The 50613-nt window shown below is 31.8% G+C and overlaps 7 protein-coding genes and 1 non-coding gene across 10 annotated transcripts in view; 5 read left to right on the top strand and 3 right to left on the bottom strand.

Moving 5' to 3' along the window:
• The window catches only part of LOC114186957 (P-loop containing nucleoside triphosphate hydrolases superfamily protein), a 5123-nt gene extending 288 nt beyond the window's left edge, over positions 1 to 4835 (top strand). Inside the window, exons 1-11 of the mRNA XM_028075041.2 lie at positions 1 to 763; positions 1730 to 1848; positions 1960 to 2079; positions 2217 to 2304; positions 2674 to 2765; positions 2871 to 2975; positions 3529 to 3638; positions 3808 to 3895; positions 3985 to 4020; positions 4126 to 4216; positions 4447 to 4835. The exon at positions 1 to 763 is cut by the window's left edge and continues 288 nt beyond it. Coding sequence (XP_027930842.1) covers positions 1 to 763; positions 1730 to 1848; positions 1960 to 2079; positions 2217 to 2304; positions 2674 to 2765; positions 2871 to 2975; positions 3529 to 3638; positions 3808 to 3895; positions 3985 to 4020; positions 4126 to 4209 — 1605 coding nt within the window. The 3' untranslated portion in view covers positions 4210 to 4216; positions 4447 to 4835. The remainder of the gene's footprint in view (positions 764 to 1729; positions 1849 to 1959; positions 2080 to 2216; positions 2305 to 2673; positions 2766 to 2870; positions 2976 to 3528; positions 3639 to 3807; positions 3896 to 3984; positions 4021 to 4125; positions 4217 to 4446) is intronic.
• Positions 4836 to 5797: 962 nt separating this feature from the next.
• Positions 5798 to 6483, top strand: LOC114187307 (uncharacterized). The gene is made up of 2 exons (XM_028075523.2): positions 5798 to 6078; positions 6159 to 6483. Exons 1-2 carry the CDS (start codon positions 5902 to 5904, stop codon positions 6258 to 6260), a joined length of 279 nt encoding a protein of 92 aa, XP_027931324.1. The 5' UTR covers positions 5798 to 5901; the 3' UTR covers positions 6261 to 6483.
• A 1730-nt stretch (positions 6484 to 8213) lies between these two features.
• LOC114186803 (Excinuclease ABC, C subunit, N-terminal) lies at positions 8214 to 10511 on the top strand. The gene is made up of 4 exons (XM_028074825.1): positions 8214 to 8467; positions 8840 to 8978; positions 9417 to 9550; positions 9642 to 10511. The coding sequence occupies exons 1-4, from the start codon at positions 8301 to 8303 to the stop codon at positions 10342 to 10344; spliced, it is 1143 nt and encodes a 380-aa protein (XP_027930626.1). The 5' UTR covers positions 8214 to 8300; the 3' UTR covers positions 10345 to 10511.
• Positions 10512 to 14040: 3529 nt separating this feature from the next.
• LOC114188905 (SOS3-interacting protein 1) lies at positions 14041 to 16981 on the bottom strand. Of its 2 annotated transcripts, none has more exons than XM_028077571.2 (2): positions 16893 to 16981; positions 14041 to 16285 (listed from the first exon to the last, which is right to left on the bottom strand). In XM_028077571.2, exon 2 carries the CDS (start codon positions 15862 to 15864, stop codon positions 14470 to 14472), a length of 1395 nt encoding a protein of 464 aa, XP_027933372.1. In that variant the 5' UTR covers positions 15865 to 16285; positions 16893 to 16981; the 3' UTR covers positions 14041 to 14469. The 2 variants fall into 2 exon arrangements, with proteins under 2 accessions (XP_027933372.1, XP_027933373.1); XM_028077572.2 differs by lacking the exon at positions 16893 to 16981 and adding an exon at positions 16544 to 16856.
• A 3894-nt stretch (positions 16982 to 20875) lies between these two features.
• On the bottom strand, positions 20876 to 27298 carry LOC114189236 (phosphatidate cytidylyltransferase 4, chloroplastic-like). The gene is made up of 8 exons (XM_028077955.2): positions 26994 to 27298; positions 25892 to 26160; positions 24468 to 24658; positions 23412 to 23536; positions 22074 to 22207; positions 21721 to 21836; positions 21398 to 21500; positions 20876 to 21260 (listed from the first exon to the last, which is right to left on the bottom strand). Exons 1-7 carry the CDS (start codon positions 27222 to 27224, stop codon positions 21409 to 21411), a joined length of 1158 nt encoding a protein of 385 aa, XP_027933756.1. The 5' UTR covers positions 27225 to 27298; the 3' UTR covers positions 20876 to 21260; positions 21398 to 21408.
• Positions 27299 to 31071: 3773 nt separating this feature from the next.
• LOC114187471 (U-box domain-containing protein 4) lies at positions 31072 to 39881 on the top strand. Of its 2 annotated transcripts, none has more exons than XM_028075731.2 (5): positions 31072 to 31405; positions 33472 to 33752; positions 37137 to 37253; positions 37361 to 39424; positions 39518 to 39881. In XM_028075731.2, the coding sequence occupies exons 2-5, from the start codon at positions 33477 to 33479 to the stop codon at positions 39575 to 39577; spliced, it is 2517 nt and encodes an 838-aa protein (XP_027931532.2). In that variant the 5' UTR covers positions 31072 to 31405; positions 33472 to 33476; the 3' UTR covers positions 39578 to 39881. The 2 variants fall into 2 exon arrangements, with proteins under 2 accessions (XP_027931532.2, XP_027931533.2); XM_028075732.2 differs by lacking the exon at positions 31072 to 31405 and adding an exon at positions 36933 to 37026 and having other exon boundaries at positions 33611 to 33752.
• Positions 39882 to 44720: 4839 nt separating this feature from the next.
• Positions 44721 to 44792, top strand: TRNAQ-UUG (transfer RNA glutamine (anticodon UUG)). The gene has a single exon. It is a non-coding gene; the product is annotated as a tRNA-Gln (tRNA).
• Positions 44793 to 48327: 3535 nt separating this feature from the next.
• LOC114187062 (peroxidase 4-like) lies at positions 48328 to 50380 on the bottom strand. The gene is made up of 4 exons (XM_028075185.2): positions 50122 to 50380; positions 49513 to 49704; positions 49253 to 49421; positions 48328 to 48884 (listed from the first exon to the last, which is right to left on the bottom strand). Exons 1-4 carry the CDS (start codon positions 50347 to 50349, stop codon positions 48493 to 48495), a joined length of 981 nt encoding a protein of 326 aa, XP_027930986.2. The 5' UTR covers positions 50350 to 50380; the 3' UTR covers positions 48328 to 48492.
• Between the last annotated feature and the right edge of the window lie 233 nt (positions 50381 to 50613).

Raw genomic sequence — 50613 nt, 5'->3', positions numbered from 1 at the left:
TTAAGACAGAAGCTTAAAAAGAGGACCAAACATGTAGTAAGCATTCCAAGAAACTCTTTGAGAACTAAGAAGGATGAAATTTCTTTTGAGAGAAATGGGGCCCTTGGTAAAGGAAATGAATCCGAGGGAAAGTTGAAGAAAAGGGTGAACTTTAAGGGAAAGCATTTAAGTGAAGAAATTGAGGAGAGAGGGAAGTTGAAGACTTTGGATTCTTCTGATAAGAAGAATAGGGTATATGCGAAGGAGGGGAGGGATAAAAATGGGAAGTTAGAGAAGGGTGTTGCAACATCCAAGAAGAGAACTTTGTTTGAGAAAGGTGAGAAGAAAGTGAAAAATGGTCCTGTTGAAGGGAACAGTGGCCATCGTTCAATGTGGGTTCCTGGTAAGTTAAGGAATGTTGGTTCCAAGGTGAAGCGTTTGACTCACACGATGAAGGAAAGAAAGGAAAATGTCGTTTTGGCTACTGCTAAACCGAAAGGCAGGGGAAAGGAGGAGGGTAAAATGGAATTTGTTGGGGAAGATGATCAACGAAGTGGTTTGGTGAAGAGAAGTAGAGAGAAGAAATTTGAATTGGGCAAAAGGAAAAGTAATGAAGTTGTGTCTCCTTCGAGTTATGTCAATAAAAAAGCCAGAGATAAAATGGGATTGGACCATGATGATGCTGAGACACTAGATGAGCGCCCAAAGAAGAAGAAAAGGGTGATAAAACTTGACCCCCATGATATCTCAAACAAGAGGCTAGATGATGGCATTGGGGTTAATGGTAGGTAGTTTATCTTCCTATCTATGCATTTTTTATCGGTTTTATTTGAAAAATCTTCTGTCTTTGTTTTTATGCTAATATCTGATTTGGAATCTTTAAAAAGTATTATGAAATCACACTTGTGTTGTGATAGTAAAAACTTTGTTAATGACTTTGTGTTTTAATAAGTGGTAACTATATATGCTTTAATTCTGAATAATAAAACAATGTCAATCATTCACCCTTATCTATGAGTTTTAGATATGCAAATGGTGGTGGCTATGAGATGAGTTTTAGAGCTGTACTGAGATGATGAATTGCGTTTATGTAATGAAGACAAACAATTATGAACATTTTTATTCTGTCATATAATTCGCAACACTGCTAAGCACAATATGAAAATGTGTTAAATGATTAGTCTTATATGAACAAATAACAGTGAGATAAACTTCTTTTATGTTGTTCATGAGCACAAACAATAAGATATAATTCCACTGGAACACTTTGACTTTTCCTGCAGTCTTCTTAGTCTTGATATTATATACCTTTGAGCATCTACTCTATTGTTTGTGTTGAGAAAATATCAGTATCATGTATATATTTGACAGAATTACATTTGTATACTTCCACAAACAGTAATTTAGGAATTTGCTGGTCCTGATAAACTGATTATATACAATATTGGTTGAAGTTGCTGGTTGAGGTCACATGCTTGACCTCTGTTTATCTATCGTCTGTATTTTCCATGTAGAAGTTAATAAAAAAGATGCACAAGATGTGCTGTTCATTTATGGGATAGAATCACTGGATAACTGTCCTCCCCTAAACAATCAAGTTTCCTCTTTAAAGTTCAAATGCTGGCTGTCTCTTCGTACTGTTTGTCTGTGACATACCAAATGTTTGTGGTTTATTTGTGATGTTATGTTTTTTACTGTTTACACCAGTACCTTGTGAGTTTCTTCCTTTGATTCCCGAAGCTTATTTCAGGAAGTAAAGAGGAGAAGGAAAAGAAAAAGGAGTCTGAGAAAGAGCCTAAAATGTCCAAGAATGCCCAGTTTCGTGCAATTCAGCCCAGCCCTTCAATACTATCCTTTGTGGAAAAAAATGTAATTTGTATGAGTAGGGACTTTTGATTGTTGTGCTGATTATGTTGTTCCGTTGTTATTGTGAATGCAAAGGTGTGTTGACTTCCACTGTACTATGGTTATTATTTACAGCTTTTGGGTAGGAGGCGCACCATTGACCTAAGAAGGGCAGGTTACAATATAGATCTTTCTGCACCATTAGATAATATTCCCTTCTCTAGCAGTTCAGAAAGAGAGAGAATCGAAGAAAATGTAAGTGCTTGTTTAAGGCTTGTTTAAGGCAATAAAAACAATAATGTATACTCAAAGAATAAGCAATGGTTTTAAGTTTAAGTATTGTTACTAAGCCTCTGTTAATATTGGCATTCTGGTCTGATTAACTGTGACAGGTTTTTAGGAATAAATTGGATTTTTTTGCTGCGGCAAAGGTCTCATCATCATTTCCACCTCCTAGTCTTCCAGAGATTGCATTTGCTGGTAAGGTTTTAAGCCACCATTGTTTAATGTCTATTCCTTTGTCATTTTGTTTTCTTGGTTTATGTATACTGTGGCATTGTTTCATTTATTTGGTGGGAGGTTTATATTTGATCATTTTTACCTTGTTCCTGGTTTCATTATCTTTAGCTGTTTCCATTGCTGTTATCAAAAAATTAGCATTACACTTCGAAGAAGAACTTTGCTGTTCTTGTTGAGCCCTCGATACCACAATATGTGAAAATGATGAAACATTCTAGGACATAATCTGTAGATAGTAAACTTAAGAACTGATGGGAATTCAGACAAACTTATAGCAGAGGGGTTTGTAAGTTTGTATGATGATATTTGTGATTGTCTTCTGGCTTTCAGGTAGGTCAAATGTCGGGAAGTCATCGCTTCTTAATGCCCTCACTAGACAGTGGGGGGTTGTGCGGACATCAGAGAAGCCTGGCCTTACACAGGTATCCTTAGTTCTTAAAAGTTGGTAGATGTAGATATTTTAAAGATAAAGTGTTGATAGATAAAATGTTATTTGGTAACATTGACATATGACAAATACTCTGCAGACAATTAACTTCTTCAAGCTGGGAACAAAACTCTGCTTAGTTGATTTGCCAGGATACGGATTTGCTTATGCAAAAGAAGAAGTAAAAGAATCTTGGGAGGAACTTGTAAGTATGCAAATTATATTCAATTCTCACTGATCAGGTTGTTCAAGAATGTTTGGTTTAGTATCTGAAGTATTATATTGTAGTAGAGGTGGTAGTCTTCCCAGGCTCGAATGTTTGGTTTTTGAATTGTTGTGTTATACCAATCCAGAAAAATTGTACTAGTGGGGCAAGAAAGAGACCTGGGGCTGCAGGGACATTAATTCAGTTCTGGATTGTTTTGTTAACCTGACAAGATGAAAATATTTGTGGTAGCTGATTTTGTGTTCACTAAACTAGTTGAGTCGTCTCCTGGAATTCAATTTTTCGTTTCAAAGTCAGTTGGTGCTTCCGGTTTTACATTTCAAGCAATCATGAGTATGACAGAAATCATGTTAGAAAATTTTCTGTTTTTTGTGAAAATTAATGAATTTCATTTAGATTAAGAGAGTACAGATTACAAGAAGTTTTGAGGAAAATCTGTCATTTTATGTAGAAATGTTCATAGAATGGATTATTGTTGCGTCATTATATTAAGCACTAGTCAACTGTATTTCTGGAAAACCTCAAATTGTAGGTGAAGGAGTATGTTTCCACAAGAGCTGGCCTCAAACGAGTATGTCTTCTGATTGATACAAAGTGGGGTATGAAACCAAGAGATCATGAACTAATTGAATTAATGGAGAGGTAAATCATGCATGAGCAATTGGTGTCAGGCAATGTTGTGCTATATTTTTGCAATTGTGTTGTGCACCTTTGTTCTTTTCAAATTCAAGTGTGACATAAATTCTGGTCATGTAAAGTCAAATTGGAGAGTCTTACCTTAATTTTTTTGACGAGTGATATCAATTTGCAGATCAAAAACTAAATATCAGATTGTATTAACCAAGACAGATGTGGTCTTTCCAATTGATGTGGCTCGACGAGCCATGCAAATTGAAGAGGTAGTAAGCATTGGTCATCCGAATGAACTGTGTCTGAAATTTAACTTTCTATTTTAGAGATTAACAAGTTTCTGCATGCATGATCACAGAGCCTCTTGCAGAACAAGTCTGTAGTTAAGCCTCTGGTATGCTGATTCTTTAAGCAGTTATATTCATACTAATCTATTTTCACTTTTTTTTTACTATGCTTGGGATTAATCTTTGGTTTTTTTGGGATGTTCCAATTACAGATGATGGTAAGCTCAAAATCTGGAGCAGGAATCCGAAGCTTGAGAACTGTTCTAGCCAACATTACTCGATTTGCCAAAAGATAGTAATAAGGTGTTCATATCTTGTTTGTTTCTTCTTTTTACTGCAAGTTATTTTTCTTATAGCCCCACCATGTGTGCATAACATTTTTCTTCTAACTTGGTACAACATTTGTTCCATGATCAAATCATATTTTTCACTAATAAAGCATAAATAATCAAGAGTAGTAATGTCTACTTGCTTCAAACAACATCATGTGTTTCATTTATTCAAACCTTAACCATGCTTTCTTTCTGGTGCAGATGTGTTACATATTGAAGACAGCACATATGCCATGGTGAACTGAACTTGTTTGTTTGAAGTTCAGACTTCATTTTCCACATGGCAGGCCAAACCTATTTTATTTTTGGCTCTCACTGTCTAATTTTCAGTGGCATTGCAAGAAATTGTGACTTTTTTTAGGTTCCCTTTTGTTTAAAAATCATTATTTTATATGGTAAAAAAGAATGAGTGCATGCATGTCAGGTAACCACTTAGTTTTCAAGGGATACCTAACCTTATTCCCTCAGCCGCCCCACACTTGATTTAAAGGTTATTCATTTATTATTTTCCATGAGGAATGAATGCCACTATCTTTGTACAAGTTTAAGTAATACATTGAAATTTAATGCTGATGGTGGCTATTCTGAAAGTTCCAATTTACCTACAAAAATTGTCCAATATTCAGACATTTGGATACCATGACTAATCCAATTGTCATATTATAAAGACAACATTAGTTGGTCTAAGTGTTAATTTATGAGAAATTATTTTTTAAAATGGTGTAAGTAAACAAATTTTGTTGGTGGTTCAATGTGATATAGTCCAAAAGTTAATCTTTATAGTTTAGGGTGATTTTTGGCTTGAAAAACTATTTTCTATCTTCTACTTTTTTAATATTTTTTTGTCGTGTTAAAATAGTTTAAAGATATGTTCTTGTACGATATTGATTTGTTGATAACGATGATGATATTATTATTAATGGTGGTAAAATTGAAATGATAATAATTTTACTAATGTTGATAATAACAAACATCCTAATTAATAATGATGATAATAGCAATAGATATACTTTTTTTTCCTTTCTATTATATAATATGGTTATTTAACCTTATGAAGAGCATTTAATTTTTTATTTTATTTTCAATGTAATTTCAAACAGGTTATGTATGCTACTTCCTTCAGTTTTTTCTCTTTAAACAATTTTTAATGCATAATAAAAATAGAAATAGGGTTATATTAATTTGATGAATGATGAAGTAATATTTCAAAATGGAAATTTGTTGAAGTAAATGAACCATACTAAATTACCATTAAACCCCTTCACATTCTCCTAGACAACCTTGTAGAAGTTGTATAGATTAGTAATAAAAGTTTATGGTGTCATCAATGCAGAAATAAAAAATCAAGCATTTTTAAAATTTCAACAAACATGCATAGAAGTGCTGAAATTAAAGTTTGGCAAGTGTTATTATCATAATCATTTTTCAAAGAATTTGACTTCCTAATCTGATCTAAACCCACCAACCACATGCACTCTTCCCACTGACACTCACAATAAATTATTAAATAATTAAAATAATAAAACTAACACGAATGAGTTTTATCTTAAAGGGAAATTATGATTATTAATCGACTTTGTTTCTTGGGTCCAAGAGTGTGCACCACACACGCGCCCGATCCTCAATCGCATTCTTCTTCCTTCTTCAGAGAGCAAAATGTGTCCTCTCAGATTCATTCTCGTATTCTTGTCCGCAACCCTCGCCGGTTTCTTCGTCCTCCGGAACCTCAGATCTCAGCCTCCGACCGCCGAAGACGACGGTGACACGGTAGTTGTCCCATCCAACCCCAAAATCTCAGACTCCTCCGATGCTTCCTCCAACGCCACTTCCAAGGTTCACCCACTTCACCCTTTTGCCTCAATTTTACAAAAACGTTGTCTTTTTAATGTAACCCTAAATTTGTGTGGGTCCAGGTTAGCGCTCTGGTAGTGTCTGGGTTCTGGACCTTCGTGGATATGGCTAGTGGGCGGTATCTGTGGAGGCATTTGGTCTCTAACTCTTCCAAGAGATCGTGACGTGTGTTGTTGCACCTGTTCGATTCAATGATCTCTTTGGGCCCAAAATGGGTGATTCAACGTTGCCTCTGATGTTGTAATTTTTGGGGGTCAATTTGGATGCTGTGTATCATATAGCTGTTGTTCATAGTGTTGGTGTTTTTGTTGTTGCTTTTTGATTGATGAAAACTTCATTACTGCAATTATAATGATAATAGTGAAGATGAAGCATATGCTTTTGGTATATCATCGTATATGAAGTGTGTGTGTGCTCTTTTCAGTTTTTACTGTTTCTGTTCAGGATTGCTGGGTTCTTTCATGTACTACTGTAAAATTTTTAGAATAAACCGTCGATTTAGTTTTTCAAGTAGTCCCTATACCGATGTATTTTACTAACGTTCAAGGACTAATTTGAAGTATCTTTCTATATTTGAGGGACTATTTGGTTTGATTTTTCACGAGTGATTCTGCTTTCCTCTTGTTGGATTCAATGAGATTTAGTTGAAGCATTGTCATTGTTTAGCAACACGAGGAGTCTGGTGTTGTATATGCATGAATCTATACAACTCTATGTTCATTCCTTATTGATGTTGAATTCATCTTTTTTTCCGAAGTGTCAATATTTGTCTATTCTCTGGTCTGTGTTTCCTTGACATGCTGCATTCAGTGTTGCAGATGTTAGCAAAATGGAATGTAATAGACTCCTGATCTGAAAGATCTGAAACTAATATTGCATGGTCTTATATTGGTAGAACTTATAACTGGGAAAATTTCTATCTCTGGAGAGCAGTTTCATATCAAATGTTAGATCATCTTGCATTGATTGTCACAAATCATTATCAAAGATGAGAATTTGTGTTGATTTTATGATAGGTTCCAGAATTACAAGTTTATGTAACATTTGGAACATTTGGTTTTCCCCCCTTAAGGCTGCGCTTAGTAGTGCAAGAAAAGTATTGGATGGTTAAAAAGTGATCAAAATTGAAAATGAAATAGAGAGGAAAGATTGTCGGTGGCATGTTTCCAAACCTGTTGGAAAGAAAATATTATTTGATTGATCCATAGTACAGTTTTTACCCTTGTTATCGTGTTGTTTTCAACTGAAACTTAAGAATAATGGAAGGAGTATTTTAAAATATTAACAGCTTTTATTTGTTTTTAGTATTTGAAAAATTAAATTGATGATTTACTCTGAACTAAACGTATATGAATGCGAATATCTTATTTAGTTACAATTTTGTTTTTTCTCAAATTATAGTTGTTTACTTATAGTCAAATATAACTAACAATAGAAAATTTACATCTTCATTACTTCACAGTTATAATTATTTTCAAGTACTTCTCTCTTCGTCTTTCCATTACAATTTTTCTAATGAAGTTTTGGATATATAATGGACTATTCAAAGGCCTTCGTTATTAATTTTTATTAGTATTTTTTTCATCGTAACGAAAAAAAGATGTACTTCTAAATTGTCTTCGATTAAACACTTCTTATATAACTTTCAATTTATGTAAATCACTTAAATGGGTGCTTTAGCATTTCTGGGGTATCTCCTATTGAATTTGAGTTTGTCTAGGTTAAGATATTAAGATAGAAAACTTCTGATAAGGCGGAAAAGATTTTATAGAAACAATAATTTGAAGGAAAATTTTACATGGACGTCTCTTAATTTTTGTACACCCTTCCAGCATCAATTAAAAAATAATTTTTTTAATTGATTTATCTTAAATTATTTTATATTTTAATATTAAACTATTATTTTATAGATGTTAAATTAAGGTTAGTATGTATCACCACACCCTATTTTAAAAAGATAGTATTTTGGAATCAAATAAAAAATTCCACAATTACACATTTGAAATTGATCACCATGCTGCCCATAACATTTTTTTTTTTTCAAATCAAACTTTCAGGGCACATATTTTCATTTTTAAAAAGGTATTTTTCTTTCCAAGCATAATTTGTAATTTCATTTTAACAATTTCTTTGGGACCTTATGCGATATGATAGGAATATCTAACATCTGGCAACGGTCATATTTCATTGATTAGAGAGAGAAAATGCGGAAGAGAAGGGTTGCATCTGTGACAGCCGCAGAAGAAGAAGAAACTTTGCAAAACCATGGCAATAACCGAAACGAAGAAGAGGATAGTGAAGGAAATGGGTTCTTTGCTTGCTACCTCTTAACCTCTCTCAGCCCTCGCTACAAAGGCCACACATACATCGGGTTCATCTCTTATTTTCACTTCTAAAAGATCAAATTGTGATCACACAGATTTACTCAATTCAACAATCATCCACACCCCTTTTGATTTTTAGTTTATACAAATTTTGGGCTTGTGCCAATTTCTTTGGTTTCTGTTCATTTCAAGTTGGTATCTTTATGATCTGATGGTCTGATGGTCCCCATCTGCTGCTAGTTTGTCTGGAAAAAAAAAATCAAACTAAGTTTGGTAGAAATTTTTGGTGTTTAACCATTTCTTTAAAAACGTTTCTGCTTCAACTTGTTTTTTTGGTTGGAAATTTTTGAATTTTTTCTGGGATAAATGATGGATATTTACCTATTTTTTAAAAAAGGTTTCCGTGTATGCAATTTCAGATTTACAGTGAATCCAAGGCGCCGGATCAGGCAACACAATGGGGAAATTGGGTGTGGAGCTTGGAGAACGAAGAAGAGGAGGCCATGGGAGATGGTTTTATGTATCTATGGCTTCCCAACAAATGTCTCTGCTCTTCAGGTTTGAGTCTGATATTGCTTTCTATGTCATGTCTTTGTTGGCTAAAAAATGTTCAAAGTTAAGTGATATGTTGGTTGCTTGAGCAAGTTAAATTCATGTAGTGCTAAGCATTAAGGTATATTGTATGAATGCTATAGAATTACTCATTACTAAGCATGCCAATGGGACTAATTTGCTACTAGATGTACTTGGCAACTGACATGACATCCCTCTTTTTTAAATTCTCTCTATTTTGTGGTTAACCTAAACAATCACTTTTTTTAGAATGTGGAAAATATGGATACTGAGCTCAGATTTCAACACTGTTCGTTTTGGTTTGGTCTGGTTGCTTGAGAAGTTTGGTATGATTGGATCAAGTAGAAAGCAAATGTATTATGCTATCTAAATGCAAAATTTTAAGGAAATGCTTTTTGTGTCAATTTGATTCTGGATTTGCAGTTTGAATGGGCTTGGCAGCACCCTGTTGAATCCTTAGCTGTAAGGAAGGCAGCAGTGGAATTTAAATCCCTCTCAGGAATTGGCAACAAGATTAAACTTGCATACACAATGCTCACCCTTCCATCATGGCAAAGGTACTGTCTCTTCTATCACTGACATTCTTTTTTGCTGGAACGGTCCTATGATTTTTGGTTTCTGATGCTGACATGATATAAATCATCACAGCATGAATATCACTGTGAACTTCTTCTCCACTAAGTACATGAAACACTGTGGTGCTTGTCCGAGCTTGCCAGCACACATGAAGACCAAAATTGGCTCACTGGATGAACTTCCATGCTATAGTATCAATGGTTTGTCAGAGAATGAAGATGATAATATTGATGATGTAGAATTGGACGATAATAACAATACTAGTGCTAGTGCTTCTGTTCCGGATGTGAGTGATGACTTAGACTCTCCTGATTCACCAAAAAATCAAATCCACGGGGAGAAGATTAATGAAGCATTTGAGTGGATTAAAGAATCTGAAGCAACAGAACCATCAGGTAATTCATTGTCTTCACAAGAGCAGCACCTACAGATTAGTTCTACAACACCACTGATGAAGAAATCATCATCATCATCAACAACAACAACTTTATTACAAAGAATAGAGATCATTGAAGAAGATGAGTTTATGAATGTGATGAATAAAAGTGATTCTGGTTTGAGTGAACCAGCAGCACAATCGGATGCTACATTGGCAGCCAATACAAATGGAAGTATTGGCAAAATATTTGTTGTGCCTCATGAAGCTGAGATTGTTGATTTGTCCACCCCTTCTCCTACTTGCAGAAGTGTTTTGGACAGGAAAAAGAGAAGAGTTTCTTCATCTGTTACTGATTTTATTGACTTAACAAACTCCCCTAACTTTGTTCAGTTGTAAGGTTCTGTGTGGTGAGAAAAGATCATTTGTTTAAATAATTTGCTGTGTCACACCCCATTATCTATCTCTGATATGGGTCACACAAAGCAGTTATTGACCACAGTCCATGACAGTGTTAAGAATGGAGAAATCTGAACCAATAAATATAATATTGTTTGTTTCTACGATATCTGTGTTCTTACCAAAGGAGTTTGTTTGTTTCCAGTAATGGAACGTATTCTAAAAAGAGGTGGTAATTATTCTCCTGAAAAATGGTTTGAAACCCTTCATTTGTTGTCCACCTTCAAAACTACCAATTTTAAAGACCTAAATAAAAACTTTAAAGGAGTTAGTGATGAAAAAATATGAACAAATCACACAAACATCTTTATTGGGTCCATAGGATGATCAACGTTTTCATCATCGACCTCACGTACAAACTCATCAAAACAATCTTATGAAAACCCTCAGTAGCATCTCTTCAGTGTCCTTATCCTCAAAAGATCAGACTTAACTTTTTTTTTCTTATTTACTACTATACTTTTTTAATGTCAGATTATATATATATATATTAGAAATCTCATCTCAAATAGAAATAAGATCAATTTATAATATATATTTAAGTGATTGTAAATATTATTTTACAAGTGAGGTTTAGAAGGTGAAATTATGTTTAAAATTCATTTTTTTAACTTGGTATCAATATTATAATTAGAGTCTATTTTGGTAAAATTTGTTATTTTTTGAGTTTATTACTTCACTTGTATATTATGTGACCTAATTTGACCATTTTCAATTGGTGCTACCATGACATCATGACTTTATCCCACATTAACATTACTAACAAGTTACCTAAAACATTGCATCCAAACATTGCTTTGGCTAATACTCACATACATATCAATGTAAAGATCATCTTTATGTGAATCATTCATTATAGTGACTATGTTAGAAAACATTTTAGACAATCATTAAACATGTATTTAAGGTAGGGATGACTCAGGAGTTTGAGAAATCTAAGTTAAACTTAAGAATGAAGTCTTTTTATTTACTAATAAGATAATTTAAGTTAAAATGTATCATAGGTTTAAAATTTATTTTTTGAACTGTTTGGGATGCAAAATTATTTATTAAAATATTGTAATTAATTTTATTTAATATTTCTTTTCCAATAGATAATAAGACCAATCCATTTAATTTTTTGTTGAGACATGATTGATCTTAAATAAGTTGTTATTATCTTTAACTTTGAAAAACTTTTATCAACCGAAACAATGGATACTTAAATTGTTAACATTATTCTATAAGTTATATATGCGTATGAAAATAATCTATTGTTTGTATATAATTAAGAATGTCAATTGGTTTATCAATTTCCAATTCTATAATTATTTTAGATCTTTAATCCTGAAAATACATTCAATCAATCAAAAACCAAACATTTATCATGTTCCAAAGATTTTTCAAAGTTTAATCATTTTTCTTAAAAATTATACAATCTAGTGACTTTAGTTTTTTTAACACTAAATAAAAAATAAAAATATCTTTATATTTTAAATGTTCAAATTTACTTTGAAAGATGGTAATTGCTTTATCTACAATGTAAAAAAAGTAATCAATTTTAAATGATTACATTTTCTACATTTTCATCAAATTGTTTCTCTCTATGACCAATATTTTCATGAAATTAGGTTATATATCTATTTCAAAAGCAATTTCTTTGACTAAAATCAATGTATTTTAAATCTATTTTTTCTATATTTTTCATAAAATGAAAGAAAATCTTTTAATTTCAATAGCATCATCAATGCACTATCTTTTTGAATGTAAATTCTTACTAAGAGAATTATCTACAAATAAAATGTCATACCAAATATTCATGTCTAACAAAAATTCAAAGTTTCTTAGCTCAAAAGTTGTTAAACAATCAACTTTACTTTTTATTTTAGAATCATAACTATTTTAAGCCAAGTCAAATAAAACATCTCTTATTTGTGAAGTTTGAAATCTTACAATTTTCACACTTTTAATACAACTTTTCTAACATGTGTGACAACGATTTAAGAATTATGTATATAATTTTGTAAAAATTTTCACCTTTTTACAGAAAGGAAAATAAAGTACATATACACATTGTAACAAAAAAAAACATAAAAGATGCAATTTTATGGTAAGAGTTAATCATGTCACAAAGTACTAATTTTAAATTATGACAACCACATAAAGTATACAATGATATAGGATTAATATTAAGATTTTTTTTTTTCACACCCTAATTTTTCATATTAGATCATTATCATGTCTTTGTCTTGTCCTCTAATATCATTAATATCAAGTTCAACATTTTTTAATTCAAATATAATGACATTTAAAAGATCTTTTATACTTGTATAGTCTATTTTAAAAATTCTAAAACATACTCGTTAACTTGTATTGGAGTAGATAAAATATTCGTAGATCTAATAAAAAAAAACATTTGCTCTTTAAGACTTATATCTTAAATTCAATAAAGTATGATTGAATAATATTTCACATCCCTAATTTTTTTTATAATTTTGTTTTAATTTTATCTACTAACAAATTTACAACTCATTTTGTATATTATGATTTCACAGTGCAAGACATTTTTTTATAATTACTTTTTAAAGTTGACATCACACAAACCCACAAAATATGATATGTTCCAACCTTTGAATTTCAAGTAAAAGTAAATTTATGTGATTATTTGCTGTTCAAATCATAGACTTTTGATTCTCTTCTAAGGTTGCTGTTGATTTAAGAGAAAATATAGTTGATAAGCTATAATAGGATAACGTGTGTTGAAAAATTAGATAATGACCTTATCACTCGATTCTTATTATAAGTGTGTTTCGGAAAAATTAGATAATGACCTTATCTACTTATAAAAAGTCTTTCCATTAAAGAATTTCATGACGTCGTATGCAATCTTTGGATAATAAATATTTATTCACTATCTATCAAAAACAATCCAATAAGAATCTTCTCTCATTCAGTTGAATCTTTTCCAAGTGTAGCAATAATAATAATAATAATAATAATAATAATTATAAATCCTAAATAACATCACTAAATATAGCAATAACAATGGCCCTTGAATTTTGTTTCGCTTGATATGTGATAACTTTGGTTATTTGACTCCATGTACTTGCACTTCAGTAGCAAACAAATTGCTGAAGATGTGCAATGATAATTCTGGGTCATATATAATATCTACCTCTTTCCTTTTTTGGCTTTTGGCACATGGGACATTGCCTTTGATTTAAAGTGCTTTTGAAAAGGATTAAGCACAATTAGCGTCATATGTCACTGCAATAATAAGCAAGCATTTGCAACTAATACATGGTGGAAGGTTCAACCACCAACCTTGGTACAACACACCACAAAAGCTAATGGTTGCAGTTCAAACTAATATAAGAACTTACTAATCATTGAGGAACTTATCTAACAAAAAAACTTCAAAAGCAATTATGTTATCAAATGCTAATAGGCAAAGTTCTAATCCCTTGTGTGCAGACAATAAAAAGGGACAAAGATCTTTGGAAGTATCATAAAAAGAAGAAGTTTCGTGAAAAGATGAAGTTTCCTCCAGACAATACTTTTAGGCCAGCACCATGAGGAGATAGAAACTATTGTTGTCTATCACAACCAAACATGGATTGAGATATTCAGCAGTTACACTTTTTAACTGCGCAACTCTTCACCTGTCAAATGATTTAGTTTTGTATAAAATTGAAATACGAAATTTAGAACTGCACCTCATGCAATTCAATTATCAACTGTGGGGATCTAATATCACCAGTATCTTCTTACACAAATGTGCTTGATCCTCAGGTGACACTCATATAATTGGATTCTGCTTTTGTTTGAATTGAACTAAAACTGGACAAAAGTTTCTAAGGCTCGTATTATACAGAAAATTTGAGAAAAGGTGTACAACTATGCAAACCTTTTTTGAGACAAGATATGCTACAACAAGATGAAACAACTAAAAATGAGGAATAAGTGTTACAAAGAGGTCATAGCATCGTGAAATGCAAGATATGCAAAAGCAAAATTTGGAAAAAAGAAAAAAAGAAAGAACTGGGATTGCCATGAAATGTAGTGATCATGACATCTCAAAACAGGTTATGATTGTGGTTGTTGTTGCTGCTGATCATCTGTGTTCTGCAGTTCTTCCTCTGACGGTTGTGATTGCAGTTGTTGGTCACTTTGCCAGACCCAAACAATGTCCTGAAGAGCAGGCCTGATATCCTCTTTCAATATTTTCTGATACTCCAATGTGTCTCCATTTGATTTTTTCACCTCCACCAAATGGAAACAAGGTGTAACTTCAAAGATCTCTGCATCAATGGTTAAAACCCCCTTCCTACCTTCCTCCAAGCCCTCTAATTTCAACAAACCCGCAGCCTTTTTCTTTATTTTCATCCTCAGTTGCTTAGCAATGTCTTCCAGCTTCGAGATGATGACACTTGCAGGTAACCTTGAACTAAATCTTGCTTCCTTTTTCCGGAAACTCTCATCAAAGAATCTAGAAAGATCAAAACCCACAGAACGGGAGATAATATCAAAGGCATTTATACTTAAGGGAGCAACTGAATCTCCGTTTGCTTCTGCTGCTAAACCATCACAACAATCATCTTGATCAAGATCAACAGTACCTGAAGAAGAAACAATATTGTTTTCCACTACAGGTCTTTTGTTTTTAACATTAGGTTCTTTCTTAAACCAACAATGTTCCCTAATGGTAGATATGGGAATCCTAGTATCAGGATTTGGATCCAACATCATTCCCAATAGCTTGCATACTTCAGGTGGGAACCAATTAGGGCATTTTAATTCTGCTTTGCTTATCTTCCTATACATCTCTATCAAATTTGGGTCATGAAAAGGGAGATAACCTGCTAACAAGACAAACAGAACTATCCCACAAGACCATATATCAGCTTTTGTGCCATCATATCCCTTCCTTTTGATGACTTCAGGAGCAACATAAGCAGGTGTGCCACAAGGAGTATGGAGCAAACCATCCTGCCTCTTGGATTCAACAAGAGCACTCAATCCAAAATCAGATACCTTTAGATTCCCATTTTCATCCAATAGAATGTTCTCGGGCTTTATGTCTCTGTGGAACACACCTCTACTGTGACAATAATCCACTGCATTAATTAGCTGCTTAAAATACTTGTGTGCTACATCTTCCTTCAGTTTTCCTCTGGCCACCTTGTTGAAGAGCTCACCACCTTTAGCATACTCCATAACAAAGTAAATCTTACTCTTGTTAGCCATAACCTCAAACAGCTGAATAATATTGGGGTGCCTAGCCAATCTCATAACAGATATTTCACGCCTGATTTGTTCAACTTGCCCCGTTCTCATAATCTTATCTTTGTCAATCATTTTAATAGCCACACCCTGGTTAGTTATTGCACTTCTACCATAGTAAACCTTTCCAAAGGTTCCCTGACCGAGTAATCTTCCTAACTCATATCTTTGCATTAAGATGTTTGGTTTACTCTCCATACGAACTTTTACACAACTTCCCCAACCCACTTAAACCCTATATCATTTGCTATTCTGATGTGTATGTATAACTAAACTATATACACATGGCAGAAAGTTGTTTCAACCGTCTTCACACGGATCAAGTATCAGCAGAACAGGCACTGAAAAAAAACTTGTGTGCCTATTGTGCTTCAAGGAATAGCTAACGAATGAGCTACAAACTTGTGGTCCACTCTTAGAAAGCATGAAGTGGGGCATCAAGAGCAAGGGCATCACCTTATGAATCTCAGTTACATTTCTGCAATCAACAAGACACATCTTTTTGGCATTCCCAGTGTCTCTGTCAACCCCAACAGACAATATGTGCCGGGAACCGTGAATCGATGAACTTCAGCATCAAACTTGGATTTTCGGCAGATGAGCATTTAATAGAGAGAACCTGAGAAACAAAACAGGAACAAATCTCAGTTAAATAACTGTCAAGATCTAAATAGAAACAAAAGGGGAAACATATATTAAGAAGTAGAACACGGATCAAATGCTGATCTTGAAACACGGAAGATGAATGGGTAAAAATGGCCACCACATACCTGTTTTGAAGTTAAATTTGAAAATAAATGGAAAAGAACAGAAAGTAAACCCATTGAATTTTTACAGATATGATCTTTAAGAGAATGAAAGAAACAATCTATACTACCGATTAAATTTGGAAACTTGATGACTCTTTCTTTGAACAAGAATCCAAAAGGTTGCAGAGGGCAGAGATGAAAAAGTGTGGCAGACAAATAAAAACCTGAGAATCTTAGTTACAGTGTCAGTGTATGATGATTGTTTGCAGGAAATAGCATGACTAAATTTTGGTTTCCAGTGAGACAAAGCTTTTATGATTAGCATGGAAGTGGGAAGAACCGACCCAAATTCATACATACAGCGATTGGCGATGGTATCATCCAGATGATTCAGGAACATGTTCAACTTGTACACATAAATTGAAACACAAATTTTTTCCAGATTTCAAAAATTAAATCAGAAAAATAATGGACTACCTTGAGGATCAGGATTAGCACATGTTGGTAAACATTGAAGATGCAACACAAAACCAGGAACAGATGTTTCTGTTTATATCTTTATAATATATATATATATATATATATATATATATATATATATATATATATATATATATATATATATATTTGAAGATTTCTGACGAAGGAAACCAAAGTGAATTAATTGATAAATGAATTATTTGACGTAATTATTATTGTAAGAGTTTGACTTAGCTAAAAAGAATCTAAATTTTTTTTCACTTTAATTGTTTATCTAACGAGGTCCAAATTAAGGTATTATAAGTTCCACACTTCTTTAAAAAAAAAATCTTTAGTTGTGAGTTATTTTTATGAACTCAATTAATAATGAATAAAATATTTAATGCCTTAAACTCTCCAAGAATCTAATTTTGTCTTATATAAAAAAAAAAAATCTTAAGAAGTATATTTTGATATTGATATTGTATAGTTAATAAAAAATTATAAAATATACATTAATAATGAAAGACATTAAAATTAAAAATTATAAGTAAACTCATATTTATCCAATGTTAGAGATAGTTTATATATATATATATATATATATATATATATATATATATATATATATATATATATATATATATATATATATATATATATATATATATATATATATTATCATAATAAAAATGTTAGCAATGAAATAGAATAGAATAATTAAAATAAAAATAAAAATGTATTTCGCTAATGTTAGAAAATAAGTTTAAAAGACATGAAATTATTATTTAAATTAACTAGAATCGGTTAATTAGTTGTTATTTAAATTTTGAAGGTATAGTTATTATAGTTAAAGCCTAATATCTCTCTTACAAAAACTTTGGAATAAATGGGAGTGGGCCTGGCCCAATACATGTGACCCAACGATTGCGTAGCGTGGCGTGAGGAGTGAGAGAAAAGAAAAAAGAAAAGGAAAAGGTTAATTTATTTTAAGAAATAAATTGCAGATTTTTAATTTCATTCTTTTCAATATGAAAACTGAAACTAAATTTGAAATTAATATAATAGTCATGATGAAAAATTATCATAATGTAATGAATTGGTATAATAACAATAAGAATACATGTATATGATAATTCTAAATAACATTAAATAATTACTACAAATTACATGTAATATTTTTATGTACAGTATATTAAGATATGTCACACTGATTATATTATATGCATACCAAACACAATTAGTAAACAATAATTCTAAATTTTAAACCGGATAAAACTGGTTTTAGTTGTTTAACCCACTCTTAACACATTCGAATAATCATGTGCAAATTACAATTTCTTTTATTTAGGTTTGACTTATAGTTTAAAGGTGACATTTTATTTTATTTATTTATTATATATTCCTTGATTGCTTCTGGTTTTCAACCTAAAAGAAAAAGTGCATGAAGAGTTGTTGAATGGCCCTTTAAAGCATGTTCTTCATCAAACACTTTCTCAACGACTTAAATTATTTCTTGATTAAATATTTCAAAGATTTATAATTAAAAATAGTTTAAAACATGTACTCAAAGAAGAAAAAAAATAGCATATGAAATGTATGGTTTTGTTTGGTGGAAGATTTAAAATAATACTTTCATGTGTTCTTATCTTCTTCACCTTTTCTCCCTTTCATTTGCTTGCTTCAAACTACCAAACTTCTTTTGCTTTCACTCTCTTTTATAGCTCCAAAATATTTTAGTCTTTATAGTCATACTTTTTTTTTTTCTTTTATTAAAGTAAAGATATTATGGGAATCATCATTGTTACATTTTCTCGTACTCCCTCTAATACTTTTATAATAAGTCAAGTGTATTAAATTTATATTAAATTCGTATGTTTTGTCAATTCATACTTTTTATTTTCTTTTGGAATGTTTTGTTAGTTTCACTTTCTTAAAAAAAATTAATTAACCGTAGAATGTAAATATGAATCCAACGTCGTATATTACGAAGAAATGAAGAAAATACACAAATCCAAATGTCATTATCAGACCAGAAAATGAAAAAGTTGATCATTGATATGATATTTTTCGATTTTGGATTGAGTGATGTAAAAGTCAATATCTGACTTGAAACTTGGAACTTTTTTCGTTTAACAATTAAAATATAATTATTTAATAAATTAATAATTTAACATTTCGAAAAAAAAAATTGAGAAAAGATAAACCACCTTAATTATTTGAAGGTTGAAACAATAATTCTGCATCAATATAGTTTATGTTAAATATTTTTATCATTTTTTTTTCATGTTTTTGGATTAATAATATTATTATTAATATTATTATGAATGTTTGAGATTAGGACCAAGTTTATCTAATATTTTAAAAGTTATAAATTAGGAATATAAATAACTAATATTTATATTGAATATAAAATATTAGCTAAATTATTTTTAAGGGATTAATATTGTAAAGAATTTACTAAATTTGAATAAATATTTTTAGGTGGGTCATTAATATGTAAGATCAGACATAAATAAGTAGGGTAAAGCATGTAAGTGAAACGTGTTTTAAAAAGGACGTGTAACCATCACAATGACCCATCTCTTGAAGACAGGTTAATTTTAGGTATATATATTTATTTATTTATTTTGTTGTGAAAGTTTTTTACGTATAAAAGGAATAGATTTAAACTAAAGTGATATGAAAATAAAGAATAATTGTGTGGTATTGAGAGGCTGTGCGCATCCTTCGGCCTTAGGCACCATTATTGTTTCACCATTCAATGCCTGTCTGTCCCCTATGTATAATATATTCTGCTTTTTATTTTTTATAATACTCTAAATAATAATAATAAGGATTAAATTTCTTTTTATCCTTTAACTCTAAAATTTTTCTTTAAAATTTTGGACTAATTTAATCTGGTAATTATAAAAATGTATATATTTCATTATTTTAATTAAATTTTGTTAAGTTTATTTGACATCTCAAATGCAATAGTACTTAAGTTGTTTATATCATTTAACTTATTTTCACTTGAATATTAGCTAAGAAACATATTTAAAATATTAAATCAACTTGACAGAATTTGGTTAAAAGAACTAAATTCACCTAACCAATTTTTAAAGATATGGAGTAAATTTATCCAAATTTTTTAAAAAATAATAATTCCAATTTTTACTAAAAATTAAGAGACAAAAACACATTTAACCTTACAAATAATAATAATAACTATGGTAGCATGACTTTAAGAAATGTTCATTTTCCCGTGGATCATCAAATCATCACTATAAACATTACTTTGTTTATTAATATTATAATACTTTTTTGTCCTTAAGATTACGATAACTTGTGGTATGATATTAGCTTGAGATATTGTCTTTTCTAAATTCTTGAAATAAATATTATTTATCTATTTTTCTAAAAATGACTTTTAGGAACTAAAGTAGTGAAATTTTGATTTCATGAGAATGAAAGCTAAAGAAAATTAATTTATAAAAAGTAAAATAAAAATTCATCTATTTTATAAGGATTAAAAATAATAATTTTAAATTTTAGAAGAATACAAGTAAAATCAAAACATTTTGTTACATATTTAAATCATTATTTTATTTCATCACGAGTTTATGTTTCTGATGAAATTGGGCATAAGTGCATGACAATGAGAAACCAAAACACGAATGGAATTGGGTGCTAAAGATTTGGATTTGGTCTGCTCTGACAGTGGAAGAAACAGAGAATAAACATATCTATCAGTGTTCTCTTTTCAAGTAGCTTTATTCGTTTCTCTATCACTTATCAATGGTTATGGTTTAGAATCCATATAACGAATAAATGCATTCTGATTTCAGTATAGTTATTTTTATTATCATTGTTGCCCCTATTTACCATTTAGTTTTCTTGATTCCTCCAGCAACATTAAAATTTTGGAGGGATAAAGTTTGATTTTTACTTTTAGTAGTTTATATCTTTTTTATTTCCAGTGATTTTGATGTGAGATAGATAATGTTGCTGGTTGTCACTGATGTGAAATAAATTTACTCGTACTAGCACCACAAGAGTAATAATGATTGTTCTACGGTATCCTCAAATTATTGGTTAGTAAGACATAAATATTGGAGCGACTGCAATCCTTTTTTTCAAATCCAATTGTGGCTATTTACAAGTTCAAATATAACCAATGCTACCTCTGCTGAGTCCTTGTATTCCATGACTTCATGCAGAGTCGATCAAGCAGCAGCAATGCACTGTGGTCAACTTGGCCTGTGATGACAAGAAAATTCCTGCTGCTGCCTTTTCTGATGATCATCAGAAAAATCTATCTTTCCAAAGAAGAAGCTCGTCCAAATTTACGCACTAGCATTTAAATTCAATTTGTTGTTGGTGAACAAGCCATGTAGGTACCACCTAAGTTTAAAAAATTTACAACCGGAAAAAATATCTTAATAAGTTTGACAAAGATTATGTTACTAAATATTTACAGACAACATATTGTTTCAAACTAAAAGTAGATGAAATTTAAACAAAGTTGAAGCAACACTTACACTGTTTCATGTCATACTCCATACAATGGTAAAAAAGTATTGATTAAGTTGTATGCTAGAGCACCCGTGAACAAATAACTGTCTGCTCTGTCTAGTATTCCACCTGCATTGATTGGAGTTAATGCAATATCTCCTACCTTTCAAGTACTTTCTCAGGGAGAAAAAAATAAGGTGGGACTCTAACAAATGATGTTCGATTTGGTGGCAAGATGACATCCTTAAATTAAATTTTCAATTTTATCATCAGAATTGTTTGTACATTACTATTTCTTCAGTCTGCAGTAAAAGTTCTGGATCACAGAGATATTACTGAGAGGAATTACCATGACCAGGTATTAGTGTGCCAGAGTCTTTCACCCCCGCGTCACGTTTAATCATTGATTCAGTGAGATCACCAAAAACAGAACCAAGGAAACTCAGAACACCAAGTGCTATTGCACTGAAAAAATCCATGTAAAAACCACAAATTACCATGAATCAATAATCGTTCACAGGATGTAAAGATGAATGGTAAATGTATGAATGTTCATCTTAGAATAGAATAAAGTCTATTCATTAACAGAAGACAAGTAACCTTGTAATGAACAAAACAACAATGATACTCAAACTTTTAATTCAACAAGAGGAACAAATCGAATAACAAACTGACATTAACTTCATGGACAAGTAGGGGTACCTCGATAAAGATATTGGCCAGCTGAAAACTTTTGACAGTACTACAGAAGTAACTATACATCCACAAAAGCCTATAATAGTACCCTCCCATGTCTTCTTTGGACTTATACTGGTGAGTGGAGTTCTACCAAATGCCTGCATGAAGGTACAAAAATGAAATTTCATAACTAACGCCAGATTGAGGGTTATTTTTGGAACAAATAACAAATAAACCGTCTGAAAGTTAGTCAAAGAAAACTAATAATTTGTATCATGATACAGTAGCCTCTATCAATAACAGTTACAAACTAATTTCTTACTTAAAAATACAGTAGCCTCTATTAATAATCAGTTACACACTAATTTCTTACTTAAAAATACAGTAGCCTCTATTAAACACTTTCATACAAGGAAGAAGATAAATTGTTTTTTCACTTTGTGAATGCAAGTATTATGATAGGTTTGAAACAGTTTACAAAAGAAGGAAAAGAAAAGGTAGTTAGTCACTCAGAAATGAGATACAGTAGCCTCTATCAATAATCAGTTACAAACTAATTTCTTACTTAAAAATACAGTAGCCTCTATTAATAATCAGTTACACACTAATTTCTTACTCAAAAATACAGTAGCCTCTATTAAACACTTTCATACAAGGAAGAAGATAAATTGTTTTTTCACTTTGTGAATGCAAGTATTATGATAGGTTTGAAACAGTTTACAAAAGAAGGAAAAGAAAAGGTAGTTAGTTACTCAGAAATGAGATGCTCTGATGTTTCACAACTCAACGCTTCAAACTTGTATCCATGAAGATTTACTCACTTATCTCATGTTTGGAGCAGAATTTTTTTAATAAAAAGAATATCCTTAAAAACATTGCTTAATGGAGTGCATGCCACCCTTCAAACCATTTCACACAAGATTACTAAAAGGTGAAGTCAAACTTGAGATATTGAAATGAATGATATAGATTACGTGGAGACATGTAAGAAATTAATTTCTCACCAATAAATTGGCAATAATTACTATCATAGAACACTGATGACAATCAGTTATTTGGACTTGTAACCCAGACTTTAGTATATGTATATCAATAGTAAGAATTATTTCGTTTTCCATCCATAACTTCATTTTGTTGACATGCTCCAGTTGATGTGAGAAGAGAGATTGTGTAAGACCAGCATATTCACTAAAAGCAATCTATTTTATACTAATATTAAGAGAAACTCTTTGAACACCACTGATATCATTTAAAACTTCGTTTTGAAAAAATCTTAAGAATCAGGAAAAAATTACAGGACAATTTGGCAATCATCAAGTTGACAAGCTGAAAACTAAGTTGCATACCAATACGCTTATATACCTTGCCACCAAGGAATGCAAATGTATCAGCTGCAATTATACTACTTATGGTAATCAAAGTTGCCACAAGACCAACTGTCCAATGAGCTTGGCCACCAAGAAGTATGGGCCATGTTGCTCCTTGTCCTGCAAAATAATAATCTCTTAAGGACATGCACTAATTCAAGACATATAGAAAATAGGGAGTACAAAACCATGCTATATATAAGCACCCTGAACAATGCCAACCAGGCATTAGATTCATTGTTGAAATTAGAGCTGCTACTGCAGATAGTCAAATTTGAAAGCACCTCACATCAGCATTGTACATGAAAGCAGAATAACTCGATATATAACAAAATGCGTTTCTAGTTTCTAAAGTAGAGAAACCCAGGTACTTAATCTATGCAAGGAGGAAAAATATCAGACTTGTTGCCATGTTCCTTAAGTTCATACTATTATACTATTTTGAAGTTTAATATCCTTTCAGCCATGGGCAATGACACATTTCAAACGATGTATTTAAATTTTGAACTAAGCAACTACAATGAACAAAGAATGCATTTGGATCCAGACATTTAGGTTCAATCATATGCAAATAAATTACAGGCACACATAGTCACGCATTTCAAAGGTGAAAAATGCAGAGTACAGTAAACTACATTATTCATGTGAAATGGACCTTCAACAAATGGTTACCAGCAATACGTCCAAACAAGTGTCTAAGCTCAATTCCATGCAATAATAAAATTAAAGAACACAGTGGCAAAAAATTAGCACAGTTAAAATTTAAACACTGCTGAAAAAAGGAAGCAAGTAATTGAGATAAAACAATTAACAATCAGAATATTGTATAACAGCATCCAGATTCACAATCATTTTTGTGAAAAATAGAGTAAAGCCAAGGTTGATGTCTACAACTACTACACAAAGAGATATAACTAGCTACGAAGGGTAGAACTGGTTGCTTCAATTCAGCAGATTTTTTTTTTATTGATTAAGAACAAAAATGATCTCATCCTCCCAGCACCACAATCTCAGAACTAAATCTGAAAGAGGAATTAAAAAAGTTAATTACTTGTGTTCAAGGCTGGAGCTGCTAAACCACATCGAAGTTTCACCCAGAAAGAGGGAAGATATCCGCAATAAAATAACCCGAAAATGGCACTACTTAGCTGTGCAAAACGGGGACTTCCTCTTTGTAAGAGCAATGCTGTAGCCAAAACAAAAGCAGCAGAAGTCACAGAAACATCGACATGACCACGATACCTGGCATATATCAGAAATACAAATCAATCAGCAAGCAAGGCCCATCAACCTTACATATCAGAAGTAATGGACTTGTAAAGTACATTTTAGATGCTCTCCAGATAGATGTCCATACTACACTTATAAAAAGCAAAGCAAACTTATAAGGGTAAAATACATATTATCCCCTAAAGTTTCATATATATGTTTGGTACACAAACTTCATTTAGTTGTACATAACCCCCCTTAATGTATAGGAAAGATTGAAATCATCACATGGGCCGTTAGAAATGACAGAATTTGGTAACTCAAATGCCTCGCATGTCCTGGCGACACATACCAAACCTTCTTCATCTTCTTCCTCAACAATGATAAACAAAAATACTTCTTAAACTAAAATCCTTGAGGGTAATTTTCTCTCTCGATAAAACACGTTATTTTGTTGTTAGGTTGATATCCCTTGGATATCATTTCAATAGAGATAGTGGGTAATGTAGGAAAAACAACTAAGATAAGTTGAAAAAAGACACTGCCTTACAGATACAGGTAATCTTTAGCAAATGATTTATGGTCCCCAGAAATGTGGGTTTGAGGTAGAAAATAATTGAGAGAAAGAGCCAATATTGAGAATAAAGGGTGATATAACTGACATCATTTTTGACTTCTACTATATGATAAATAGACACCCCAAATGCAAAAGATCACTAATTAAGATTAGCCGCTAAAAAATGGATACTTCCTGACGATTCCTTGCTACTTCATTCACGCTACTCCACAGTGAAACATGAACGCAAAGCAAGCCTAAATGGACTATCTTCAACTATTTAAGGTAAGGAGGATTATGATAACAGGTTTCAAGGGTACAGCCACTAACAAATTTTAGGTTTTCCATTTCATTCATTATTTTAGTTTGTAGCAGGAGGGAGAAAGATTTCAGATCCCAAAAGCTTGCTATTTTCTTTAATATGCAGAAGGCAAATTTCATCACCCTTCCCTCTACCATTTTTAGTTCATTTCCACCATAGTTTAAAACATAGACCACAACGAGCATATATATATATACACTACGAAATGATCAGAAGTTAAATGACAGGTATAGTGATAAAATCCAGAGAATAAATTGCACTCGACATGTAAAATAAATGTCAATAACTTTTCATTGTTAAATGCACATGACGAATATCCAAAGGCAAATACTAAAAATTAGCATATGCAAGCGCTAATGGAAAATTAAGGTGCACTAACCAATCTTACATGACAAACAATGGCATCAAGGCACAAATAACTGAACAGACTCGTGATACATAGCGTGGAGGTGGTGTCATTCCTTCAGTAATTCCACGACTCCGAACCAATTCAAAATATTCTCGTGCACCAGTGAAGACAGCAGCAGCAATGGCAGTCGCAAAGACCCATCCACCAGCTAAAACCACACCACCCACACCAATACCAATGCCAAGTCCAAAAACAACCCGATTTCTAAGCTGACTACCTTGCTGTTGAGATTTTGAGGGTAAATCCTCCTACAAGGGCAAATGACAACTTCTGTAAATTCATCTCAAACAAATCACAATCACCCACTTAACTGACCATGTTTCGTCCACATGAATACTCAAATTGTTTTACATCCTCCGCTAACAAAATTTCTCAATGGTTCTTCAAAGTTCTAAATAATAAAATACTAAGAAAACCTCGACCATTGAATTAAAACTCAACCAACTTCAAAACCAAAACTCGTACTTCCTACAACACACTATTCATGCCCATAAAATTCAAACTCACAACACGATTGCAGCGCATACAGCATTTTACTTTATTTCCTCAATTAAAAAAATTAACATCCATTCCACATAACGAAATCGCTTAAATTTGAACTTTGTTTTTCAAAATGTTGACTCAACATACTAATGGACAATGAAATTGCACATATAGATCCCTAAATTCAACACTTGACTGACCTAATTAACGGAATTCATGATCATGCACAACCAAACGAAACGAATTCCATTCAGTGAAAAATTCTAGTTTCTTATTCTTTTGAATACCTCCCCTCCAGTACTGCAGCACACGGCATTGTATTTTGCTTCTCCAATTAAAGCCTTAACACAAATTTCCACACACAAAAAAAAATCGCGTAAATATTAACCTCATCGGTTAAAATTATAAACATTACTGTTTCCACGAACCGGCTCAGAACTCAGATAAGATATTTTCAGGGACGACAAAATTGCGCATAGTAGAACCTAATTGACCACGCTACTGGCCTTATTATCCGAACTCGTGAACAGTAATACGTCAACCAAACGAACGAAATTTCATTTGAACGAAATTTGACGTTAATTATGGAATTGAATACCTCCTCCTCGGGGCGGACCTGCGGAGCATTGGTTTGAGGGAGGTGGTTCGGTTCGGCCTGGCCGACGGCGGCTAGGACGAGCGGCGGACCAGTTCGGCGGGCGAAGCGGATGAGCGGTTTAGGTTTGGCGAAGTAGAAAGGGTGGTGTAGAATTAGGGATTGGGAAGAGAAGGGAACGAGTTTCTTGGGAAGGGGAGAAGAGAGCGAGTTAGTGAGTCGAAGGTGAGCCATGAGAGCGAGTTGATAAGAGAATGGACTTCAGCTCACCTCACACGAGACATGACGGATTTTGTTGACATTCATTTATGACGTATACCATTCGTATCGTATTGTATTGCGTTCTTTATACAACACGATACTAATTTTAAGAATTTCATATTATAAGATTTTTCATAACATGAAATGTAATACTTTATATTCTCAATAATATTGTCACTTCTATCTATGCAAATAATTGGTAACAAATAATCTTATTTTAAACATGATAACTATAATTGTGAATAACTTTTAGAATGGTCCATGAAATAAAAACCAATCATGCCAATAAAAATGTGTAAAATTTATGCATATGTGATATTCTCAATATATAACATGGAACACTCATTTTCCTAACAAGTGAAATGAAAATCAAACACGCTAATAAATAGTTCCTTTAATGTTATGTACATATGAGATTCTTTACATGTAATAAGAGAAATTTATTTTTGAGTCCAACTTTTTTATTTATTTATTTGATGTATTTTCTAGACATTAAAAATATACTATACTTATATTTTAAATATTTTTTTAATAAATTTTAAGACATTAAAATTAATAATAATCAATATATTATGAAAATATAATAAAAAAAAACACAAAAAAAAAATCGGCTGCTAATCCAAATTCCTTATTTTCCTAGTAAAGCTATTGGTGTCATTACTAATCAATACTCCATCTACATTAAAGTCAAAATTTCAAGCAACATTCAACCTAATTAATTAAATAATTAGACAAATTTTTATCAACATGGCATCTAAATAATTAGATATGTTTCTTAAACAATGAATTCATAAATCAACTTCTAATTTGCACAACCTAAATTTATATTAGACTCATCACGAATTAATTATTTAGTGACTCAACCTAATCTGACTCACTTATTAATGAGTCAAAAATATTTGAATCCGGTCTGACTCATTATAGGTTGATGGATTAAATGGGTTAGTATATTAAGCGAGTTGGTGGATTAAATAGGTTGGTTCAGAGACTCACTTAATTAAAAAAATACAATTTTTTTATTTTTCTTTTCGATCAAAACTAAATTATAATTATAATTTAAATATAAATAAACTTTAATACAATCTAAATATAAACCAAAATCACAAATTATCTATGTATTAACTAAAAAAATAACATAAACTGACCCAAATGCAAATCCCAGTTTAACAAAAAATATTTGTCTAATTCTTTATTTGCGGTTTCTATGTGAATTTGGTCAAAAATCAATCCGTATTGAAATTTAGAAAAAAAAATTAATTCAACCAACTCGAATCCGTAGTGAACAGAATTGGCTCACGAGTTTCAATCGATTTTTACAGTTAAATGTATTTTACTAGGTTTATGAAGTTGAAATCTCATAATTATGTTTTAGGCAGCTCAAATATGCTAAATTCATATTTAGAATGTCATCTCAAAACATCTCATTTAATATTATTGCATTATAATATTGTGGATCATATTATGCATTTTAAGTATTATAAAAGCTAATTAATCCCACATTATTTAGTTCTGGCATTTCAAAATGTTTATATACAACTACTCTCCACGTACCTTTCAAATGAATAATAAAGATAGCGAGTTCCAGACCCATATTATCTAATCTCTTGGTCTTTATTTTTCTAATGATATAATTGTAGCGCAAGGTTAATTTTAAATTAATAAATTTTTAAATCATAAGTTTGTAAGTTAAATATTTAAAATATATTTTATTACACATGCAATTTGTTTTTCTCATTTTCCGATAATAATACACCAAATTCACCTAATTTTGTGCATGACTTGTAAACCTTACTACAAGAAATTACTTTATTTTTTTAGCATGAAAACATCAAACATGGTAACAAAAATTAGACCTAACAATATATATTGTTGACTTCTTCTTTCAAGACCTAGAATTTAGTATATGTATGATGAATGTTGTTAGATTCAAGGGCCTCAAGCATTTAAAAAGGTGAAATAATGGAAGACAAAATGTATATATGTCGTGTGACAGTGATACATACATATTGTTTGGTGTTATGGGAATTTTGAATGATAATGAATACAACTTGCCCTAGGAAGCACATGTACATAGCGCCATTAATGGGAATTTGGTTTTTGTATAATGAACAGACGTGTAAGCTACAAAAATAAAAATATATTTATTGTTGTTTGCAGTTAAAGTATTTTACGATAAATTTAATCCATTTAAAACCAAAAAATGGTAAAGATAGATAAACTTTTAAATAAAAGGTAAACTTTAAGTCAAATTTTAATTAGTTGAAAGTAGCGTATACTTAATTATTTTCTAACTAAGTGAAAATTGGAAAAGGAGAAAAAAAATATCCATTTATAAAATTTAACGTAATTTTAGATATTATATATATATATATATATATATATATATATATATATAACTGTAAAATTATTGTTAATATTTTTAGAATGAATTAATTATTACATTTCATTAAAAAACAAGACCAACATTTAGTATACGATGAATGTTTTGATATTTGACAGAGTTTACTCAGTTTTAATTATATGATATTTCTTTCAATAAATTTATTTAAAAGTATAATCCCCAAATACAATTTAATATTTTTATTAGAATTATAGATAATAACGGGTTAGACCGGACACACATAATATTTATCCGTAACCTGATTCGCAATAAAAAGAATTTATCTATGTCTACTTACCCAAATATCTGTTTAAAAAATAATCATGGGCATTTTAGAATTTGCGTGTAACTGTTGATATCCATAAATATTTATAAAAAAAATTATAAATTTTAAATAAATTTATAAAATAATATAAAATTAAATATAAATTAAATTTTAATTTTAATTAAGTTAAACTTCATAAAATATAAATTAAATTTAATCTAATAAAATATAAATTTAACTTAATCTAATAAAATGTAAATTAAAATTTAATTTTAATTAAATTTAATTTAATAAAATATAAATTAATTTTTAATTTTTAATTTTTTGAGGATAACAAATATTCACATGTATGGATAATATGATACCTGGCTTGTTCATAAATAAATATTATAACACTCAGTATTCATAGATAACAAATATATGTAGATATTAATTATCTGAAAATTGTATTCATACATATTTACGGACACGAATATTTTTGTTATACCTAACAAAAATATTTTAAAAGTAATTGTATGTATAATACCTTTAGTTGTAACAATAAATTAAGATATTTTAATCTCTTGGAATCAAATAAAAATTAATATAAACATTTCAATAAAAGCAAAGCTTTAATTAAACAACCTTAAAGTGCACTAGTTCAATTAATTTTTTATTTGCCATAGTATTTCATAACTCAATTGAATAATCCAATTATAACATATAATGTGGAAAAAAGAAATCCAAAAAGCAAAGTAGTATTTTGGTATAGGCGAGTGTAAAAACTCATACATGGTTGCATCATAAACATATAATATTTAATTGGAAATGAATAACACAAACCTTTACATCATATATTAGTCAATTACTTAAAATACAAAAATCTGAATTAAAATTTGAGATGTAAACCTTTTTTAAACAAAAGTGATTAAAAGGTGAGCATAAAGCAATGCCCTTACTATGTGGATGAGGTTAAATTTATAATTTTTTTGAAAACTGTTAAAAGAATTTAGGATTTACTTGTAAATGGAAGATTGTATATAGTTTATCCATCATGATCAGAGTCGAGTACCACCAGTACCAAGATCAATGTGAATGGTACTTGCTTGTTTTATCAGTCTTCTAATATAATCTAATCATGTGATTAAGTTCATCAATCATTCCTAATTAAAAAACACCATCAAGAGAATTTGGATTCAACAAAAAAAATAAAAATAATAAAAAGTAAAAAACGCGAAAAGAAGACGGAGTCTCCACAATTTCCCAATTCCTCGAGGACCTCGCCCTAGTCGTACGTCCTATTCCTCCGGCGGATCACCACCGTTGCCAGCCAGAAAATCAGGGTGCTGTTACTTTGCCAGCGGTCACCCCGTTCACTTTCACTATCCCTCGCGGGCGGCAAGCCAAGTCTAGGAAAGCAGAGCGAGAGCAAGTAAAGACTCTTCGCTTCATTTTCTTCAGTTGGCTGCTTCAATCTCTCGACGAATCGAGCACAGTTCTGGAAACCGTGCATCGACTTTCGCTCCATCGGTAAATCCCCAAATTCCGCGTTTGACTAGAGTTTTATCCATATTTTAGCTTTGACCGAGCGTGACAATTGGCTTGTGTGAGTTTGCAACTGTGCTTCGTAGTTTTCGCATATCTGTTAACAGAGAGAAGAAGAGGAAAAAACTAGGAAAGTTGTTAACAGATTGTGATTTGTTTTCTCCTGTGAGTTGAGTTCAGCTCTCTGAGCTCGATCAACTCCAAGTGTTTTTTTTCTAGATTAAGAAGTTTCAGTTGTTTTGAGAAAACTTCTTGCTATTCATGCGGAACAAAGCTTAACTTAACTGTGTTGCGTTTGACTTCATAAACTTAACGTGATTGAGGACACCGATTTTGCGTTGAATGAAACTTACTTTCATCTCGATGGGACAAAGTACTTCCTTACACGTTTTGTGCATGGGAAAGTAGGAATTTATGTTTTAAACCTTTGAAACAGTAATCCAAACACTTACTTTTTGTAATTAAATTAGTGCGTGTCTGGATACACTCTAGCTAAGCATGCATGTGTAGCTGTTCACGTCAAACTGATTCAAGAGCTGGACGCTTGTAAATCTTACTTCGATATGTGACCCAGCACTGTTAAAATTTGGGTGTCTTGTGTTAATCCTACTAGCTTCGACTGCTTTAGCTTGACTAAGGTGGTGTTTCAAGTTCTAGGTAGAGTGATGCTACTTCAAATGCCAATATATATTGAGATATAATTGTCATGTTATAATGATGATTGGTGCATTTGCACAGCAGTACAATAGTTTCTGAGTAATAACTTTACAAGATCAGGTAGGAAAGAGGATGCATGAGCACGAGTCACATTTTTGTTTGGTTTGGGATGAAGGCAAAACCCCTACTTCTAGTCGAGGTACTCCACTCTTCTCAAATTGGTATTTAGGAGTGGACATTTCACGGTGGCAATTGAAAATTTGGAACCGCAGTCTGGCTTGTTTAAATTGAGTGGATGTACCATTACATGATGGGGTTAACACTGTAGTTTGACTCATTTGATACCAGACCTCCTTTTCTTTCAAAATTTCCTTGTTCCAATGATATACTTATATGTCCATACATACTTAAAGTGTGTCATCTTGCTTATTTAGCCTTGTTTGATTCTTCCGTTTAGTGCAATGGTCGTTGTCTTACCTTTTCTTTTCTAAACCATGAAAACTCTTAAATTGTTATTTAATTTTTTGAGTAGGTCTAATTCCCTGCTATAACTAAATAGTTAATGATGTATCATTAGTTTAGTAGTAAGTTGCAAGTGATAATGCAGCTATTATACTAGTTTCATGACACCGTGCTGTTCCTCGATGGGCTGTTACGTTGTGCCTAGCTATTGTGGTCAAAATTAATGAAATTTGCCGCAGTTTGTGGCCTTTAGGGCCACTCCTCTGTTTGCACGGTCTCTGTGACCTTAGCTGTTGCGGGATAGCCTCTGTTCTGCAATATCTGCCAGGGCAAAAATGGTTGGTGATAGGGGGTTATTACTGACAAAAGAAGAGGCTAGTATATTTTTCTTTGGTGATAAGGGGTGATATCTGATGAAAATGGAAAGTGGCTCGTGTTTCCTTTAGGTGAGAAGGGTATTGGGACTGCACCCTATTTGATCCACTGTCCACAACAAACAGTTGTAAATGGGGAAGGCTTTTTTAGCTGTCCACCTATTTTGTCATTTAAGATATTTTTGTTAATTAGACCAGCATTTTTAAAATCAAATTTCAGTGTGGAGAAGGAGGGGGGTGGAGCTCTAGGATTGTATGATTGTAAGTTCCAACTAAATGCAAGAATTATATGTATGCTCTGTGCAAAATAATACAGATAAGAAAAATAACCTTTAAATAACAACAAACATTTGATTAAGCCTAAATTGAATGTATTTTACCTAAAGGTCATACTTTCACTATTTTTTGGTGATAATTAGAATTTTCTAGCTAATGCTGTTATACTCAATTTGCTATATAGAAATTAAATGAACATTTATAAATTGAGAGCTGTTTCCCTCCTTTTCTTTTGTGTCTACATTCAGCTTATTATCATTGTTGTTATAATATTATATGCAGGTGTTATGGAGATATCATTGTTAAAAATGATAGTAAATGGCATATCCTCGTTTTTGCATTTATCAATTTCTGGAAACAAGAGCTCTGAACCTGTCTCAAAGTATTACCAGAAGGCAGAGGAGATACTTAAGCTGTTGAAGCCAATCATTGATGAGATTGTTAATTCTGAGTTAGCTTCTGATGAAATGCTTAATAAGATATTGGAAGAAATTGGTCTTGCTGTTAATGAATTAAAGGAGCATGTTGAGAACTGGCACCTATTGTCTAGCAAAGTATACTTTGTAAGTCTCATAATATCTTAACTCTTAGTTTCTAGATACAAAGGTCATATTTGACTATGTTGTTACTTCAAATTAAAGTGAACTAAGCTTCCATTATGGGATGGTGAATGTGATAACGGAGAACATGCAGTTGTGGTGGTGAATGTGATAACATATACCTTGTTTTGTTTAATCAAATATGTATTTGTGTTCTATCATTTCCTGATGTTTTTTCTGGTTTGGTTATGATTCTATCATTATTTCTAGACATGTTTGAAAAAATAACTTATTCTGTTCTCTTTGAACATGTGTTCCTGTCATTTTATTTAACATCTTCAGAAAAGATCTAGTTTTTAAGACTGCAACTTGCTGAACTTAATTCACGTACAGTTTTCCTCCAGATTATAATTGTCTATCTTGTTTGATTCTGTGTCAAGTTAAGATACCATTTGGCAAGATATACTTTCCTTTTCATAATTTATTGAGAGATTAAAGTCCCTGATTTGATGGTTTTCAAATCATGATTGAAATTGTGAATCACCATGCTAGTGTTTGAATTGTGAATGATACATTGTTTTGAATGTTTGAATAATATTGAAAGACATAATTAGAAGGCTCAATGCAATACTTCTGAAATAGGAATTGATAACACAAGTTAACCATTACTTTCACAAGACAACATGTCATGTCATAAAAGCCAGAACGGAATTGGGTGCATTGCTATGCTCCCTCAGTTCCTTTTAAACAATGTAAACTTTTTTGACTTTTGAAATTCTTTCACTGACCAGAACGGTTAAATAAAGAATAAGGTCAAATGAAAAGAATAATTGAATTATGCATTTTATATTGATCATATGGGATCAACTGATTCTTGCACACATGGAATGATTCAAATCCATATGAGATTTAGCATATTGAACCATTCAATTCAAATTGGGAGCCGTGTGATTATCAATAGAAAAATCTATCCGTTGCATATGGACCTACTTGCCATAGATAGTTCTTATTATCTGATGTTTCTTCGGCTTTTTATTATTAAACGAAGATATCATGTGTCACGGTTTTCATTACTTTGGAAGGTTTGTTTTCAAATTGACTGACAAGATAAGTTGAGTCTCGGGAGATAGTTGGATTTAGATTTGACTTGCCAAATGCATGGATTAACCGTAGTTGGATTTAGATTTGACTTGCCAAATGCATGGATTAACCGTATACTCGGTTGGTTATTTAGAGTTAGTTATATATTTCTTAAGGAAACACCATATCTCTGGTCAATGTTGGATCTTCAACATATTTCTTTGGATCATGAGATTAGATATTTGTAGGTGGCTGATATCTGTCCGATACCCCAATAAACTTGATTAAAATAGACTATGATACTATCTTAAAAAGTGAGTTTTAGATTTAACTCAATTTCACAAAATTGATTTTTTAAATGAGGTTTGCACATATTTGTATACTATAATTTTAGTCATATTTCTAGTGGATGTGGGGTCTCCAACAATAATGAAAGTTTACTGCATAGAGTAGAGTTTTAATATATGTAAGTGTGCATAAATACTTGAGCTTGAATGTAGAAAATGTTGTTATATAACATTATGATAGAACGTCAATTGATGTACTAATTAAATATTATACTTAACACTAGAATCACACAACCAGCAATATGCATATTGTCCGGAGACAAAACCAAAATCTATTCTCTGTACACAAACTACAAATAGCAATGCACTTGCTTAATTAATAGATAATTTGCCATCAGTTATTTTCTGTGCATAATTTTCACTGCACTTTCTAATACTGAATTGCTAAATATAGATCAGTTATTTTCTGTCACATATACTCCTTATGATTAACTACCAACAAATCCTTTAATGGATCCGTTTCTACTAGGATGGATTTCAGTTCCCATCATCACAACCTGCTAAAAATCATCCTTGAGGGAAAAAAACTTCTTCCTTCATCTCATCATCTACTGCAGTAACAATTACCTCCCCATCATTTTGGGCTTCAATTATCTCACCAAGTCTCCAACCTTGACAATTTTTAGTTGTATTGGTGCATAGGATGGAATCCCTTTTTAAATTAAAAACATAAACCTTTGATTTTTCTCTCCGTAAGTTCCTGATAAGTTAGATGTAGCAGCCCCTTGTTTTTTTTTTTTGACAGAATTCATGTAATACCTCGTATACAAGACCGCTCATTAGGAAAGTGTATGTGTGAAGGCAGAATAATAGTAATGAGGATTGGGATACAAATGCAGTTGCAACAAACTGGGATCATTAGAGTAGTTATAACTAACTGAGATATACAGTTGTAGCTATCTAAGCGTAGTTACAACTAACTGTTCAGTGACTAGTAGAAGAAATAGGATGTTGGCCAGACAGGGAAGGTTGTTGTTGTAGTTACTAGGAGACTGTCTGGGCACTCTCAAAATGCCTTGAGTTGTACATCATTTTCTCTTGGGTCATACTGACCTGGAGAAAGAATAATCCTATAATAAAATTTATATTCTTTCATTTTGTTTGGAATCCCTAAATCTTTCCCCAATTACACAGTGAGTCTATCACCCTTTCGTCTCTCCTCTCTGTTAACACAAAAATGTGAGGTCTCTATTTTATGAAAAAGTTGGAGTTAATGAACCAGAATCCACATATTTTCTTCCTGCTCCAGTAAATCTACAAAATCAGAAACTATTGCCAAATGATTAACTCACTGGCCTAACAGATCTCCCTTTCTAATGATCCTGCGTATTTGGACTGAAATGATAGAATATCAATTGATAAACTAGTGAAATATGATACAGAGCACTGAGATTACATAGTACAGCAATACACTTGCTGTCTCCGAGACAGTTTCTTTTCTGTCCACAAAAGTATGAATAACTACACATTTGTCTAATCACGCAGCCTACTATCATATATACTCCAAATACATAACTACCACTTGTTATTTTCTATGAATAACTTTCATTATGCAGTTTCTAATGCAGAACTGCTTTCTAATATAGAACTGCTAATACAGGATGAGGTATTTTATATCACATACTCCTTACAATTAGCAACCTCCAATCCATTCATTTATGGATCCTTTCCTAGTCCACTTGGAACTCATTTTCCATCCATATTACCTTTTTCAAGGAAGCATAGTCAGACATCAGTCCTTTCTAATAAGGTTTCTGTTTCTTTGTCTCCACCTTAGTGAATGTGGTTATGTTAGAATTGAGAAGCATGCAAGTATCTTCGGATGAGTTGGGTTGCCACCTGCCTCCAGCGACCAGTTCTAGAATTAGAATGTATAGTAACACTTTTTGTTATGCCTGTTTCTCATGAAAATTCATGGTTTTAATTTTTTCATGTTGATTGCATGTCAAGATCTCACTGCTTCCTCTATCTTGTTCGCTAGGTTATGCAAGTTGAACCCCTGATATCAAGAATTCGCACTTCAGGGCTCAATATTTTCCAGCAGCTGAAGGTTTCTCAGTATTCTCTCCCTGATGAATTGAGTTCTGAAGATTTACAGGTAAAATATTCTACTGATCGACTAGTTAATTTAAGATCCTCCTTCAGTTGGATTTATTTTTATATCAAAAAAATAAATTGGATGTATTATTAATGTAAAAATTGCAGCAATGTTCACATAAACTTAAGCTTTTGGGGCATGAAGAAACCTCATCAGTTATTAAGGAAGCTATTACAGCACAACTGGAATATGCAGGACCCAGTCCAGAGGTCCTGACTAAAATCGCTGATAGGCTGGGCCTCATGTCTAATCAAGATGTTCTTATTGAGGCTGTGGCCCTTGAAAGGTTAAAGGAAAATGCTGAACAATCTGAAAAGACTGATGAGGTGGAATACATTGATCAAATGATTGCTGTCATAACACGTATGCATGAGCGTCTCGTTATGCTTAAGCAAGCTCAGAGTAGCAGCCCAGTTCCAATACCAGCTGATTTTTGTTGTCCACTTTCTTTGGAGTTGATGACTGATCCTGTGATTGTGGCATCAGGGCAAACATATGAGCGAGCTTTCATCAAGAACTGGATTGATCTTGGGCTTACTGTTTGTCCAAAGACACGACAAACTCTGGCTCATACCAACCTAATACCTAATTATACTGTAAAAGCTCTAATTGCAAATTGGTGTGAATCTAACAATGTGCAACTAGTTGATCCCACAAAATCCACAAATTTAAATCCACCATCCGTCCTTCATGGGTATATGGAATCCGGTACAACCAGGGAGTCACCTGTTTTTTCTCACCCCAGGAACAACCAGCCGTCCTCACCTGAGGCAGCGCGTTCTCGTTCTTTTAGTTCACCAGGTAATAACATAACTTCTGTTGGCATTCAGCTAGAGGAAACATCATCACCTTTGCATCCCCGTTCAACTTCAGAAGGTTCCTTAAGTGGTATAATTAATGGACAATATATGGATCTTGCAAGAATATCTCCCGCTGGTTTGGATGACAGGTCTGCTAGCTCAGATGAAAGCACTGTGGATTCAGCTAGCCAGCCATCAATGTCACCATCTAGAAGGGAATCATCCAGTGCCTTTAGCTCTGAACAATCTCAAACCCATATTAGAGCTGTTTCTGACTCCAGTGCACTTTCTACTGCAAACTTTCCTCAAGAAACCCAAGATGATGACAACAATGCTCCTCGGTTATCAACAAGTCCAGGCCACAGTAGAGATGCTTCAGGTGAATTAAATGCAGGGCCAGAAACTGCTGGTACTACTGTCATGCCATCAACACATAGAGAAGCTGAGTCCCCAGCCCGATTGTTAGACACAAGGCGAAGTCAAGGCATATGGAGGCGGCCACCAGATAGGCTTGTTCCTAGGATAGCATCTCCTGCTATTGAAACAAGAGCTGATCTTTCAGGTATTGAAGCCCAGGTCCGGAATTTGGTTGAGGGCCTGAGGAGCTCTGATCTTGATACTCAGAAAGAGGCAACAGCAGAACTCCGCCTTCTTGCAAAGCACAATATGGATAATAGAATTGCGATTGCAAACTGTGGTGCCATTAACTTATTAGTTGATTTACTTAGATCAGCTGATATAACAATCCAAGAAAATGCTGTTACCGCACTTCTAAACTTATCAATCAATGATAACAACAAAACTGCAATTGCAAACGCTGGTGCAATTGAACCTCTGATTCACGTGCTTGAAACTGGGAGCCCAGAAGCCAAGGAGAATTCTGCTGCCACTCTTTTCAGCTTATCAGTGATTGAGGAAAACAAGATTTTCATAGGGAGGTCTGGGGCAATTAGACCACTGGTAGAATTATTGGGGAATGGAACCCCTAGGGGAAAGAAAGATGCTGCCACTGCTTTGTTTAATTTGTCAATATTTCATGAAAACAAGAATCGGATTGTGCAAGCTGGTGCTGTGAGGCACCTTGTGGAGTTAATGGACCCAGCAGCTGGAATGGTTGATAAGGCAGTGGCTGTCTTGGCAAATCTTGCCACAATTCCAGAAGGAAGAAATGCAATTGGTGAAGAAGGTGGGATTCCTGTTCTGGTTGAGGTTGTTGAGTTGGGTTCTGCGAGAGGAAAAGAGAATGCAGCCGCAGCTCTTCTACATCTTTGTATACATAGTACCAAATTTTTAGGCAAGGTGCTTCAACAAGGAGCTGTCCCTCCATTAGTAGCTTTATCACAGTCAGGCACCCCAAGGGCCAAAGAAAAGGTATGCTTTCTGTCTTTGTAGTTTCAATTTTTTAGTTGCCTCTTATTCTTTCTATTATTTCAAAAAGAGTGATGAATTTTCTTCTATGTTTAGGCCCAGGCTCTCCTCAATCAATTTAGAAGTCAAAGACATGGGAATGCTGGGAGGGGCTGATTTGAATTCCCAACCTTGTGTGGTATCCAAAGGTTTTGAATTAACTCCTATAGAATGTCTCCAATTTATACATTACATGGTGCAAATAATGTGTGTAAAGGTGTTTTGTATTGATTTTCACTTGCTTGGAAAGGAAAAAAAAAAATTCATGGAGGATTGATTTTGTCCTCATTGTGAAAAACCTTTCTGTGATGTAAAATTTTTTACATGTAAGTCTAGCTTTTGTATAACAAAAAAGGTCTGGTTTTTGTTGCTGTGGTAGGGCATGACGTTTGTGAACAAATAAAACATTTGGTTTATTAAATGACGCTTTAACTGCCCCTTTCATAGAGATAGGTATTTAGTGTAAACTGTTATGTTCATGCGTGGATGGTTTTAAACAGGCGAGGCAAGCATGTTGAAGAAAGCATGATTATATTTCTCCATTTGATGTCTGATCTCTCATTTAGTGTTGCTATGACACTTTTCTTGTAGTGTTGCTGTTCATGTTACAATATAAATAAAAGAGTTCGATCAACAATTTCTCCTGTCCCCCTTTTTGTAAGACACGGCTTCTCTTTTTCCATTTCAATGCAAGATAGTAGTAGTTCTACAAATTTATTGATTTTGGAAATTGAATTTTCCATGTTGAACTTTTAAACTGACCGAACTAGATAATCTGTCTTTTTTTTTCAGTTCCATAAAATTCTGGTGTGCAACTTTTATTCGAACTAAAACACAGTAAAAGACCGATACCTTTTGGGAAAGGTGAGAGCAGAGGACTCATTAGAAACAACAAATATTATGGAATGGGCAAAATAATTTATTTTGCCTGATATAACCAGTGACGAGTAACAGTCACACAAAAATTATTCAACCCAACTCAAAAGTAAGATATAAATTTTTTGATGTAGAATGTCCTCTAAAATGAGGTAATTAGGGAACTTAGTCCAGAAAAATCTGCATTCCGGAAATTACTAATACCGACAATCAACACCAAGTACTCAGATGAAGATTGAAAAAAATAATAGTCTAATTGTTCAGATGAAGATTGAAAAAAATAATAGTCTAATTGTTCAGATGAAAAGTTCAGCCTTAGAAAAAGGACTTTAAGATGAGACTAAAAAGTTAAAAAAGAATACAAATGAGGACCCAACAAATCTCGCAATGACACCACATTTTCCATTCTAAATTAACCTCAATATCAACCGTTACTGAGCTTTCTTTGCCTTGAAGCTTATATATTAGGAAGCAGAGTGACTGTACACTTTTCTTTATTAGTAAAAAAGGAATGATGGGAGCTGAGTTTGTAATAAGAAAAAGGCCCAACGCAACACCCGTGGCAAAATGTCACTAGTAGACTATTATCACAACTAACACAAGTTATATTCACTAAATCATTGGGATGTTTACGATTTGATTTTATTAGAAAGTTTCAATCTGAAGTCAAATTTCATTATAGAACTTTTCAAGTAAAAAAGGAAAAATGCCTTATAACTCATTCCATAATACAATGATAATGTTACAATTTAAATTGAACTAAACACCACTTCAACAATTTGCCAACCCACTAGATATCACTTAAGCAACTCAATTGACCAAAACAGCTTCCAAAACTTTTAGGGAGGTACAAAATTTACCACAAACAAATTGGTGATCTCTTTTACCTAATTCACTCTCCTGCAGTTCTTTCTAATCTCTCCTTGTGACCCAGTTAAAGGTTTGTTATTCTTTCATATCTCTCTAAGGATGTTCTTTGAAACAATTATGTGTTCTTTTGCCCATTCTCTTTGTTTTCTTCTTGGTGAATGTCTTGTTGCATATGTTATGTACGAAACATGAATGATTCTTAGATTCAGTTATTTCCCTGAACACTAAAATATCATAATTAATAGGTGATATTTTGTTGGTTAAATGTGGCTTTCATGATTGTCAAATGTGTTACTATTGAGTGAAACACGACTTTAAGCTTAGATAAAGGACTTGATCCAATGCACGTGGTTGTTTGAATGTCACATTCTGGTATGGACTTTGTTAGGAAAAACCACTGTTATTCACAAAATCAATACTAAAACGTGTCTCAACTAAACACAGACAAAATGATTTATTGCTCATATAATGGAAGGAAGAGGAGGGAAGTAATAGGATAAAGAAGAACAAGGCGACCATGTATCTAGCAGATAGTCCTTCAGTTTGAAACTTTTTGATAAGGTTGGTGAAGTTAAATGTAGGAGGTGGAATAACACCAATGATAACATTAGTGGAGTTTGTTGAAGAGGGAGACCTCACGTTAACTAAAAATAAAACGAATTTGTTGTAAGTAAATGAGTGTAAATTTCACTTTATTGATCGATTTTATAAAATTTAATTAAATAAAATGGTTAAATATCTTTTTAATTCCTCCACTTTTTATAAAAATTATAATTAGTCACTCATTAAAAATTTTGTCCAATTTAGTCCCTCAACTTTAAAATTGTGTGGATTAGTCATTTCAATTAATTTTTGTTAAGTTTATTTGACGTTCATTTCATGATAGTATCTGAGTTGTTTACACCGTTTGACACATTTTTTTTCCAATATTAACTAAGAAACTATCATGAATTGTATTTGAAATGTTAAATAAACTTAACAAAATTTTGTTAAAAGAACTAAATCCACATAGTTTTAAAGTTAAAAAACTAAATTGAATCAAAGTTTTGAAAATGAACTAATTCTAATTTTTACTAAAAGTTGAGGGACAAAAATATATTTAACCATTGAATAAATATTGAGTTAATATAATTTTTAAGATAATTATAATATATATATATATATATATATATATATATATATATATATATATATTCTAGATGCATGTGTTTTTTCTTTTGGAAGACTGTTTGATTCCATATGTACACCATCTGATAAATCATAAAATACTGTGCAAGTTTCATGATCAAAACTGATAATGTTTTGAAGGCTCATTTGACAAAATAATTAGTAGAACTAAGAAGGATGCATGATTTCTATAATAAGGGACATGGGAAGAACATGTATAAAGAAATACAAAATTAAAGTTGTTTAACTATTGTGGATATATATATTTTATTGACCAAGTTTTTCACAGTCCAAGTGTATGAATCTGTACTTGTGAAATCTGCAACAGTAACCGATACAAGATATTGTATGAATTTAAGTTCTGATATGACCTTATTATATTTTATCTCTTATACAGTGTCAAATCAACCAACTATGCAACGTGGTTGGATGACACGGCAAAATAGAAGATGTGGGACATATAATAACATAAACACTATTTTAATTACTAAAATCTAACACATGACTTCTCAAGTTATTTATTTATTTGAAATCAAACAAGGTGGTCCTACTAACCTTATCTTAATTAAGATAGAGAAACATAACATCACACAAATGTTATGACAAAACAGTGATGGAAGAGGCCAATAATAGATGCACCAACGCCAAGTTCTTCGGCTGCTCCAGATTTAACACAGATTTTACTGACATTGAGACATTTGGTAGAATAGATTTTTTTTAATCACCGATAACAAATATATTAATGAAATAAACAGGGTATTTATGTTCAAAATGTTTATATACAACAATAAATATTGATTTTTTTCACTAATAATAATTAAATTAATAAAGAGGAGGGGTATCTTAACATGTATACAAAGTCGAAAATATATTGATAGAGAAAAAAAACATTGTAGAACCAAAAGCTTTTATAGATTCATATGTCTTCATAAATGATATATATATTATCTCCTTACAAGATTTCAAACGTTTTGCATGTTTCAAAAATGTTTTTCCATTACAATGTGGACACTTTTGTCTTCCTTCGATGTTGTTCATTGATTCCAATGTTCTTTCTATACATTACTTTTATTCTTTCTGCATAAAGCATTTGAATCCTGCTGAAACGTGTTTGAAAATTTGTGAAAGAAACTTAGGGTCTAGGACTTAGGAAAGAGGAATTATTATAAAAATTTTTTCTCATTACAAATCATTTGATATTCTTGATATTATGTAAAAGAAATTAATATATATATATATATATATATATATATATATATGAAGAAAAAGATTGTGTATTATTAATTCTAAAAAATATTATGAGAGGTGTGTTATATAATACACATAAAATTAAATCTAAAAATTATAAATAAATAGATCTAAAATATGAATATATATATATATATATATATATATATATATATATATTCTTTTTTTTTTGCAAAAAATATATGCTACATGTTCTCACCCTAACCTGATCATTTCGATAACTTTACATCAACATGTGCATTCATTTGACCCACGGATAAACATCACTATTTGTTGAGTCTTGTTAATCAGTGTCCTCGTTAAGAATAATTAATATACATTGGATCCTACAAAAGTACATAGATAAGTATATTATTAAATAAAATTTGAGCTAATAACCATTAATGTACCTTTATTTTATTTAAAAAACAAAAATGCTCATAAATATTATACAGGTGTTTAATATTTTATTTAATATTCACAAATAAAAGTTAAAAATCAATTAAATTATAAAATAATTATATTTTAATGTTGCAAAAAATTAAATATAATTAAACATAAAAAGTTTAAATTAACAGAAAAATTAACAAAAAAGTAGTATTAAACATCTAAAAATTTTATAAAAAAAAAATAATTAAAGTTATTTAATTTTTTTTTCATAAAGATCTTAAAAATTTCAAAGTCTTTATTTTGTATTATAAAGTTATTTTCTAAAAATTTAGAAAGATATTCATATCTTTACAAAATTTGTTATGTATATTTATATTATTTTAATTAATATACTTAATTATTTCTTTTTCAAATATACGTTATTTTCTAATGAGTACTCTTAAAATACTTATTAACATTTTCCTTATTTGTTTAGTTTTCTCTTTATATTGGGAAACTAAAACATGCACATTCCATACGATCATGTTTTTTAAATTTTCAAAACTGTAGTTAGGTCCGCATTTGTTGTTGCGTAGTTGCAGCAAGGAAAGAACACGCATGCAAACGTGACCATTATTAAAACATTCCAATTGCTCGTGCGCGCTTAAAAATTTGTCGTTTGAGCATCGCCAAAACTTTGCATAAATTCTCCAAAAAGATTATAGAAGGATTAATAACGCATAGAGCACATGGTTCTATGGTGTAGTGGTTAGCACTCTGGACTTTGAATCCAGCGACCTGGGTTCGACTCCCGGTAGGACCTGCACTTTTTTAGTATCATTTTTCTGATAGAAAAAAAATAAAATAAATAACTAATAGAACTCACCCATCCTCTCGATATTATCATAAGTTTTAAAGATATTGAAAAAAGAGAAAATAGTTGAAACAAGAGAAAGTTCATAAATGACCGAGCATGGTTGCTTTATCGTTCTTTTACACACGTTTTCCTAGGGTTAGGACAATCACTATTGTTCTTGATCCATGTGTCTCACTGTCAATTTTTTTTATTTTTTATTTTGGTTACGAAAATAATTGTGAAGATATAAAGTGTTTTCTTGCTTTAGAAATTGGAATGTGTGTGGATGGTTCAAGAAAGCGATTTCAAATAAGTTTAACCAACGATGATGAACTTGGTTGAAATTTAAGAATTGATGCATGAGAACGATGTGTGTTGATGGATTATGCACATGGCTTTGTAATTGGTTCCAATGTATGGTTTGCATATATTAATTAAGCAAATTAAAATATTAGGTTGGAATTAACGTATGCTGAAAAGGATTCTTGGTCAAGTTTGTCATGTTTATGTCACATTATTCTTGATCGAAACTGCTTTATATTATGTATTTTGTAAGACAAAGATGCTTAACCACACTACACCCTCGATTAAGTTGCTGCAAACAGAATAAACCTTCAAATCAAAGATATCAATAGAATATATTGGGTAGAGCTCTCAGAACAGGTAATCCGGTCCGATCCGGTTCGATTCATCATGGGTTGATCATTTAGTGAGTCAACCTAATCTGGCTCAATTTTTAGCGAATTAAAAAAAATCGAACCTGGTCCGGCCCACCACGGATTGACAGATTAAATAGGTTGGCTCACGGATTCACTTAATTAAAAAAATACAATTTTTTTTATTTTTTTCAATCAAAATTAAATTATAATTCTAATTAAAATCTAAATAAACTTTAATAGAATCCAAATACAAACCAAAATCAACAAAATACAAATTATTTATATGTTAGCTAAAAAAACAACCTGACCCAAATGTAAAGTTCAACTTAATAAAAAACATATGTATACATTTTTTATCTGCAGGTTGGTGAGCCAACCCGACTCACTACGAGTTCAATCCGGGTGAACCAGATTCTAGATGAGCCGGGTCAAAAATCAACCCGTATTGAAATTTGTAAAAAAATTTCAGCCCAACTCGAACCCGTGGTGAGCCGGATTGACTTGCAGTTCCAACCCATTTTGACAGCTCTAATATTGGAAATTATGATGATACCATCTTATTTAGGTAAGCACTTTAGTTAATCTTAAACAATATACACTTATTTGAGTATAACAATAACAAGTTATTATATATTGTAATTTTTTTTCTCCATTGAAATAGTGTTCTAAAGTCTATTTAACACCTAACACTCTAAGAATAAAAGTAACAACGTCATTTGCATATTTTGTTGAGCACAACATACAAATAGGGATTGCATGTGATTTCTATTGTATGGGAAGTTTGGTATGGGAGCATGAATAAGAAGGTAGATTCATTAAGTTTGAGCATGTGGTTTATATTATTAGGAACTATATATGCAGATTAGTATAGGTATGAAAAGGGAAAAGGCAATTTCATAGCTAGAAATAATTCATTTTTAATTCTAAATAATATATTTTTTTTATAAGTTCAGTTAAAATTCATCATTTTAAATAAGAAATAGAATTCATCAATTCATTATATTAATATATTTAATAAATTTTATATGAGGGCATCTTTAATTATGTGGAGTCGATTTTTTAATTAGTAGGCATATACGATATCTACAACTTTTGAAACATAAACCAAAAGAAACTAGCACTAAGGCATAAATGAAGTTCAGAATAGTTTAACTATTTATTTTTAAATTAAAGATTAATTTAAAATCAATAATAGTAAGCAGTTAAAATTTTGATTGTTAATATTGAAGATGAATTAGACTCTAGCTAATTCACAAATTAATTATAATTTTTTTATTAATAATAGAGATTTTGTTACTTTATAAAATTGTGTCTAATTATTTTATTCTCTAAATTTAATTATTATTTAATGATTTTTTTTAAAATTTGTTTGCTGTATAAATTGTTTTTATATATTTATATATTTATAGTGATCCGTTTTCTGTTTTTTCTTTCTTAATTAGGAACAGTGCTACTCCTATGCGTGTATAGAAGTTGTTTAGTTTTAAATATGATAACAGAAATGTTTACTTGGAAGGAAGCATGCTAGCAACCTATTTGTCTCTTCACAAACCTCCATTGTTGAGACTTTTTTCATGTTTTTTTTTCTTATAAACATTAATTGAATTTAAAAACAAGTTGGACATGAACGAAAAACAATATCCAAATATATTGACTCCATTCTCAATTTCTTTTTATTGCATCTACTCAACCAATCGATTTTTTAGCAATTATATTTGTATTTCACATTTTTGCTTATATTTTGGGTTTGTTGTAATACAATCTTTTTATTTATATATAAAAGAAATGACAAGATCAAATATATTATATGGGTAACACTAAAAATAAAGCCGATATATATGATGGAAAAAAATTGTCAGCAATCACAAAAGTTTGTTGGTAACTCAAAATTAATGATGATTTATCGAATGTTAGAAGTTCGTTATCCGTTAGTAGATACTCGTTGGTAATTACTGATAAATTTTGGCCGTTAATAAATATCGTTATTTAGTCTTCTTCCCCTCCTCTTTTCCTTTTTCTTTCTCTTCCTCTTCCTCCTCCATTACCTCTATTGTAGTTGTGTCTACCATTGTCGATACATACATGATTTCTTCTTCATCTCCTCGTCTTTATCTTCTTCTTCTTCTTCTTCTCCTTTTCCTCTTCTTCAGTTGTCGTCGTCGTTATCATTATCATTGTTGTTATCACTTTAGTGTTTACCGTCAACACTAAGATTGTCGTCGTTGCCTCCTCTTCTTCTTACTTTCCCTCCTTTCCCTCATTCTCTTCCTCCTCTTCCTTATTCTTTTCTTCATCTTATCCATCTCCGTTTACTTATAACAAATGTTCCAACAATTTTGGTGGAAAACTTAACACCCATATTATCATCGAATTTATTAATAGAATTACAGATGAATTAAAAAAAAAAATACAATTACCGAATACTTTTCAAAATTTCAATAGATTTACCAATAAATTAAAAATAAATGAATTGCCTAAATATTTGTTGACGATTTTTACCAAGACTCTTCAAATCTTAAAGCAAGAACTTTTGACATTCATTTAGTCGATAAATATTTTCATCAATAATAAAAATTCTAAATTATTGACAAATTTTATTTACTGATAAATTTTTTTATTGATATTTGTATAGGTAATAAAAAATTTAATTTGTCAATAAATTGTACCGATACAATATTACTCGCGAGATGCTTCTATGAGTAATTAAAATTCTTAAATTTGTCAATAAATTTTATTTTACCAACATTTTCTTTTCATTAGTCAAATTTGTTCAATATATCCTGACAAATATAAAGTGAAATAAGTAATATCATGTAACCAGACTTTTAAATAATGAATTCTACTTTGTCCGAGAAATCACTCAACAAGGTGCATTTCACTTTGTAAAAAAGGCAAAGATTACAATTTATTCCACAGTACATCACAATTTAAGTTGAGTTAAACAAACCAGATTACAATTTCCCAATTCACCAGAAATCCTTTATCAACTCAAACAAATTTATGCGTATTTAATTCACTCTCCTGCAGTTCTTCCTAATCTCTCCTCGTGACCCAGTTAAGGGTTTGTTATCTCCCATCTTGATCATTGCTGTAACAAAGTCAGAATCAAAGACCTTGTTATTCTCACTGTAAGTTCTGACCAGTGAATCAGTGGATCCACCATTGAAAAGCACCTGATCAGAATTCAGTAATCCCTTTTTGTTCAGGAGGTTCTTGAAGTAGTTGTTATCAAAATGCTTCGGAGTTCTCAAGTCTAGAACTGCTAGGTTATTGTCTCCTGTGCCATTAGTTCTTGGACACTTTCTCTGTCTCGCCAGTGCAAATTTTCTGTCAATGTTAGTTCCATTGTATATATGATCTCTAAAACTAGTACATCTCGCTTTTCCGATTGTGTGAGCTCCTGCAAGTGAAACCACATATACAAAAATATCACAAATAGTTCAACATTCTTATACAGATTTTGATAAATGATTTAGTGTTTATTAAATCCTAATATAATGTGGCTGTGATGTTTCTCCCTATATTAAAGTCCATGCAGAATTATATTTGAAATATGAATAGTATAAAGTTTTGAATCATTGAAATAGGTTACATGTCTCTTTCTCAGTGCTTAATTGCGTCTTTATGTACATGACATGACTTTTTTGAGTTACAGGAAAAACAGACTTGACCTTCAATGCATATATATAATGCATGTAGTTGTTTAAATGTCACATCGTGAAATGAGAGAGAAGAGTGGAGAAATATCTAACAGAAAATACCAAATACCAGATAAGGCAACCATGTCTTTAGCAGAGAGTCCTTGAGCTTGAAACGTGTTAATAAGATTGGTGAGATTAGAGGTAGGAGGTGGAATAACACCAGTGTTAGCAGCACTGAAATTTGCTGTTCTAGAATCCCTTCTTCCAACCTTCACTTTCCAAAATGGCCCTCCAAGCTGCACCATAAACATATAGTTATAGTAAAAGTGTTATGCAGTTGAATAACAGTGTAAAACAGTGTTTGTTCTTGTTGTTATGAACACTCACAAGGACAACAGAATCACGAGAAGCAATGGCCAAGATATCAGCACACGAGACAACACCAGGACACAGTTTCTCCACCCTAGATTTGATGTTATCGATTACTTCAAAACCTCTCACTGAATTGTTGTTAGCAGCTGCGGTTTTCTCTCCCAAAAATGATGGAGTGTCATCAAGCAGTAATGACCCATCACAACCCTGTTTGTTTTCAACAACACCACCAACCAATAAAAGATAGCTTTGTTGGATGAATCTAAACAACAAGTTTTGATTTCAAAGATATGCTTTAATATGTAATTATAGCATGATGTCACGTCCTTTTTTGTTTCGAAGTGTCAAATCAACCCACTGTACTGGGTGATTTAATGCCACTGATAAAAACAGAAAAAGTGGGACATATCATCATCAATGATGAAAAAAAGTTCAGTCATTTATTTACATGAAGTAGTTTCCTTCGTTGAAAGACGAAAGACATTAAGTATACGTACTTGTCATGTATGTGTGAGATCTTAACTCAATAAATTATGAAAACCAAAATGAAGTTTTTGAAAACTGATATACCCAATAATAATAATAGAGATAAAAGGAAAGTAGTTGATGAACAGAAAAGATTACATTAACAAAGCAATCATGGAAGAAGAGGCGAAGAATGGATGCTCCAATGCGAGGTTCTTTGGCCACAGCAGATTTAACGACAGATTTGACTGTGTTGAAAACATTGGGACATGTCTTAGAATAGAAGTTGTTTGAGAGGTTAGCCGAGGATGTTCCTGCAGTAAGAAGCAGTAATATCACAGCTGATGCAACAATAGCTGATGAAGAGAAAGAAGAAGAAGGTGCCATGTTTTTGTGTGATGAAGTTCAGAAACTGTGCATGTGATACCTTCAATATATAGAGATGATGAAGGTGGTAGTTCATACTCCCAACTAAGCATTTTAAAAGCTTTACGTGAAAATGTGGATTGATTTGACCTAATGATAAAGATTATTATATATATTTATTTGTTTATTTATTTATCTTTTAAATGAGATGATGAAATGAACCTGATTTGAATCAGGGGAGTCCCGTGTCCATGCTTTTTAATTTTCTACATTGTAGGGTCTGCA

The sequence above is a fragment of the Vigna unguiculata genome, chromosome 6 (assembly GCF_037176805.1).
Source record: "Vigna unguiculata cultivar grain cowpea cultivar isolate G323 ecotype 2 chromosome 6, ASM3717680v1, whole genome shotgun sequence".
Taxonomy (NCBI): Eukaryota; Viridiplantae; Streptophyta; class Magnoliopsida; order Fabales; family Fabaceae; genus Vigna; species Vigna unguiculata.
The sequence above is the reverse complement of the archived record's forward strand: the minus strand, read 5'-3'. Positions and strand labels throughout refer to the sequence as shown.

Bases quoted from the DNA above. Each gene is read 5' to 3' on its own strand.
- LOC114187307 (XM_028075523.2), top strand. From the start codon at position 5,902: ATGTGTCCTCTCAGATTCATTCTCGTATTCTTGTCCGCAACCCTCGCC. The intron at 6,079-6,158 runs GTTCACCCACTT...GTGTGGGTCCAG, and splicing joins CCTCCAACGCCACTTCCAAG to GTTAGCGCTCTGGTAGTGTC.
- LOC114186803 (XM_028074825.1), top strand. From the start codon at position 8,301: ATGCGGAAGAGAAGGGTTGCATCTGTGACAGCCGCAGAAGAAGAAGAA. The intron at 8,979-9,416 runs GTTTGAGTCTGA...CTGGATTTGCAG, and splicing joins CAAATGTCTCTGCTCTTCAG to TTTGAATGGGCTTGGCAGCA. The intron at 9,551-9,641 runs GTACTGTCTCTT...AAATCATCACAG, and splicing joins ACCCTTCCATCATGGCAAAG to CATGAATATCACTGTGAACT.
- LOC114188905 (XM_028077571.2), bottom strand. From the start codon at position 15,864: ATGGAGAGTAAACCAAACATCTTAATGCAAAGATATGAGTTAGGAAGA.
- LOC114189236 (XM_028077955.2), bottom strand. From the start codon at position 27,224: ATGGCTCACCTTCGACTCACTAACTCGCTCTCTTCTCCCCTTCCCAAG. The intron at 26,161-26,993 runs GTATTCAATTCC...TTGCCCTTGTAG, and splicing joins AGGTCCGCCCCGAGGAGGAG to GAGGATTTACCCTCAAAATC. The intron at 23,537-24,467 runs GTAATTAACTTT...ATTATTTTGCAG, and splicing joins AGCTCCAGCCTTGAACACAA to GACAAGGAGCAACATGGCCC.
- LOC114187471 (XM_028075731.2), top strand. From the start codon at position 33,477: ATGGAGATATCATTGTTAAAAATGATAGTAAATGGCATATCCTCGTTT. The intron at 33,753-37,136 runs GTAAGTCTCATA...CTTGTTCGCTAG, and splicing joins TGTCTAGCAAAGTATACTTT to GTTATGCAAGTTGAACCCCT. The intron at 39,425-39,517 runs GTATGCTTTCTG...TTCTATGTTTAG, and splicing joins CCCCAAGGGCCAAAGAAAAG to GCCCAGGCTCTCCTCAATCA.
- LOC114187062 (XM_028075185.2), bottom strand. From the start codon at position 50,349: ATGGCACCTTCTTCTTCTTTCTCTTCATCAGCTATTGTTGCATCAGCT. The intron at 49,705-50,121 runs GTAATCTTTTCT...GAAAACAAACAG, and splicing joins TCCATGATTGCTTTGTTAAT to GGTTGTGATGGGTCATTACT. The intron at 48,885-49,252 runs GTATTTGGTATT...TTTCACTTGCAG, and splicing joins AGACATGGTTGCCTTATCTG to GAGCTCACACAATCGGAAAA.